Here is a 72,089-nt window from a genome sequence, read left to right on the forward strand (position 1 = left end):
AACTTCCTTTTTCCTTCATCTCCCGTTATTTTCAGTTGGTAGATTGTTATAGCATTGTAAAAGCCTGGTGGTTTAGAAGTGTGGCTATTTGGGAGTCAAACAGCCCAGGTTCTGTCCCTATTTTGTTGTGAAATTTTAAGCAATGTGTAAATTGCATAGCGTGGTACCTGACATTTAGTAAACACTCAACAAAAGTTAAACATCGTAAACCTCTTACATCGTAAACTTTTATTTTTGTTTTAATTAATGGTGGGAGAAACTTCCCTTAAGTGTTCTAATAGTATCTAACACATTTTTGTGAAATATTTTATCAAAAGCTATCTTGTCGCAAATTTTTAAACATGTTTTCCTGAGCTGAAATAATCCACACTGATTATCACAAAAGTACAATATCCCATATTTCTAAGTACTGAATACAGACACTGTAGAGATCAACCAGATAAGACAGGTGACAGAGATGATATTTTAAATGTGCGTGTGTCTGTATTTCAGCCCCTAAGGAGTAGGAAAATGCATAGGCTTGAAAGTCAGACAGGCGTAGATTCAACCAAATCGCTGACCTCCCACATGTATTTGTGCACTCTGACCCTTAGGTTTTCCCCATCTGTAAAGCGCATTAATAATTCTTTTTTTTTTCCTTTTTAACAGGATCAACTTTATTTTTCTTGTATAAATTATGTGGTGGCCACAGCTGGAGCCTGGGTTCTCTACACAGAATCTCTGGTGTGGGTCTTTACAAGATGGTCAGTGAAGGGAGACTTGGTGAACACGGTCTCTGTCCAGAGGTCAGAGGTGAAAGAGCTGTAGGTCTTTGACTTATCAAAGGTGGCCTCGGAGAAGTTGCCCAGGGTGGTAGTGCAGCCCCTGGCTGAGGAATAACTGTTGACGATATCAGCCATCATAAACAGCTTCTTGGGCACAGGAGCTGAGAGATGCCAGTGCCTCTGGGGGCAGGGATGAGGTGCACAGCACAGAGCCACAGCTGCAGGTCACCTTACAAAGGACAGTGTGGGGCTTGCCCATCTTATTACCCGGTAGCCTCGCTGCACAGAGACAACGGAGAGCTTGGCCAGGATGATGGCCCCACGGATGACAGTGGCTACTTCCTTGAAGCACTTAACACCCAAACCCACATGTCCTTTGTAGTCCCGGATGGTGGACAAATGCCTTGAACTGGGGCCTCTGGCCTGCACAGGTCTGCTTTTGCACCGGCATACTCTTCAAACCCTCGTTCTTGAGGGATGCCCCCAGGAAAAAAAAAATCAATGACTTCAGATTCCTTGATGTGCAGAGAGAGCTAGATCTCCTGCAGAGACTTGATCTCCACGTCCTTGACCAGGAGTCCCAGCTTGGTGATGACGATCCACTCCTGGTCCTCAGCCTTGCCTCTGCGAGCTCCCCCACGTTCCGCATGACCCTGGCCAGGGACCCCGCTGCCAAATCGTCCAGGGCCCCTCCCCCACCCCATCCCAGGCCTCAGGGCCCTCCTGGTGCACTGGTGTCATCCCGGTGTCATCCGTCATTTGGTGTTTTTTCAGAGAAGTAATAGTTCTTCTAACAACACCTGCCTCTTCATTAGCATGAAACAGAGAAATATGTGTAAGCCCTTAGATCAATAACCTGCACTTGAAGTACTCAGTAAATGTTTATTTTTTCCCTTCGCAATTAATCAGTATGTAAAATGTCTAATGGCACCAATAATTATCTAAAACTGTACAAGTTACATTTAAATAACTGTTTTCTTAGTTTTGAATCTGGCTGGTTTTAATTTTTTTCCAAATTGTTATATAAATGCAATATAAAATCAATCTAAATTCCAGTGGAGAATTGTGGACAAGTTGCCTTAAATTCTTCCCCTATATCTGAAAAAAAAAAGAGGGGAGGAATTAATAGAAAATATCTTTATTTTGCTATCATTTCAATTGAAACTTTTATTGAAATGATTGTAGAGCCATATGCAATCGCACAAAACAACACAGAGAGATCATGTAAACTTTATCCAGTTTACTACAATGGTACAAACAATCCATAATCTTATTGAGACTTCCCCAGTCTCACTTGGACCCACTTAAGTGTGCCTGTGTATTTAGTTCTTCTATACAATGTTATCACATACGTAAGTTTGTGTGTCTCCACAGCAAGATACAGAACAGTTCTATCAACACCACAAGGACCTCTGACGTTGCCCTTTTATGATGATTGGGGTTTGTTTTCCTAATTTACAGCCAAATATAGGCCTACCTTCCCAGATTTACTTTTTCCCTTTGTTTCTCACAAATAGATCACTTAGGCAGAAAGTAGGCCATTCCTTAGTGTGGGTTTTCAATATTTCTTACCTGAACTGTGTGCAATAGCCTTGCCATTAATCTCCCTAATATCTTATTCCTCTCTGGTCTACATTGCCAAAGCTATGGTTCTAAAACACAAGTCTAATCAAATCCACTTTGTCATAAAATGTTCAATGGCACTTTATGTCTACATGACAAAATAAGGCCTCCAAAGCCCATTCCAATCCGAAGGCATCCTATTTTTCTAGCATACTTCCCACTATCAATAGTCATGAACCCCATACTTTATGACTTTGAACTACTCACCAGACTCTCCACATGTTTTTATGCTTTCTGCGCTTCCCTTCTAGTTCAAATTTTTATCTTCTCTGGAGAAGCTTTCCTAACTCACTAAAGCATATCTGGCTGCGCACTCTTATCTATTCTTTTTTGTATGTATGTTTGTTCCCATGTTTCCTTCTCCTTCAACACACATTATCCTAGATTGTTAGCTGCTACAGGGCAGTGTCCTTGCTTTTGTATGCCCCTGGCTTGGACAGTGACTAGCAAGGCAAAGACTTCAATAAATAATTGTTTGAGAGAACGAAATGAAAGGAAGAAAGCAAGAGAGGGAGAAAGAGAAAGAGAAGTCATAATGCTTAAAAATAAATCAGAAGTCATAATGCTTTATTAAATAATCCTTTGTTGAAGACAATTGTACCAATTCTATATTTATCAGAGAGTCTATGTTTCATAGAGAAATGTTTCCATAGAGAAAATTTCACAATCTACTCTATGCAAGATAGTATTTGGATATGGTTTGGATATTATTTGGATATTATTATTTTTCCTCATCTATGAAACAACTTGCTGGTAAAAAGAAAGGAAAGAAATATTAAAATCCTTGAGATCGTAATGACTGAAGACAATAAATCACATGATAGTGTTTGGAGACAATTGGAGGGTCTGTTATTGGGAGAATTGATAGTGAAATGCAGTGGATGTATACCAAAAAGTATTATGCAGCAGAAACATTGATTGTAATATGCAACAGGGATGAATCTACAAAATGCAGTGCTTGCAAAATATCACCACAATTAGGTATCATTATACACTCATTTGAATTGCTCAAATTAAAACAAACAAACAAACAAAAATCCTGACAGTACAAAATGCTGATAAAGATGTGAAACGACAGGAACTCTCCTTCATTGCTGGTATAAATGCAAAATGGTACAGTCATTTGGAAGATAGTTTGGCAATATCTTATAAAGTTAAATATAGTACCTTACCATATGACCCAGGTATTTCACTCCTGGGTATTTACCCAAATGAACTGAAAACTTACACACACACACACACTCACACACACACACTCACACACACACACACTCACACACACTCACACACACACACACTCACACACACACACACACACACACACACACACACACACCTGGAGGTGAATATTTATAGCAACTTTATTTCTAATTGCCAAAAACCAGAAGCAACAAAGATGTCTTTCCACAGGTGAATAGATAAACAGTGGAAAAATGGAATACTGCTCATAAATAAAAAGGAACAAACTACCAATTCACTCAACAATACAGATTAATCTCAAATACATTTTTGCTAAGTGAAAAAAGCCAGTTTCAAAAAGCTATATATTATATAATTCTATTTATATGTCATATGACAAAGGCAAAAATATAGTAATGGAAAACATATCAGTGGTTGCCAGCGGTTCAGGAGGAGTGAAGAGTTGACTACAAAGGCACTGAAGCAGGAGGGGATTTTTCAGGGTAACAGAACTGTTCAATACTCTATAAATAGTGGATACTGATATACTTTATACCTATAGGGTTTATCAATTTGTCAAAATTCATATGCTGTATTCAATTTTTTAAAAAATCAACCAGGATGTTCAAGGATCCTAGGATGGAACGCAGACTGTGACAAATTAATCTAATTGCCTTACAAATATACAATATAACCTAATCAAAGGGACAGGTAAAGAAGGAAACAATTTTGGAAAACAGTGTTTTGACCAAATACTATAAGGCTAAAAAGCAAAAAGAGCTATACATAAACATTATACTCTAATTAGTAAATTTGTTTCTCATAGGGGTACTAGGAATTCCAAAACTATGTGCATACTACCAAACTGGGCAGCTTAAGCAACAGAAATTTATTGTCTCACAGTTCTGGATACTAGCAGTCTGAAATCAAGGTGTTAGCAGAGTTGCTTCCTTCTGAGAGTTGTGAGGGAAGGATTTGCTCTAGGCCTTTATATCTGGCTTGTAGATGTCCATCTTCTCCCTGAGTCTTCACATCATCTTCCCTCTATGGATGTGTCTGTGTCCAAACTTCCCCCGTTCTAAGGACACCAGTCATTTTTGATACATTAGGGCCCACCTTAATGACCTCATTTTAACTTGCTCACCCTTTACCTCTGTAAAGACCATCTCCCAATAAGATCACGTCATGCGGTGCTGGGGGCTAGGACTTTGGGAGAACACAATTCAACGCATGGGGTCAAACAAATAAGTAAATAATTGTAGCTAATGGGAGCCAGGTCTCCATTATCAGAGAAAAAGTCACAAATAATCAAAGAAAGAAGGCTGAAATGAGCCCTGTGATGCTAGATTAGGGATCACGATACCAGTATGAACTCATGTTTACAGATAGATGGATGTGTACATATACAGGTTTGTATATACACATATATTTCCTAGCTTTGTCCAGGGCAGTAAGCATGCCAGCACCCAGGTTTTTATTTCTACATATAATTTACCTACAATGTACTAATTAACTACAAATAGATACATATTAAACACGTTGCAATGGGAGTAGAAGGACATGAGAGTGGAGTACAGAAAGGAAAGGGAATCAATTTATTTATCTAGAAGGATCTTACCAGGGCGTGGTGAGGAGTTACAGGATAAGTTATTTAAAAGAATGGAATGTGACTGCACCCTTTGCCAATACTAGACATTCCATATCTTTCATTTCTCAATATACTATCTTACAAGATCAAATTGTGATTCATATTTTGAAAGGTGAGTTCTGAAAATAAAAGAAAGGGAGAGCAGTAAAATCAGGTTTGCCATCAGTTGTAGCAGAGTAAATCTGAGCAATTGAAGGAAACCAGAAATAAGATATGGAAGTAAACTTTTTAAAAATCAAGTCAACAGCAATGATAATAATAATCACTAATATTTAATTAAATGTCTTCCATGTGCCAGACACTGTTCTATAGAGTTTTACAAATATTAGCTCATTTAATCTTCACAAAAAACCTAGAGATTATTATCCCTATGTTTTAGATGAAGAAATTGAAATTCAGAGAGATCCGGGACCTGTTCCAAGGCCACACAGCCCATAAATGGCAGAGTCAGGATTTGAATCCAGGCAGCCTGGCATCAGAGCCTGAGCCTGTAGTTATATCCATTCTACTTAAATGCATACAATGTCCCAGAATTCACGGAATTCACTCCAAGAGAAACACATGTAAACAAGCAGTTACAACTCAACATAAGCACTAATAATAGAGAAGAGGGTATCAGGAAAGATGTCACAGAGTGACACTGAGAGCACATCTTGCAAGGGATGTAAGAACCTGCTGTGGGACGAGAGCAGGGCAGCACTCTTGACAAGAGAGCAGCCATATGGATGACGGTTTGGCTTAGTTGTTCAAGGTTATGCAGGAAATACATGTGGAATACAAAACTGTTCAAACAATGACTTCCGCTTTGGGCTAGGCACGGATTTCGTGTACAGAAAAACTAGTCAATTCATGAAATGTGTTGGTATCAAGTGTTTGCCATTTCATCGTGGGCCTATCATTCTCACTACTTTTAGTTGTCAAACTGAACCTTTATTTAATTCCAGAAATATCAATTCTTAGTAATGAAAAAATGCATTTACGTAGTTTCACACAATCCAGGTTATATTCTTTACAGGTCACAAACCAGATTAAATCTATATTCCAACCATTTCTTTTAGAAAAAGTTTTGAGAATTATGTCACAAAAATCCAGAAGAGAATAACAAACAGCAGGGGCTGAGGCAGCCAACACTATGCTTTATGATTTGTTGGGCATTGTTCTAAGTTGCCTGTGTGTTTTAGCTCACTTAACTCTCACAACATCCCTGTGAGGTAGCTAATTTCATTATCACTGTTTTATAGATGAGGTCACTGAGGTCCAGAGAGGTTAAGTAACTTATGCAAAATTGTAATGAGTTTAGTAACTGGCGGAGCCAGGATTCAATAAAATCAGGCAATTCCAGCCTGAATGGGAAAAGGTGATGTTATTTGGTCCTTCACTTTATGTCTCACTTCAGCAGGTGGTCCAGTATGGCCTAAGTCAGTGGTCACAAACTCAGACATCTACAGGTGCCCGACAGAGAACATACTGTGTGAAGTCAGCCAGGTCCAGGACATGGGGTGGTGAGGACTGAGAGCAACAGGGGACCACGGGTTTCATTTACGGGGGCAGTTGCTCCTCAGCTCCAGCCAGGTGTCCTCCCACACCTCGCTGATCATTCAGTATTATCAGATTTTCCAATTTTTCAAGAGAAGCTGACTTTGATGTGACATCTTCCAACCTGGGAGACGTGTACAAAATGAGTTGCGTTCTGCCATGCTGTGTTTGAGATAGCTGGGACACCTTCAGCACTTAGAAATTTGAATGTGCAATTTCAGGAGAATAATTTTGCAGGCAAGTGTGGATGTAGAAGTCTTAAGCGCAAGGAGTGTAGATGAGGAAGCCCAGGGAAAAGGAAGAAGGAACTAAGAGGACCAGGAATTCCAGCATTTAAAGAGTTGGTGGAAGAGTCAGCAAGAAAGAGCTGGAGTGGCACAAAAGGCAGGAAAGAGTAGCGTCCGAGTTGCCTGAGGAGGAAGGTGAATGGGCAGGCTCTATCAGTCTATTCTTGCTAAGAGTTGATGTACTGATTCCCTTGGGTGGAAGAGATCCCAGACCTCAGTAAGAAGAGCTATTACAAGTTCAAAGAATAAATGTTTAAGTCCAAGCAGGCTATGACTTTCCTGTATCCAAAATTAGCACTAGAGGAGTATCCCAGCACTTTCCCACTGCCAAATCACTTAGATGGCTCTAATTTGAAAGGCAGAAGTATTTTACTTCCATTTTTCTAATTTTTGTTGATATTTTATTAGCATCATTATTATTATCCACTTAGTCGGGTGTTCTTTTTGTATATTTGGGTTGCTCCTGTGACGTTTTGAAACTTCTCAAATACCAAATTTCACCAGAACCACCAATAACAAACACTGTGATTCTCTGGGGAAAGCAATACCCATTTAGATTTATAAGGACAGAAAGGAGCTTTTCACACCTACAAGTTAAAACTTGATTCATACATCTAAAATTATTTATCCCTTTGTTCAGATACAATTTTACAGTGAATTTAGGACACCTTCTTCTATGAATAAGGAAAATAAAAAGAATGCATTTATTTGTTGGGTTCTGGGGATCCAGTAAATAAAAGCAATTTTCCCTGCCTACCTTTAGAATCAATTGAGAGACGCAGGAGGCAGGCAAATGGAGATCAAAATAACACCTTTCTTCCAGATAAGTCAGGTTGGAAAACATGGTTTTGTATCTGCAGTGGCTTCACCTCTGACTAACACTGGCCTCCTTGCAGACACAGCCCCCTTCACACCCACAGCAAGGCAGAAGGCAGAAGGCAGACCTCCACCGATGAGTTCTGAAGAAAAGGAAACCCAAGATGGGACTGGGCTTTGCTTGCCCAGTTCTTTCTCCCAAATAGCCCAATCTGATACATCACTCCTTCTGTCCTGAGGATACGCAATCCAGACTGGCAATGGTAAAGCAGATTTTTCCAGTGGAGGTTCTTCCACACTGAAGCCTGAGGCCAGGGAAATGGAGGCCCCTCTGTAAGGTTCCCTATTGCTTCATCTCCTCTCAAGCTCCTCCCACAAAGTGGGTCGTATTATCCCCACAGAGCTAAACCTGGACTCAGACCCCGGTCATAGGATTTCAGAACAGTGACTTTCATGCAAACCCCAGATGCTATGCCCGAAGTCTGTGGTTAAATGGAATAATCCCATTTAAATTCATTGGGTGGGCAGTTAGGGAACAGGCAGTAACGAAACCGCCATTTCTGAAATTCGGGAGCCCTAGAACATGGTTGCAACAATGTTACCAACTGGTTGCTCAGCAATGGTCAAGTTATTAAATCCTTTGTTACTTAGTTTCTTCCTTTGTAAAACCAGTTTAGCAAGTCTTGCCATTCTACTAACTGTTACTAGAGGATCAAATGAGATATTTCATAAAAGCACTTTGGACCAGCATCGTGCTATTAAAAAAAAAAGACATTATTTGGGACGAAACTATTATTTTAATAATCTTAAATAAAATAGAGAAATCAGACTTTTTCTGAATGTTTACATTTTAAAAGCAGATGCGTTAGAGGCTAGCAGACGTGAATTTAAAACTCAGAGTCCTTTACTCACTACCTGAGTAAACCTGGACAAGTAATTTAATCTTTCTGAACTTTGAAGAGGATCAGAATATGCCACCCTAAAATACGCCACTTTGGCATAGAGACTATTTTGAGATGAAGGCAATTGGAAGTCAACAGATGCAGGAAGGGTTCTCTGCCCTCCCCTCATTGCCTAAAAGCAGGATATAGATTTCCCATTGAGTAAGGTACCCACCCTGCACCAGGGAGAGAAGAGCAACTCCTATCATCGAAGATGGGACGTCAATACTGAGATGAGTTTGTGTAAACAGGCCTTACTAAAATAGCCTTAGCTTCCATTAGCTTCCCCCATAGAATTCCTAGTCATTTCCCCACAATTTATTGTCCTCTGAAGCCCAAATTCTCTTCCTTATTTAAGAAGGGTATAAAGCACCTAAGTATAGCTACTTCTTTGAGATTTATGTTCTGTAAACTACTGTGCATGTACATATGTTAGAATTGCATACCCTTTTCTCCTGTTAACCTGTCTTTTGTAAACGTAATTTACAGGCCATCACACACTGAACCTAAGAGAACAGAGGAAAAGATTTTCCTCCCCATAACCTCTTTCTGAATTTGTGAATAGTTGTATGTTCTTTACCTACCAGGGTTTTGTGAGGATTATATAAAGGGCCTATCACACAATTAACTCAGTATTAGTTTTCTTCCTTTTTCTTGTTCTTATCTTCCTTTTTCTTGTTCTTATCTTCCTTTTTCTTGTTCTTCCTTTTTCTTGTTCGACCCTATGTACAGAAGGCTTTGCCTTCTTATCAAGTGGTTTCTATGTGTATAAACCATTTGACTGAATGATTAAAAAGTAGGATTTTTTGACTAGTTTGTATTTTTGTAAATTCTGGGTTAATAGACAAATTAAATAAACATGATTCTATGACTCAGCATTATAGAAGAAATTAGCAGCCATCTCTGATACCCTTTAATAGCTGTCTTGAGTACCTGAATATTAAAACATTAGTTCTTATCAAAATAATTAACCTAGAATGCAGCAAGTAGTCTGTTTCTATTAGTTTGTAGCATCAGCACACAAATATGTTTATCATTAATTCAGTCATTCAATTAGCAAAGTTTTATTAAGCAATTGCTATGTTTAGATGTTGAATTTTATAGTGTTGCAGGCACAATTTTATGATCTGGTTGAAGACATATCCCAAACAAACATAATAAGAAGAAGAATGTACTATAACAAGGAAAAATATTCTCTGATTTACATAACCTAATGCCTCAATTTCCTCACCTGTAAAATGGAAATAACACCTTTGATCCATAGAACTGTTAAAATCATTATATAAACTGATGAAGTTGATAGTAGAAGAATGATCCCCCACAGCCCAGTCAACCTTGGTGAAGACTATTATTTACCCACTAAAATTCATTCTCCTTTCCTTCTGGGTACATGGCTGCCCTCTTAAATTCCTCAGCCTTCTGCACATTGAGGTATGATTTTGTGATAAGTATTTTCCTAGAACATGAGCATAAATGACATGTGCTGCTTCTAGGCTTGGTTTTTAAGACATTTGATATGCCTTCTCCATGTTCTCATTGACTTTCTAGCTACAGAGCCTGGCTTGGTGGCTACGGCTCTTTGAGGACATGCCCCGAGGGTGATGGAGAAACCTAACAGCTGTCTTGCTGACCTGGAACACCCTCTTCAAAATGGTTACATGACAGAGAAATAGACTCTATGTTCTTTAAGCTGCCGTAGTACTGGGTGTCTGTTATAGCAGTGTGGTCTCACCCAAACCCATGCAGCCTTGGTCTAAGAATTCAGCTGGGCTTTTACAAGTTTTCACGTGTGTCTTCATGTAACTGGGAGACTGGCCATAAGAAGTAATGGCTCAGTGATGAGTCTGCTTCTTATTTCTGGCAGGCCTAAGCAGATAAAACTGGAAACTGAGAGATAAAAAGATGAAGGAAAGGAACTAATACTACTCTTTAAGCTATTGTGAAGTATTGATTCCAAAGTAAATTCGCAGCATTGCAGAGTATGGGATAATTAGGGGGAAAAAATGTTTCTCTTCCTCCTTACAAATTTACTAGATGGTACAGTTTTGAGAACAAATATTTTTCTCTCTGTGTGTGTGTGTGTGTGTGTGTGTGTGTGGCGGGGGGTCACCAGTGTTTGTATATCAGAGGGGAGAGAGAGACAGACAAAGACAGAGACACAGAGGCACAGAGACCCAGCAAGACCAAAACAGAAAAAGAGAGAGAGACAGAAAGATTTCAGATCCAATAGTTACTCTCTGAATAACTCTGAAAAACTCTCTGAAAAAGTCAAAAAGAACAATTTAGAACTCATTCTGATGGGGAAACCTCAAAAGGTATACATTTGGAGTGCGCACATATATTCTGGCTGCCCTTCAGAACCTGGATTGCTAAGTATTCTCCGCAATCATTGGGACACCACTTTAGACTGAATGTCTGTGCCCCCCACCCCAATTCATAATTCAAACCTAACCTCCAACGTGATGGTGTTAAGAGGTGGGGGCCTTTGGGAAATGATTAGATCATGAGGGTGAAGCCCTCACGAATGGGATTAGGGCCCTTATGAAGGAGACCCCAGAGAGCTCCCTCACCCCCCGCCATGTGAGGACAGCAAGAAGATGGCAGTCTATGAATCAGGAAGCTGGCCCTTACCAGACACCAAATGTACCAGCACCTTATCTTAGACTTCTCAGGCTCCAGAGCTCTCACCTATTTCTCGTGAGAAATACACATTTGTTGTTTAAGTCATGCAGTATGTGGCATTTTTGTTCCAGGAGCCTGAACAGACTAAGACAGACACCACCAACCACACCACACAGACACATACTTATGGGACTTAGAATGACGAAGGTCACCATTAGTAGCCAAAGGCAATTTCTGAATGCTATTCTGCGCTGAACATCTCAAAGTCAGGGCAAGGAATAAGGGTCCTGGGCCAAGCTCTGTGGGTAGAGGATGAGTATGCAGATGGGTAGACCTAAGAAGAGGGGACGTAGATGAGGAACTAGAGATACCTGCAGAGTCTGCAGCTGCTCCATCCAACGCAGTAGCCACTACCTACAGGTAGCTATTGAGCACTTGAAATGTGGTTAGTCTGCATTGAAATGTGCTATGAATATCAAATTCCACTCACAGCACAAAGAACGAATTTAAGATATTTCATTAATATTTTTAATGTTAATTTCATGTTGAAATGAGAATATTTTGGACTAAATAAAACATTATTAAAATTAATTTTACCTGTTTTCCTTTCCTTTTTTTTTTTTTTTTTTTTTAAATGGGGCTGCTAAAACCTTTAAAATCACATTTGTGGCTTGCATTACATTTTTATGGCATAGCACCGGTCTAGACCAGGGGTCAGCAAACTTTAGCCCACAGGCCAAACCCAGCTTAATGCTTATTTTTGTAAATAAAGTTTTATTGGAACACAGCCAAGTCCCTTTGTTTGTATATTGTCTGTGGCTGTTTTTCCTTCAATAGCAAAGTTGAATTGTTGCAAAAGAGACAAACTATCCAAAGCCTAAATTATTTACTATATGGTCATTTACAGAAAAAGTTTGCCAAACTCTGTTACATTTAACACAGTTTAAAATTATTTTCCTTTGAATTCTATCATTTCTTTTAGTAACCCCAACTTCAGAGAAAGCCTGAAAAAACTATATAGGCTGCAATAGGATGTAGGGGACAATAAAGTCAAGACAATAGAAAATGCGAGAAGGCATTTGTGGAGAGGCAGCTGCATCCTCTCAAGTAATGTTAGGTGGAGACCAATATCAAAGTGTGTGTGTGTGTGTGTGTGTGTGTGTGTGTGTGTGTGTAGTGATGTGAGCCCTGCTTGAACCAAAATGCTAAGGCGGGACCCCAAGCTGACAAAGAGTTCAAAACGAAAATCTTCAAAAGAAAACTTTCAATTCTTTATAGTAGAGGGCCTCAGGGTGGCTTGTAATCGAGGGTGGGGGTGGCAGATTCACCCATCACTAACAGATGACACACTATACACAGGACAGAACCATGTCCTGGTTAAAGAGTGGAGAGATGTCCTGCCACTAACTAGCAAGCCTGCTCAAGAGTTGTGAGGATGAAATGAAATCCTGCTGAAATGGCTTACATAGCGCCTGGAACATACCCAGCATTTAGAAGCTTATTATTGTTTTCTTGTATAAACAAAATACAGTTCAATTTAGAGAGAAAGAAGTAGAAATAGTCTTAATTTTTCAAAAGAATAGCAGTTTTATTGAAAACTGCAAAGGCAATGAGGAGAAATGTCATTTGATTTTTGTTCTTAAATCCTACCTGACTTAATCATATACGCAACTGTGTGATAATAAATGGTTTCTTTGCTATTGGCTATCATTTTTTATCTCTCTCTGTCCTTCTGCCTGTGACATCTAGGTCTGCAGAAGGAATAGAATAATGAGAATAGCCCTACATGAAAATGAAATGCTGCTTTGGGTCTTCCAAAAGGTTCCCACTTTCTGAAATTCTCCCTCTCCTCCCCTAGCCTCCTGTGAGAGGTTATTCCATTTCTACTGGGCCTGAAATCCACCTCCCCCACCCACAGAATTATTCTAAGAGTTAGACAGTATAATGGACTCCACAAGGTCACTGCTACAATACATCCGAGAAGAAGGAAAGGAGGAGGCCCAGATATTTATTTTGAGTGTGTTTGGGGTGGAGGTGGGGGTGAGGGTTGGTGGTTATTTTCCTGCTATTGAAACTTGATTTGTTTCCTATTTCTAATTAAATGGTTCTTCCTTGAGGCTTGGGCTATTGCACGCGTGTGTGTGTGTGTGTGTGTGTGTGTGTGTGTGAGAGAGAGAGAGAGAGAGAGAGAGAGAGAGAGAGAGAGAGAGAGAGAGAGACTGTTAGAACTGTGCACTAGCAGGAGTAGTTTGTTTCAACCTTTTTTCTAGGTATAAAATGCAGGTCTTCTGTCTTGAGTTGCAAAGGGGCACTCAGCTTTGACATTCTGCATTTCTGCCCTAGTTCATGGAAAACATTGCCCCGGAAACCCATCAGGTTCCCTGTGTTTATGAATTCTGAATCTTGCCTCCCAGGAGTCCATGAGAAAGGCTCTCCTAGACTCTTCTGAGATTCAGAACTGCAAAATTAATGACCCTAAATAAGGTCTGCATTTGACAGCAGTCCTCACATGGCCCCTTATCTGACAATATTCTTTCCACTCAAAGTTTCCAATCCTCTGTCCTTTTCTTGCTTTCTCTAAAAAGAAGTTTAAGTGAAAATAAACTCTGTCTAGGCTTTGGATAAACCTCCTGAGCTCTGAGGATTTTCTGCTTTTTTTCCTCAGGCTTTTTGGAGAAGTTTTTCCTTTTGTGATACCTCAGTAGACTGGCTGAAGCCAGCCATCTTTGTGGGGTGTGAAGATGAGGGAAGGCCTGGTTATCCATCTCTTTGTCTGACATCTTGAAAAGCAGGTACCATTTAAAAAAGTGTTTTCCAGACTTTTATAAATAATTACATTAGCAATTGAAACTACCAAAAGTTCTTTCTCAACCTCTCTTTTAAAACACTGAATTAGATAATAACAGCAAACATTTATTGAACTCTTACACATGACCAAGCACTGTTCCAAATGTTTCACATACGCCTAATTTCACAACACTTGGAGGTGGCTACTACTGTTATCATTCCCATTTTATAGATGAGGAAACCGAGGCACAAAGAAGTCAAATTGTTTGTTCACGGTCACACAATTAGTAAGTGTGGGAGTCTAGGTCAAGAATCTAAAGTGGCTCAAAAACAGGAAGCATTGTAATGATTTTCTCTAGTAGAGAGTCTGCTGAACAGTGAGTGCATAGGGCTTTGGAATTAGACAGCAGAGGATTTAAATTCCTATCATCCCCTTACCAACTGAATGATTTGGGACAAGTAAATTCATCACACTGAGATTTACTTTACTCATCTGCCTTTTGAAAATAATAATACCTACCTCATGGAAGGTATTACTGTGTAGGTTTAATGAGAAAACCCATGCTTTGTAGAGACCCTGGTAACAGCATTGGTTTTGGAACGAGAAATTGTTCTCAGCTGTCAGGACAGAATTATATATCGCATGACATTTGTAAAAGGAATCAAAAATTACAAATTTCCATTGATAGTTGGACAAATTACTCCCTTAATCCTACCACCTTAGAATGATCTCAGTACTTTATAAGGTTCTAGGAAGCATCCCAAATTGGCAGCCAGTAATTTTAGTCATTCTAGTACAATACTGTTCAATAAAACTTTCTGCAATGATTGAACTGGTCTGTATCTGCACTGTTCAATATGGTAGCCACTAACCACTTAATGGCTCTTGAGCCCTTGAAATGTGACTAGTAGACTTGAGGAACTGACATTTTAATTATAATTTTAAATTAAATTTAGTTTAGATAGCCACATGTGGCTGGTAGCTACTGAATTAGACAGCTCTAAATAATCGCATCAATTATTAACACCTAAAGAAAAAAATCCTAGAAAAATCTCTAGGCATTAGAAAATTTAATTTCCTGTCCTAAACGCAGGATAGAAAATAAAATTGCTTAACTATTTACTCTAATGAACCATATAGGTATAGCCTAGATGGATCAAGGTGGATCTATTCTCACCCTTAAGTTGTAGACCAATCAATGTTTTGAAGCAGCTTTCTTCCATAATTCTTTTGCAAGTTCTGGAAACATTTATTCTTTTATTATCACTACGATGCCTTAGTCCATCACATGGATAACACAGCTAGGAATAAAAACTATATCATATATCCATTTCATTTTAATGACTAATACATGATTAGAATAAATTCTTTTCTGCTGTAAAAAAAAAGAGGAAGATGAGCACACCTTACCATTTCTTGTAGCAAAAGTCATCCTAAGAAACCATGAGATCTATTGGATGATTGACGTCACATCTTGGTAGTCATTACACCTGAGCTCAGAGAGTTGTACCTGTAGGCAGTTTGTGAGATTTGAACAGAGCCCTTTAACAGTACCTAAGGCAGGTGGGAGCTGCAGCTTTTACCTGATTCATCTGGCAATCCAGGATGACAGTGTTCTGTCCTTTCTTTTTATGTGGTACGGAACTTGGGCACCTCACTCAAGTACGTATCTAAATGTTTGATAAAAGAGTTTGATTATATTCACAAGCATTCTGGCTATCAGCACAACTGAGTGGAAATTCTGTCTGGGTCAGAATATGAGTTGGAATCTTTTTCTTTCTTAGCAGAACAAATTTGCCCCCGACTACCTAGTATCTAAAAATGACTCTCTGTTTAACCATTAACCATCACATTTCTTCATTTCCCACACTTACTAGAACAATTCAATCAGGAACTGAATGAGAGATGTCACTTCATAATGCTTACATAAACCTCTGAGACAGGGAGAAATTGTTTTTATCATTATAGTCACGATTGATTTCTTTAGATTCCACTAGTTTTGCTTCAGTATTGTTAGCTAATAATACTTCCCTCATATATTGAGCACCTACTCTTTGTCAGAGGATTACATAAATTATTTTTTAATTCACACAGCACACTGACGAATAGGGACTAGTGTTACTTTTTACAAGTTGAAAACCAAGGCTCAGAGGATGAGTAAATTGCCCAGATCATACAGCTTGTAAGGGTACAGCGAGCATACAAACCCAGATATTTCTGAATCAAAAATTTGAACAATTAAACACCAAACTATGTTTTGTCTTGGTTAACTAATAACAATGTACTTGGACCATGTAATCTGTTATCAATAAATAATACATTGTTGTTAGTTAAATGTAATCTTAACTTTGAAGGAGTGTCTGTGAAATAAATTATTAGAATAGCATTTGGTAGTTCTGCAAAAAACACAGATGTGGTCATTTCTGTTCCTGGGTGTCTCTGAGTTTAGTTCAAAGAAAATTGTCTCTTTATGTGCATGCTATTTTTAGCTAGAACAAAAGCCCAAGATGTTTTGCTTGAGCCTTAACTGCTAAGAAACTTTTGCCAAATTCATTGCTTAATTATCACAATGAACTTATCACAGGTGCCTTGATATATCATTTGTTTACTCGATGTACGATAATTGTTTGTATGAAGACTTTACTCACCCTGAGAATGCCAGGGGCTTTCATCATACTGGGAATGCAAATCACGAAAGTTCCTCAGGCAGCCCACAGCCAAATAGGGAAGAAAGAGATCATATAAATAGCAACACAAATGATTAACTATAATTGTGACAAGAGTCATAAAAAGTAAATGAAGGTGGTGAACACACAATGGGATTTATAGATGATGTAATACAGAATTGTACATCTGAAATCTATGTAATTTTACTAAAAATTGTCACCCCAATAAATTAAAAAAAAAAAAAAAGTAAATGAAGGGTGGCATAAGCTGACCAGGCAATAGGCCTAGCTTAAGGGCCTAGTTACTAAGAAGAATCTCTGAAGGTAAACTTTGTTATCATTAGTCAGCAATTCTATTGTGCAGTGATATTGCATTGTACATAATTTGATAATTAGTACATCAGAAAAAACACAAACATAAATAGGAGGCATAAATATCCCTTTTACTTATCAGGAAACACCTAATAATTAATTATTGCATTTGTTTTTCTTTCGGTTCTTTTCCAGAGCTCCAATTTTAAAAATTATTCTGGAAAGTATATAAAGCAGTTTTACTATAATAAATATGGAAATTGAGTTGGAATGATGTCATTGCTTGGGACATCTGCATTATTAATTTGGAGAAGACAAAGACTAATAGCCTTAGCCTTCTGTTTAGAAGTTAAGGATGACAGGAAAAGATCATACCTTTGTGAAATAATTAATTCTTACTTCAGAAAGTTATACGCAAAAGATGACTGAAAAACCAGCATGTCCTGCTTTGGAAAGCTTTAGTCCACCATCACCATTAAGAACTGAGATAAAAAAATATATATCAGCATAGGTTAAGAGTTCTAGAAATTAATTTAAGACTTTCTTTTCTCCTTAGAGCTTCCCCGAATGGGGGTAAATGTAAATTAATTTGTACATGGTCAGCCAATGATCAACAGGTCCAGGTTAGCACGTTAACAGCAATAGTAGGAAACCTGCACCTAAAGAAGACACCCATAGTTTATTTTTTTTCACAATATCACTTTCCCTGCCCTTGCCTTGGTATGTTCTGTAGAATTTAAGAGAAGCTGAGTGTGCTAATTTATCTTTGCTGGTATTCTTCCCCTGTGTTTTTCTCATGTTCAAAAGTAGAGAAAAGATGATGCTTTAAAAAAGAGAAACAGCTCTGAGCTGTGGCCTCCACCCCTCAGAAGGGCCAACCCTTCCACCAAGTAACTTGGAACGCCTGCATGCCTACTCCTCACTGCTGGACCCACTTGCCTGAAATATCACCAGATACACATTTGATTTATGCAGTATCCTCTTTGCACATGAAAGCATCTCTGGAAAGTTTCTTTCTAGCACCTAAAATCAGCCACACACAAGTAATGAGAATTTTGATGAGTAGGGGTTGGAGAGTAGAGGATTTTAGAGCATGGAACACCCAGGAATATCAATCTAGCCAGAGCAAAAGCCAGAGCAGAGAGCACAAGACAATCCGTGTGCCCTGGTAATGTGGAGAGAAGACATATAAAAGTCAGAAAAGAGTATAGAAGGAAGATGGCTGACAACACAAACCAAAACATGTCTCCTTAAATGAGTTACTTTATATAAAGCATTTAGAATAGTGCCTAGCCCGAAATAATAAAACAACTTTTTAATAAAGGCATATGCACATAGAACAGGAATCAGGGACATGCCTATGTAAATGGAACAGGCTACCAAAATATCGTCACCCACAAAGGTTTTCAATCAGAGAATCAACACTTAACAAGTTACATTCCAAAGAAAATTCACTGCAGCTACCAAGAATTTTTCCTTTCAGATTCTGCATGGTACTCAAGAGAAATGACTGCCTTCAAAATAAGAGCCCAAGGCACCATTAACCCATTTGTATTGGTGACTATAACTACTAGTTTGGTTCATGACACAACTGATTCAACTGTAGCAATTGCATTCAACATGAAGACAGCATAAATGAATAGGTCCATCATGCCCCAGTCCAGCATGCTAGCCACAGGACGCTAAAAATAAACGTCATGGAGGAGAGCTTTAGAGAGAAATGTTATCTACTAAAAAGGATATATTAGCCCTTTGTGTTTTCCCAAAGTCATTACTGAATGACTAGGCCAATTCATATGCCTCAGAACTGCACTGTTTGTGTTTTGATCCCTCAGCAGTATTTGGGTTTAGTATTTTTTCTTAAAAGGCAGTGTTAGGAAGCAGCTTGCTTTGGGGTTTCCCAAAGTGTGCATGCTTTTCAGTTGTGCACAAGAGGAAAAGTATTATATTCCTGTATGTAGGCCTCTCAGGTCAAGCTTGGAGACGTACGGCACCTTCAAATGTATTTGATAAGCAGCCTTCGGTTCTCAGAGAGAAGAATTGAGGCAGGGTGGGAAATAAGGGTTGACCAAGACCTCATAGGGCGACTAGAGACAGAAAGAAAACCCTTTAAACATCACAGTGAGGTGGAAACAGGTCAGGATGAGCTGACAGACAAGCATTTTACCCATGGAGACTTTTTATAGTTACTTTTTGGTTATGATCCCAGAAACAGAATTTCCATCTATGGCAGTATATAGTTTCCTTTTTAGAGAAATATTTGAAATTTAAAAAGTGAGTTGATTTAAGGTAAAATGCTTATTAATATGGCATTCAGATATGACCAAGTGTCTGAAGCTGATACTGAAGCGAAGAGCTGGCACGTAGAAGGTGGTAGCTTAGAGGAGAGCGCTGGGGTTACAGCCACTTCCTCACTGCCCTGTGGAACCTCAGCGATTCACTTACTTTCTCTGAGTCGCATGATCCTCAACTACATAAAACTCTTGGATGCGAAACACGAACCTCTCGGGGTGATTGTGAGGAATAAGTAATCGGTGCTCAAGAAGGCTTACTTCTTTTCTTTTCCTTGGTGAAGTGTGGGAAAAGCAGCAAAATTCTCTCTTTGCGTGGAACCCTCCTGCCTAGGCTCTAGACAATAAAGTGTAGGCAGTGATTGTTCACATCACCAGATAATCTTTTATACAAGCCGACATAGGCTATATTTGTAGCCCAATGTAGTAGATTTTCAGAGAAGGCAGAAAAATTAAGTATCAGTGCAACACTTCTTGTCATCGAGCAGTATATTCTGGGGGCTGTGCCCCACTTCTTTTTTTTTTTAATTTTATGTATTTTAATTTTTTTTTGTTTGATTTTTTATTGGGGAAGAGGAACAGGATTTAATCAGGGAACAGTGTATATTTCCAGGACTTTTTTTTTTCCAAGTCAAGTTGTTGTCCTTTCAATCTTAGTTGTGGAGGGTGCTGTTCAGCTTTAAGTTGTTGTCCTTTCAGTTTTTTAGTTGTGGAGGGTGCAGCTTAGCTCCAGGTCCAGTTGCAGTTGCTAGTTGCAGGGGGCACAGCCCACCATCCCTTGTGGGAGTCGAACAGGCAACCTTGTGCTTGAGAGGACGTGCTCCAACCAACTGAGCCATCAGGGAGCTCAGCAGCAGCTCAGCTCAAGGTGCGGTATTCAATCTTAGTTGCAGGGGGCAGAGCCCACCATCCTTTGTGGGACTCGAGGAGTTGAACCGGCAACCTGGTGGTTGAGAGCCCACTGGCCCATGTGGGAGTCCAACCGGCAGCCTTTGGAGTTAGGAGCACGGAGCTCCAACCACCTGAGCCACCAGGCCGGCCGTGTGCCCCACTTCTTGTTTGCATCCCCAGCGATGAGCATAGCGCAGCAGACACTTAAAACGTGTTTGAAGAAATAATCAAGTGATCTCAATTCTATTACTTTCTGTTTTTTTAATGCTGCACACTGCATCTTGGAGTGGATGCCTATTATTAAAAGATTTTCTGTATTGTGGATTTAAGGTGACCACACTCAGGGATGAAACAATGACTGGACAGGGACTACCTTTTCCTCTCTGCAAAGTGGCATTTTAGCAACTTAAAATTCCAATACTAAGTAATTTCCTTCTTAACATTTCTCTAGAGAGACTCACTTCCCTGAACAATTAGTCATCTCTGAGGATAATTCCCCTTTCCTTCCTCTCTTTAACCAAACTACAGTGACTGAAACACATGCTGCTGCTGAAAAGTCCAGATAAAGGTCTTTCTAAAATATTTGGATCTGGAGTCCATAATAACTTCTGTTTTTAATTTATGATTGTGTGTGTGTTTATTCATTAATTTACCACGTGTGACTGTTTTTGTATGAGTGGTAAAAATTTAGAAAAAAATTTTTTTATAAATGTAAGTAATTTTAAACCATGTAGTAATTATTGCGTGAGCTGTGGGAAACTGGACAGACTGACAAATTTTCAAAAAAAAGGACCAAATGTAGATTTTGAGCTGCCTCTGTATGACATTTATCCTTACCCATAAGTATTTATGACCTACAAATAGCACGAAAGTAGATTTAAGAAGGAAAAAAAACCCACAGTTAACCCTTGAACAATTTACTGGGGGGTGATTAGGGGTGTTCACTCTATCCCACTGTGCAGGAGAAAATTTATGTATAAATTTTGATTCCCCCAAAATTTTACCAATATCCTGTTGTTCACTGGTAGCCTTACTGATAACATAAACAGTTGATTAACACATATTTTATATATTTTATACTATATTCTTAAAATAAAGTCAAAGCAAAGAAAATGCTATTAAGAAAATTATAAGTGAAAATACATTTACATTACTCCATGTATTTATGGAAAAAAACCCACATATAAGTGGACCCATGCAGTTCAAACCAATGCTGTTCTACAGTAACAAAAATAACAAGGAAGGCTAAGAATTTTAGGTACTTTCTTTGTGCCAGGAACTGGGATTTGCAAGCATTTTGACAGCATTCTTGCAATGAACTCGAGAAAATTATATGTTCTCTGCAATCCTCTCAGCACTGCTTCAGGCAGTACTCACCTTGCTGCTGGTCACTTGTTGGCACTCCTGGGCATGGTTTCTTCCACTGGATGCTTCTGTTTCTCTGCAGGTGGGTTAGGTTCACCTTCTCCTTTACTGCCCTGTAACCTTTAGAATCCTCAGCACCAACATACAAGATGGTGTGGACTTCCACCGTTTCCTTCATGTTGGGGTAACTGAAGAAAATTACATACCAGGAGAGGGACAGTTGAAGCTATTGGCTCAAAATGGCTCTTTAGAGTACCAAAGGAAAAGCATGTGATCATTTAAAACGTTTACTGTGACCCTCTTTGGATACGCCACTGTCCCTAAATTGCTTCTTTGGTCTTCAAATTTGCATCCTTCTCCCCAAACCCTTCCTTTTTCTAGCCTTCCCTGGAATCTCCCCAACCTCTGAAAAAACCCCACACACTGAACCCAGTTATTGACACTGCCTGTCCGTCCTCCTTCCCTACAGGTCTCTCCACTCTCCCTGTAGCCATAAGTTTTCCTGAGTCCAACTCACTCAGTCTGGGATAACGTCCTGGGAGGTAGCCTGTTACTAGTACAGTCAGTGTGGTCTACTGGTGTCCACCTCCCACAGAATAGTCTCTCCAAGTCTTGTGATGCCATCTCCAACACGCTTGGATTCTCCACATAAAATCGGATTCTTCATGGTCTCCTCACAAGTATGAAGTGTAGGCAGGCTGGCTGGATCAAAGACCAATTCCTTAAAGCATAAAAACAATACAGTCAAGCCTAAGTAAGGAGCGAGAAATAAAGTGGACTGAAATAAAAGCTTTTGTATGATTGTGTAAGTCGTGAGGATGCTGACAGCCTTGGGTTCACATACTAGATCTATAAGGGGCAGTCACTGTCCAACCCAGCCAAATGTTACCATAGAGAGGTGAAGTGCTGTATTTTAAAGTTAAGTTTCTTTGTGTTGGTTCATTTTTTTATTTTTTTTTCATGAAAGACACTTTACTACCTTCAGGTTGGATATGATTAATGTTTTGCCAGTCTATGACTCCCCTCACTAACACCATACAAACCTGTAAAAAGGAGAAAACATTTTTCTAACCATTTCCTAATTTACAAGGCATCTTTCCCTCCAGAATCCATACTCTTGTAAGTCATATTTTTGTGCAAAGCAATGGTCTTGCCTTTATCCACCCCCTTTCTCTTCACATCTATCGAGAATGAGAAAGAGCTATTTTCTTAATAATACAAAATGAATCTTTGAGATTTGATGATGTTCTCAGCCAGCATCCTCATTTCCATTTCCTCATATTCTCATTTCCATTTGAGGGCCAGGGAAGGAGTGATTTTTCTTTCACTTCCACTGGGTAAGAGGCAGATTCCAGCCTTGGGGCCCTTCCTGTGCACTGGCCCCTTTCAAGGCGCTGGAAAGGGCCTACTGTTGTTTTCACATGATCAGATAGATTTTGTAAAATTTGCAAAAGTGAGATATTTTAACTATAACTGGCTAAGACCATTCTATCTTCCCATTCCAATGTCTCCTCTATCACATTTTTCCTTATGTCTGATTGGTTTGTTGCAGTGGCTGCAGGCATTCTGGGGACTTGGATAAGGAAAATAGATTGGTAATTTATGATGTTTAGGGTATGTTTTTGGGGTTTCATCACTTCTATGTGTAGGTAAGCCATTGTTAGCCATTCTGGTGTAGAAATGGCTTCCAGAAATGCTCTAATAGCCCGTTATGCAGACTTAGCAGCACCATAACAAAGGTTCAAAGCCAGAGGTTTCTCACAATAAGTATGTGTCCCCTTAGTGGCCAGCACAGGAAGGTTGTGGGTAGATCATGAGAAACATTCTAGAGGCAAGACTAAATTATTTTTCCACTTTTTCTACAGTAAGTGATAACAAAATCATTATCATATGAAGAGGCAATCAATGGGCATATAGGGGAAAAATGTAAGGGAAAAAATTATAGAGGCACATGAGGATATTAATAAAAATAATATTTTTATGGGTTTGTGATATTTGTGGTATTTGTCACTTTTGAAAAATTGCAATTTGTTTTGATTTCTTGTTCTAAATAAATATTCGCTTCCATACATAATTCGATACTTGTGATTTTGTGTTCTTCGTCTTAAGGAGGATTCTACTACCAAATTGCATACATTTCAGGCTCCATAAATCTGGATCAACCTCTGTCTACTATGGTTAAGACTTTTTATTTAAACAAAGTGTTGTGATTGCATGTTGCAAAAAGGTAGGCTATTAAAATAACCCAAACACATAGGAAAACCACTGGTGAAACAAAGCCATGATGGATGGCAAAAGGAACTATTTTAGTCAGAGTTCATTCTCTTCAGGAACTCAGCAGATATGACACAGGACTTGCATGATCTCCTGCAAATTCACCTCCAAGCACTGTCTCCTACGCAAATTCCCAATGATTTACATTTAATTTCTGTACTTAACCATAAATACTTAACTTTCCCATTCTATTTTCTGAATAAAATCTGGGGTTTCAATTGTATAAATTGTGTATAGTCTTTTGTTTAAGTTGTACAGGTTTGTTTGTTTCTTGCCTTATCACACAAATGTCATCTTCTTTAGACTGCAGTTTGGAGCAACTGGGGATCATATTGATTTAGCATTCAGTCATCCATTAAAGAGGTACTATGCCAGGCATGGCGGTAGGCATTGTGGTAGTTTGAGGGAACAGTGAGAGGAACAGGAATATAAAGATGAATAAGACATTGCCATTGCTTTCAAGAAGCTCACTAACTCATGGTCTAGTGGGAGAGACATACTGAAATGCTGTGGGAAGGAAAGATGGAAGATGATTAACTGGGGTGGGGGTGGTCAAGAAGACTTCTTATAGGCATTAAAATTTGAGCTATGTCTTAAAGGGTGAAAGATAGCTAGTCAGGAAAGTGAATTCAGTGCAAAAAGAACAGTAGAATCATGGCAAGAAGGCAGGATTAAACATGGTTTGTTGGAATAAAAGGAGCAGCTGAATAAGATGCACTAGGAGAGTATCAGGAGTGAGAACACAGTGTGGGCTGGGGCCAGATTACGGACTTTCCTGAAAGGTTTTTAAGCAATGTGTCACGATTATATTTGAGTTGAGACTATACACTCTAGTTAACTTTCTTTGGCTCCATGAATACAGGAAAATTTAATATGCACATATACTTTTAGTTTCGCGGATCTATGAGTATGACAAAACGTAACATTTTTGGATTCAGTGTTGTTGACTAATAGTTGCCAAGACATGATATCCCTTAGATGGAGTTCAAAACTATATCAGAGAGCTCTAAAGCATAAATGTCTAATTCTTATGAGCAATGATGTCAGTGACAAGTAGCTTGGTCAAAATTTTAAATTTTCAGAGCTGAGCAAAAATTAGTATTATTTCATACTGGTACCCTTTGACCTGTGGTCCACTCACCTAATTCCTCCACCTCAAATAGACTTGTCTGGTTTCTTACATAGTACTTAAAATCAGGATCATACAGCGGTTATGCTACTATACAAAAATTCCTTAGTTTCCTATATTCACAGCATTAATTTGCAATTTAAGACTAAATAAATTATGTTTCATAAATTCTACCCAACAAATCCTGAAACAATATTTTGGGTATATTGTAAGTACATTACATGTACTTAAAATGTAATATTGCCAAAAAATTACACCTATGTAGGTTTTTAGCTTTTTGAAAGTAAATTAGTACAAGATTATGTTTAATTTTGAGCTAGTTTTCTTTAGCAAGAAATTAATCATTTAAGTATTTAAAAATGTACTTCTATTATTATGATCTATCACCTAGGCTAAGAATAAAATTAAATAAAATCTATATAAAAGGCAATGCTAAATTAATTTACCAGGCTTTGTATGCATTTCTTACCTTGTCTAAAACAAATGCCTTCCTTAATTTTTTAATCTCTACAAGTGATAAAAACAAAGCCTTATTTATGAATTAATATGCATCCTCAAATGATGACGATGAAAGGATATACCATACTTATGCAGCCACAGCAGACTGAAAATGAAAATAATATAATTATTGATTTATGTAAATTCTTGCCCACAACATGTCTAACCTGATTCCTTCTTTGCCTTCTCTAAGATTCATGCTAATAATTATAACATAGAGGCAGAGAAACTGGTAATCACTACCTACCCTCTATGAACTTCCCAAAGTAATTTTGTCTTCTTGGTCATTTTTTTTTTCTTGGTCAATTTTTAAATAATTTATCCTCTAAATCAAATTTGCAAATTAAAAAATGAGTGAGGTATGTATATTTTTGTGTGTGTGTGTGTGTGTGTGTGTGTGTGTCTGTGTGTGTGTGTATTTGGAAATTCTCCCTCAGGTGATTCTGACCTCCCAAAATACACTATTGGATCATGAAACCAAAGTTTTCAGAAAGTGTAAAATCACATTAATAAAAGTATCGGGCAAGCCCGGTGGCTCAGGTGGTTGGAGTGCCGAGCTCCTAACATCGAGGTTGCTGTTTCAATTCCCATAGGGGCCAGTGAGCTGTGCCCTCTACAGCTAAGATTGTGAACAACGGCTCTCCCTGAATCTGGGCTGCCGTGAGCAGCTGGAGATGGGCTTGAGCTGCCATGGGCTGCCGCGGGCTGCTGTGTGTTGCCGCGGGCTACCATGTGCTGCTAGGAGTGGCCGGTGGCCAGTGTGAGTGGCCGGCAGCTGGTGAGAGCTGCCGTGAGCTGCTGTGAGCGGCCGGCCGACAAATGGCGACATACTGCCTCAGCCAAGGGGAGTGCAAGGCTCATAATACCAACATGGGCCAGGGAGCTGTGTCCTACGCAACTAGACTGAGAAACAACAGCTTGAACTGGAGTGGGGTGGGAGGCAGAACAAGGGGAAGAAGAATAAATAAATAAATAAAAGTATCACATGCCAGGAAAGGAGTGTTGTTTCTGATTTGTAAAGCTCATGGGGAGGGAGAGGAACTTTTCATTTGTCATTCCTTTAAATTCTGAGGCAAGGGACCCTCTCATCAACAGTAGAGAAAATTACCTTGTTCTTCCTGAATTTCCATCACTATCACAGAGAAGCCGTAGGCTGAAATTGTTCTTTTTTTTCTCCCATCCTCAGATAAAATAATCTAAATTAAATACAAAAGGATGTTAAACACAGGTGTCTACAGCCCCAAGTCCACTATAATATGACTTATTAAAAAAGTGATTCTATACTGGTCATCATCCTCCAAATGAGGGCTGCTGAGGAATGCACTCACTTTGGGGTGGGCTGCAACCATCAATCTTTGTATCACAGAGCACTGGACTGCCATTAATCATTAAAATAATCATTCAAAGTGATTCTTGGTAGGCATGCATTTTAAAGGCACTAAAAATTTAGAGATCTAAGTTACAAAAATATAGAATTTTTTTGATCTGGTTAACTTCATTTATGAATTATTAATGATACCTAAAAATGTTTTCCTCTTGAGAGCCCAAAGCACTAAGCAGTCAAATTCCAATTCCTTCTTAGAATGCCTGACTCAACATATAGAGAGAAGACATTAAAGTGTGTCCATCTCCCACACAGAGAACTCAAGGCACTTGTGCATATCTCTTTCTTTATCAATATTTGAACCCTTAAAATGCTATTTGAAAATTCAGTATGATCAGAGTATTTTCAGAAGAAACTTTACAAAATATGGATGCCTAGGCAACCACCCACCATCCAATCACGTGTTCAGACATGGTGGAGATGAAGATGTGTAGTAAAGATGGGGTTGAGCTTATTCTTTGGTCTTTGTGTATTTATTATGTTTGGTTTGGCCCAAGTTCTCAGTATTCTTTGGAACATTAAGCTTAAATCTCTTGGAACTTCAGATATGTTATAATATTGAACTCAGTGTACCTATTCTCCTGGTTATATGCCCTAGAGAGAAATTTCCAAAGATGTTAGGTATAAAGAACAATATCAGAGAAAAAAGGAGGTTATTTAGTGGACACTCATTAACAAGCATTTATTAACTTTTTACTATATATTCTAGATTATCCTATTTCATAGGTACTATGAAAAATGGAGGGGAAGTCAGATTATTACTTACCTTTAAACAACTACAATTATAAAATAAGATAATAAAAAACTAGAACACTTCAAGCTTCTTGATTTCTGTATTACTAAGTAGAAACCTAGTAGAAGGTCTATTTTGTTTAAGAAAATATCTTCATGCAGTTTTTGGTGGCGTACTGAGTTAATCTGAATGGGAAAGACTGATATAGGAGGTCTAAACTGCACTGTTTATTCAGATATTGGGAGTGTTTTGTTTTCTCAGGACTCATTCATAATATATGAGTGTGGGAGGAAGTAACTCCCTAAAAAATCTAGAATGCTCACACACACACGCACACAGGAAACGGATGCTGTATAGGCCAAAACACAGATATCCACAAAACCCCAAATGACACTGGTGTTAGAGGACAAGGCCAATAATGATGCAAAAGGTTTTATGTACCACAGATACATAAAGAATAGGATTGGACCCACAGTGCGGTAGAAGGCACTTTATAATGGCATTACCTAGCCATCTATTTTATGATAATTAATCTTATCCTAAAGAGAAAACCCATCAATATGCCATTACTATATAGCCAATTATATCCATCAGATGATTTTTTTCCCTAGGTTTCTTAGTATTTCCTATTTTGTGTCTCACCTTTGTGTTTATTTTTACTTATACTATTCTAGTACCATGTTTCCCCAAAAACAAGGCTGGATCTTATATTAATCTTTGCTCCAAAAGATGCTTAGCGCTTATTTTATATTACGAGCATCCTAAAAAATCATGCTACGGCTTATTTTCGGGTTAGGTCTTATTTTCGGGGAAACACAGTAGGAAGATCTTTTAAAAGTGTCTCTCCAAAGGAAGCATAAATATTTTTAGAGGAAGGTAAAAGAATTTTCTCCACTTGAAGCATAGATTCTTTTCTTTTTTAACCCTTCTTCTCTTCACTCCTCGTATCTCCATCTATTGTCCAAAGATATAGTCAATGTGTGGAAAGAAAGCAATTGCGGAAAAAAGATGACCGGTACCTTAGGCATCATGGAGGAAGGTTCTGTGACATGATAGACTCTTAAGCACCTTAGATCTAGAAGCCACAGGCAGTGGGTAGAATTTAAGGGCAGGAGAATATTCGGTGTTTGGAATGTCTACTGTTTTCTCCTGTGATGGCATAGCTCTCTGTGCGTTTGCTAGGAATTACTTGTTGTGTCGTTATAATATTAAAAACAGTATGTGCTTCAAGAATGTAATTCCAGTATTGTGGAAAGAAATCCTCTGTGGAAAGAAATCTTCAGGAATCAGAATTCAAAGAGAACAAAGAGAGGTGAACAAGGAAGTAACCGGAGCTGATGGGCCCTTGAGCTCAGGGCTGGCCAGTGTCTCTAGTTTGTTAAAAGGAGCGGCGCCAGATGAAGACTTTATGGAGGAAAATGGGAGAAAAACCTCAAGAGGAGAGAGAGCTTTCAAATCCATCCAGTGAAACTACTTCTGATAGTCCAGGCAGTCAGGTGAAGGCTGAGGTGAGGTTGAGCCTCACTAATGGTTCGGAAACCATCAGAATCACCTGGGGAACATTTAAAAAGCAGGCTCTTGGTTCCACCCCCAGCACAATGAATCAGAATGGGGGTGGCCGGATAGAGGATGGGGTGTTTCATCTGTGTTCTAGTTACTTTTATTATTTTAGGCATTACATTATAATAGCCACTATCATATGATTTAAATTCATTCAGCCATCTCATTAGTCAGGTGTTGGCCCCTTTTTACCAGTGAGGAAGCTGAGGCTCAGAGAGTTTAAGTAACTGGAAGCAAGTCACAGAGCTGTGGTTCAAATCAAGGTCTGCTTCTAGAGCCTTCTTAACCCCTGCACTCTGACAGACCTGGAAGTGAGGCAATGCAGATACACTCAAACTAGAAGTTTTACTATTTTTATTTAGCACCCTGAAAAAAATTCAGAAATAGTATTCTTTCTTATGTATGCATTTCATATGTAATTTCTTTAAGAATAAACTTTAACTTTTTGGAATATTTTTAGATTTTCAGAAAGATTGTGAAGATAGTACAGAGAGCTCCCATGTACCCCACACCCATTTTCCCTGTTATTAACATCTAACATTTGTTACAAGTAATGAACCAATATTGATATATTATTAACTAAAGTCCGTATGTAATCTTTTTTCAAGTATACTATTTAGAGTCAGCACAGCTGTATGCAGGACTCAGGGTTCCCTCTTAATGGCTCAAGTGGTCTCGGGGTGTTAGCTGTTGAATGTTACTTTACTCATCTCTAAAACAGAAAAAATAAAAATAATGATTTCACAGAAATACTAAAAATAATGATTTGCCATACCTAATACTCTTTTCCTTTACCTGGGTCTGGTAGAGGCAAAACGATTTCGTTTAGGACTACTACAACTTATAAAGAGACATGTGACTTTTATCTGCAGTCAAGTAGTGTACCAAATTCCAGAAAAAAACAGGTTTACACCACAGTTCACACTGACCAGGTAACACCTGGGAGGACAAAGGAACAACACGCAGTCATCCAGGAAATTTTCTTTCAAGGGGAAGAGGAACAAGGGCTCAGTATGCCCAGTTTCTCCATCAAACATCTCTTCAATCCACTGAAGTCACTTCCCTTTCCCTGGGGAGAAGAGCTGGGTGGGGAGGGGCCAGGAGCATATTAATGGTGATTGGGCAGCATTAGAAGTTAGATTTACAATTAAGACTTAATCTACGTATGCGAGCTCAAACGCTTGTATCCGGTACAAGGAGACACACAAAAAGCATTTGCTCCAAATAACTCCTTCTGCAACAGATAATGATTTTTATTTTTCAGCAAACACAGTAGTGTTTTTGCTTCGGAAATAGTCCAGTTGCTAATAGTGAGTAGGCACTCATGTAGGGTTGTAAAAAAATGTTATTTTGAGACGAATCTCTTTATTATGACTATGGAAAAGTAGGCCAAATGATTGCATTCCTTAATTGCATTTTCCCATAGTGATTTCCAAAACTGGGTCATCGACAGAGTAACCATTTTGAAAACACAGAATCCTAGGTACCACTGGATCAGAACATTTATGAGTGAGGCCAAGGTCTTTATATTTTTGAAAAGACTGTAGGAACTCTAATGACGAAAGAGTTTGGGACCCACTGGTACCCACTAGAGGGACAATTAACATTGTAGAAGGACACTTAACACTGAAATCTGACTGGGGGAAAAAGAAACTTTATTTCTTAAAAACAAACATAGTTCTGAGTTACCAAGATGTATAAAAATATCAATTTATTTTATAAGCCTTTCTTACTTTGGAAATCTTTTCAAATGAGAAACATATTTCAATCTCAGCAAAACTATTATATCACATAGTTTGCCTGGTTACACATTATAAAGTATGAGTAGGCAAGCTGTTGGAAAAGTGAAATTGTTAGGAAGTTTGTGATTTGGGATGTAAATGCTATAGCTATGTTTATATCCTCAGCATTTCCTGAGAAGTTGTACTCTTTGAACAGATTAAAATGTAGATATAGCCAACATTGAAAATAGAAACATGTTTGAAATTTGCACACTCATACTGCTCCGTGTACTTCCTGCACACACCCACGGCTTTCTCCCGTTTCCATCCCTGGCTGCAGAACCAGCACATCCCCCCTTCCCAAAGAGGCTATATATTAATGCAGGAAACACTGGCGCTGTTTCTGTGTCAGCGGTAATGCTTTGTCCTTCCTACCTCATCCAAGGAGCCCTGGATTCCTACTGAACAAGAGTTTTCATGAGTCATCTCCATACTTGCATTGGGGGGGGGGGGAGTGTCAGTATTTATTTTGAATAAGAGCCAGCATGAACTCAGCAGATTCACAGAGTAGGTCAGAGTAGAAGGTGAGTCAAAAGTTGGGGATACAAATATATTTCTGCTGCTTTTTGATTAATTCAGGGAGAAAAATCAGCTTATCCATTTGCTTACCTCTGCCTATTCTATTTAACAATTTTCTCTTTGCTGTGTTCTAAATATATATAATTATCTTTGCATTCTCAGACTCTTTTTAGACATCTGAATTAGCAATTATTTGTTAATTTGTACTATATCAGTTAGGTATGGCTGCATAACAAATCACCCCACAACTTACCTGCTAAAACAACAAGCATGCATTTAGCTCATAATGCTGTGGGCTGGTCAGGTACTTCTTCTTTAGGCTGGCTTTGCTGGGCTTGTAACCACAGAACTAGCTCAAAATGGTTCTATTCTGTTTAACTAGATACTGAGTTGCTTTTCAGAGACAACAGACCAAAACTGCAAGTCATGCTGCCAAAGCATGCGCAGAGGAAAGACCTTTGACCTCGAGCTGCACCCAGAACCAAATTCTCGCCCTCCCCACCAACCAACGGATTGGAGCATAAACAATTTGAACACACTAGGACCCCTATAGAAGTGAAGGATCCGTTGTCTAGAAAGACCCAGTGCTGAAGCCCCTTATCATAAAAGGCCAAACTCCAATGTCCTCCAATTAAAACTTACCCTGCCGGCACCTGTGCTCCCTAAACTCTTAAAACCCCGCCCCAATCCTGGATCTGGGAGTTTGGGTTTTTGAGTTATAGCGTTTCCCTTTCTGCTTGCTTAGCTCTCTGCAAATAAAATGACTCTAATTTCTCCACTGCAGTTCTCAGTGTTGAGTGTTTGGCTCTGCTACCGTGTTTTCCCGAAAATAAGACCTAGCAGGACAATCAGCTCTAATGCGTCTTTTGGAGCAAAAATTAATATCAGACCTGGCCTTATTTTCTATAAGACTGGATCTTATGTAACATAATATAATATAAGACCGGGTCTGATATCAATTTTTGCTCCAAAAGACGTATAGAGCTGATTGTGCAGCTAGATCTTCTTTTCGGGGAAACAGGGTAGCACCAGGGGGATGAACTCCTTCTGTTCAGTAGCAGGCTGACTCCTGTCCTCGGTGGTCAGCTGGCAGTTTGACTGTAGGCTGGGTGGTCTGGGATGACCTCACGCGCATGTCTGGCTATTGCTAGGTTGTTGACTGGGGCCTGGGTGGCTAGGGTACCTCCAACCTCCTCCTTGCGCCCTGTCATCCTTTCACTGGCCAGTTTGGGCTCCTTCACATGGTGATGTCAGGGTTGTGACCCCAGTTAAAGATGAGGCCTAATGTGCAAGTCTCTGCTTGCTCCATATTTACCAGTCTCATTGTCTGAATCAAGTCACATGTCTAAGCCAGATTCAAGGTGTGGTGAAATAGATGCCACCTCTCGATGGGTGGAACTTCAAATTCACATTGAAGAGGTGTGACTACAGGGATGAGGGGGGAAAAAATGTGGCCATTTGTACAATCTACCACAAGTGACTAGTTTATAAAAAGCTCAACATTTAAAAAAAATATATAGATAAGACACCTGCTGTGGTTTAATGGCTGCAATTTATATTTTATGTAAGCCTCATGTGCTGATTGAGTTGCAAGTCAGGTAAGTGCAGAAAACAAAAATCCCATTCAGCCACACAAGTCTCTACTTACCTTTACCGTTTTAGTGTTAAGAGTCCCCACAGAACTTGTTGCTACGCAGAGCCCCTGCATTTGGACACAAGTGTGGTGATTACAGATGGGGTGAGCTGCCCATGCTGACAGAACAGGCTTCTCAAGATAATCAAGTAAGCTTTTAACCTTCCATGATGCCGGAATGGGTGAAAAGGTGACAGAACCAGAGGAAAATAGCAATAACACTTCATTTTTCCATGAATGAAAACTAGATGTGGCTTTATGGGGGGGGGGGGGGGAATATATGCATGATTTAGTGAATGGGCATATTTGGTGACTGAAAGAAAGGGTATTTAGCTGAAACCCCATCCCTGCATAAGAGATAGAAAATGAGACAAAAACTGGGGAACAGTCACAGAGTGAGCTCATGCTTCATGGGATACTGTCTAAGCATCCTTCAGACTGAGGAAGGTGAAGATTCTAATGAGTCTGGACATCAATACCACATGGTCCTATTTTTCAGTTTCCTTGTTTATAATGAGGGAGAATCAGGTTGTACTAAGAATCTTTTCCCCCTACCCCAGCCCTTTCTCCTCACCCATGAAGAGGTTCTATGGATTGTGGTTCTTAGATAATATCCCCTACTTTCCCAAATGGCCAACTCATGAAATCCTCTCGCCCCCTAAGCCAGTAGACATTAGCTGTCAGTTGTCAATCAGTCTTGGTGAAGGCCTCCTGATGGGCACTGAAGAAATATTTCCCTTTCTGAAATGCAAACAAGATGAAGCTTTGCTTGGTGTCTTCTGAGACAAAGCATGGTTTACGTGATGGATAAACAACAGTGATTTCCATATGCTTCAGTTTTCCTCCATTTTCCTCCAGTTTTTAAAAAGCCTAGGAGAAAGGAAATATTAAGATAGCAATGGAAGTGAATTTCCATTACATGGATCAATGCCCTTGGCTTAGAAAGGAACCGGCGTGAGCTATGGATCCAGGTGGGAAGAGCGTGACGAAGGACCATATGCACTGGGTCTCTTGGCCCCGCCTCCACCAGAGCACTCTGCTCTTAGCTGTTTTGTGCATTGGGATTCTGCCAAATATGTCTTCTGATGAAAGATTTCTGATGCTAAGACTTCATTTTGTAGATGAGGAGCCGCAGGCCCCTGTTTAAGTCAGAGTGGTGGTCAGGCACAGAGCTGAGGGCAGAAATCAAGTTTCAATATCTGTCCAATGCTCTTTGTCCTAAGGCATGCCATCTCCCACTTCTTCATCGCAAAGCTGGGCCACTTCTTTGCAATAGATGCTCACGCACAAGAGACTATTGCCAAAGTGTTTGACACAGATCAAAAGATCAGAAAATAAAAATTGTTTTTCATTTGAACAATTGCTAAACCATGATATGGGTTCTGGCTTCGAGTTCTTTCTCTGCCTTTCATGAGCCAAGTGACTGAATCTTCCCCTGCCGCAGTTCCTTCACTGTAAAATACAGACCATGGTTCTCGACAGTTGAGCTACTGCTCAGCTTTCTGTAAGCAAGCAGATAAATAACATAGAATATTGCTATGATTACTGGTTTATCGCTTTGGTTGCCCAAAAAACATTTGTAGTTCATGGATTGTACAGGCCTCCACGAAAATGAGTTGTCTTGTAGCAGTTTTGGAAAAACGGAAGGTAATAATCAAAACAGTCACCATTCACGTGGTACATAACTTGAGTTAATTAGACCATGATCAAAGGATCCACTTTCTGTCTGCAAACCATACACTCAGAAGTGTGATGAGAACTAAGGACTGAGCCTCAAGAAATCAGTGAACTGTTCGGAATCTTACAAAGCCTGGAATATGAAAGGAGTCCTGGAGAATTCACCTGGGCTGTTTTTTAAATGGTAAACAACAAAAGCATCAATAACCACAGTTGGTCCTGAAATTCTCTATTTGCCATTTAGGAGCTGCTTCTAAATGTGGCAGCTCTCCCACTGCCTAATTAAAATACTTTCGCTGAACAGCTTCAAATCTGACAAGATGAATAGTTGCCAATGAGCCCCTTTATTTGCTGGGCCTGTAGATAATTTGCCTCCAGCTAACAAGAGTTGGCACTAAAAGCCATAAGAGGTTCTACACAGGATTTCAGGCACTGGGTGAGGACTGCTCTGTGATGCTCAAATGTGGAATGGCACTGTGGTGTGAGCTCAGATTATTCCATCAGTAAATTGGGCAACTGCATGTTATGTTACATGCAATTGGACAAAGTTATGTTACAAAGGTAGGCAAAAGGGTATTCAGATGAATACAACTCTAGTGTGTACAATGGTTTCTAGTTGCTTTCATGATTATGTACAACATTTAGATTATGTCTTCATTTGCAGAGCAAGAATAGAAAATAACCATGAAGTAATGGATTAGTGTTAGAAGATTTGTGTTCAGGTTCTGACCCAGTTATTGGGTATGTTTGTTGGATTAACCTTTCGGCCTCTGCTTCCTCACCTGTGAAATGGATGGTGGGGCAGAAAGTTAGATTAAGGATTTCTAAAGTACTTTCCAGTTCTAACAGCTTCTTAGTTTATGGCTTAAGGTAGTAAGGCCCAACAACTTTCTTTCTTTGGATTATTTAAATTGCCCCCTATATGAAATCCCAATGGATTTTAAAATCATATTGAATTTGTGGTCTATTACCCTTCAATGAAGCATGTTAAGAAAGCTTAGTGCTTTGATCGCTGCCTGGGTTAGTGATTCAGTAAGGAAGTAAGGACTGAATTGTGCTGAATGGAACAGAGATCTGACTACTGTGGTTTAAAAACACAAGTGTTTCTTTTTTGGCATAAAAGAACCCTGGAGGTAGGAAATCCACAGCAGGTATTGTGGCTTTCTGAAGAAGTTCCACTGTGTGTGGCTGCTAACCTCAAGGTTACCTCCTAATTCAATATGACTGCTAGGATGCCAACCATTACATCTACATTTCAAGAGCAAGAGGATAAAAGGGGATTTATCCTCTGACTAGAAATTGTTGTTCTTTATCTGGACACAGTGCCACCCCCAATAAAACTGGGGTCCTGTTACTAAGAAGAAAGTGGACCAACCAGCAGAGCCTGTCACCGCCAATTATCTCAGTTGGATTCCTTGACTGAAGATCACTGCCTCAGTCCAAAACAGCTTTCTCCCAAATACAAAGCCTGGTGGGCGAGGGCAGGTGGATCTGAACAAACCCCTCTGTTTTCCAACCCCTTGAAGCCAAGAGAGGAGACAAGAAGCATGTATTCTTGATTGAAGGTCTGGAGGACCATTCTCACAAGTAGAAGAAGGAAAATTTATCCTCCTGCAGATGCCACTTGAGGAAATTAACAGTTTTGAATTATTATAATAAAAGTGTTTTCCAATTTTGTTTAGGAAATAAGCTAATTTCCACTTTCCAAAAAATATCCCAACTGTTTTACATGACTCTGTTATGACTATGGATGAGTCCCACAGTTTAGCGACAGGGAATAGAGGGGGAGACATACAAAGGCTTAAAATAATAGCTCACCCTGGAGCTTGGATTAGGTAAAACAGCCATTCAAGAAAATGGACCTCACTTTCTGAAGCTGTTTTTATGTGTGCTGCTAAAAGCCCACTGGTTACATTTCTCAGTATGGATTTATTTTGTTTTAATAATCTTAGTTCATCTGACTAGTCAAAAATGCCTAAGAAGCACGTGGGTTTTAAGAAATTAATAACTAAACCCAGTCAAAAACCTAAGCAATTTGATGGCTGAAATCAATTAAAGATAACGCTTCAGCTCAAACATTCCGGTTCTCGGTTCACATTTGCCACAGATCCCTACTCCCCACCTGTGGTGGTTAATTTTAGTGCCAATATAGTTAGGCCATGGTACTCAAATATTTGGTTAAACACCAGTCTAGATGTCGATACGAAGGTATTTTTTAGGTGAGATGAATATTTAAATCAGTAAACTTCAAGTAAAGCAGATTACCCTCCATAACGTGGGTGGGCCTCATCCAATGAGTTGAAGGCCTTAAGAGAAAAAGACTGAGGTCACCCAAGGAAGAAGAAATACTACCTCCAGACAGCCTGAAGATTCATGACTGCAATAGGAGCTCTGCCCTAGTTTTCCAGGCTGCCAGCCTGTTGGTCTTCCTTGCCAGCGTCCACAATTGTATGCGTCAATTTCTTAAAATCTCTCTATAGCTCTATATATGCAAATACATCCTATTGGTTCTTTTTCTCTGGAGAACCCTGACTAATTAACACACCACACCAAACTTTCATTCATGGATATTTGTGAACAAGCCCATTTTTGCTGCTTCTCGTTTCTGTAATCCATTTTTTCAAAGCTAACTGATAAAGACAGTGTGGTCTAGAGTGGTAAGGGGTACGGAGTCTGGCGTGAGACAGGGCTGGAATCACAAGACCGAGGTTATATCCTCTGAGTACGCTTTTTATCCCTCTGAACCTTAGTGTAGAACAGGTCATGATGCTGGCTTGAAAATTAAATGGTAATGGTAGTAATGACAACAACTAAAAATACCTACGTTTTCAGAGCACTTACTATGTGCCATGGGAACATGGATTCTGTCTTCCTTCCCACACAGCCTTCGGAGGTAGCCATGAGAACACTGAAGTTCACAGAGGTTAAGGAGCTTGTCCGAGTTCACACAGCCAGCGAGAGGTAAATGCAGAACCATAACCAGCACCTCGCTGCCTCCGTAACACACGTGAAGACTCTTCGTCTATGCCTGGCACAGAGCAGATGTTAAATATCAATCCGCTTCCATTTTCCTCTTCCACTGCCTTTTGTCTGGTTCCTCAGCTGTTTCTGCTAACGTCAGAGCCAGTGAAAGCAACACAGTGTTGTACCAGTCAATTTATAGCTCTTGTGCAGTCAGGCATCTGCCTCCAAGGTGATTCATTCTGCAACTTCCTTGCCAGGAACGGAATCCGAAAGCAGAGACTGCCTATTCCACTACATCACCTTGGGTTGTCTCAGTGTTCACACCGGCCAGTGGTCCACAGGGGAGTGTGGTGATGAACTGGACAGTCACTGTCTATACTGCTAAATTCCTCCCCAGAACCAATCAGAAGCCAGCGCGTTTGAAAGCACCCCTCACAGCCTCCACTTTCCTGGTGTAATTTGAAGTGAGAAGGAAGAGTGGATGGTGGTCTGAGTCTTCCCTCCAGGCCTGATGCTGCTGCCCAGAGAACAAGCTGCCTTTACTCATCGGGTTATGTTGATGTGTAAACCATGGGGAGCAGCAGAAAAGCTACCTTCTCTTTTTTCCTTCTCTCCTCTCTTTGGAAATTGCTAAAGAGATCTGTTCTTTAGATTGAAGAGTGAGTGCATTTATGTATTTTTAAGTGGTTCTTTGGTGAACCAGAGAGCTGCTGAATGACAGGCTACAGACATTTTGTCTGCATCTATTCATCATAATAATGGTGCCCTTACAATACCGATATCCCTGAATCGTAACCTCAGGGATGTAACCTCATCTCATTGAAAATTCATTTCATGTGAGGACACCGATGCTGGTACCAAGATATTCTATAATTCTAGGGGAAGCGATTTTTGTGAGTGTTCTGGAGCTGGCGTAACATATATCCGTGCTTAGATTTTGATCAACTTAAATAATTTAAAGTTCGAGACTATTCCACAAAGATTGGTTTTATTCCAGCTGATTACTTCAGGGCTTCCAGGATAAATGCTAACACAGGAAACATTGTTTTTGTTATTAAGATATTGCTGTAAAATACATCTCTAAAATTGAGGACTTATGCATGTTCATGGTCTAAGGCAATGAACGACGTTTGGCATTTGTTACAACTATACCTATAAACACAAAGTATGGCGTGGGTACAAACTCACAAATGTTGGAGCTTCTAGTCCTTTCCAGCTTCCTGTCCCTCCACACTTCCCTGATGATGGCAACTCCTTCCTGGTCCATGATCACATCATTCTTTTTCATGCTTTGCACATGCCTTCTCCTTGGTCTACAATGACCCACCTGTCCTTCATCCCTTGCCTCCCAATACACTTCACAAATTCCAGCTCATCCCTTGATACCCATAACAAATGTCATCTCCCTCAGGAGGCCTTCCTTCATTTTCCCACACTACTTCCTTGGATCTTAGTATCTATTCATCTCTTACAGCTCTCCAAAGGGATATGACTCCAAATATAGTTAACTAAACTATCAACCTAATAATCCTGGAACTCAGGTAGCAGCCGAAAATGAAATTCATACTTCTTGCAAGAAGGAAGTTAGAGATTACTAAAGACAGTTTTAACCAATGCTTTGAGGGCAAAACAATGTCTTCCAGGATTCTGCTTTCCTTCAAGGGCCAGATGGCAAGACTAATACAGATTCCTTGAAGAGGATTTGGATAGAGGAGCTGGAGACAGGAAAAAAAAAATTATCTTTGATCCAATTATTCAGTGATAACCTCTGTTGATGTTTAGTGAATATCTTTGTGTTTTGTTTTCAATGTGTATGTGACACAGTTGGTTTTCTCCATTCCTGAAGCCACAGAACAACCACCTGCTTGAACCAAGCACATTGGGCCTTGCCTTTCTTTAGTCAAGTTTTTATTGCAGAAATATATATATATATATATATATGTTCACACACAAGTCAAGTGTACAATGTGATGAATTTTTACAAAATAAACACACCCACATAACTAGCACCTGGATCAAAAACCAGTATGTTACCAATGCCCTAGAAGCACTCTTGGGCCCCCTTCTCGTTATTACTCTCCCTTCACAGGTAATCATTGTGTATACTTCTAACACTAAATTATATTTTACCTGTTTTGGAACTTTACGTAAACATAATCGATCATCTAGTATGTGCTTCTTTGTGTGTGCTGGGCTTCTTTCACTCAATATTCAGTTTACAAGATTCACCCATGTGCTGCAGGTAGTTGTAAAGAGTTCATTCTGAGGTAGTGCTGAATTTTATGAATATTCTACAATTTATTAGTCCATTCTAACATTGATGGGCAGTTGGGTTGGCTATGAATATCCTTGAACATAGTTTTGGGTGTACATATGCATGCATTCCTGTTGGGTGTACATCTAGGAGTAGAGCTGCTGAGTCATAGGGTATGTGCATGTTCAGCTTTTAGTAGATTCGGCCAAATAGATTTCATAGTGGTTGTATTGATTTACATCCCCATTAGAGTTCCAATTGCTCCACATCCTCTCCAACACTTAATAGAGCTTATGTTTTTAACATTAACGATTCAGGTGAAATGTATTTCATCACAGTGCAGTTTGCATTTCCTTGAAGTCTCCTCTTATGTCTACTGAACACCTGATTATATTCTTTTGTGAAGTGACTGTCCAAATCTTTTACCCATTTTTCTATTGGATTATCTGTCTTTTACTGGTTACTTACTAGGCATTGCAGGATGTAAATATAGCCAATATCTTCTCTCACTATGTGACCTGCCTTTTCACTCTCTTAATGTTGTCTTTTAATGAACCAAAGTTCATCATCTTCATAAAACCAAATTTATTCCTTTTTTCTTTCATGGTTAATATTTTTTGTGTTATTTTTATAAAATCTAAGCTCTCTCCAAGGATATGATGATATTCTATGCTTTCTTCTAAAATCTCTAGTGATTTGCCTTTCATCTTTAGACCTACAACTTAATTCAAGTGATTTATTTTTATGTGATGTGAGGTGGGAATTAACATTCATTATTTTCATGTCAATATTTAGTTGACCAGACCATTTACTGAGAAGTTGATTCTTTCCGCAGTGTCATACTTGTCACAAACCAGTGGTCTTACTTGTGTGGATTAGGGCTTTGTCTTTAAAAGTCCACTTTTTAGTGAGTTTTAGGTCTCCTTAACAAAAGCACATCTGCCTTCCTAAACATTTGGTCAAAGCAAGGAATTGGGTCCCTAAGTATGTTTCTTTCACTGAGCTCAGAAAATATTTGATAATACGGAATCATTTCCCACAACCTCCTGAATTCAAGACACTAAAACCATGGGTGTAGCTAATCAGAAAGCAACTGAACTGTTACTTAGTAAAGTTGCAATAAGTGTAGCTATTATCATCACTATAATAACCAATTTGGTTTCTCTATAATTCTAAAGTGTTATAGAAATCAGGCCTTTGTTCCAGGCCTACTCCACTCCAATTGACCTCGACTTGTTTTAAACTTATAAAAAAAATAAGTGGTTATGGACTTCTCCGTGATTTGTTCCTTAAAAGTATGCAGCTAATTCATATGCATAAAACATGACATTTCTATATTCCATATTCAAATAAAATTCTGTCAAATTAAAATCGTTGATTTTTGTAATGATTAATATGATTTTAAATTGAGAAAGAAATTTAAAGGGTATGTACTGGGGTGGAGATGGTGGGTTATTTTGCATATGTAAATGTGCCCAGGGTACAGAGAATAACTCACTTCTTTCATGAAAAGTGCTCTAGGGCCTCTATGTTCATAACCCAAGTCCTATGGTCAGATTTAGAACTCTTTCAGAGCCACTGAATACCACTATACCACCCTAGGTTCAAGAAATGGAAAGTAAACACCATCCCCATTTGCTCAAACTGGGATTACAATTCAATTCTTTTAAAAATAAAATACAGGACTAATCCAACAAATTATTTTAAACATGAGAGCATGAGAGAGGGCTTGGCTTCCTGGAAAGATTCTAAATGGCATATTTTCCTGTACCAGAAAGTATCAACCTATGGATCTGATGAATCAGATTTAGTTCTAAGAGGAAACACGATGATAAATCTAATAAAAATAGCTAGCTTTTAGTAACTGCCGCTCATATATGTCAGACACTGGTGTATATACACATCAACTGCTTTGTATAAATGTATTATACAGTCCTTGGGAGAACCCCAGATCTTATTATCCCCGTTTTATAGCTAAGGAAACTAAAGTGAATCTGCAGTTACAGATCACCAGTGCTGGGGTGGGGCTAGCTGGTGAGTTGGTGAAAGGAAGATTTTCAAAGGACAGTTATCTGTGTTTTTGTTTTTGTTTTTAATTAAAGTTTATTGGTGTGACCATGTTTAGTAACGTTACGTAGGTTTTAAGTGTACAATTCTGTAATATATCATCTATCTATCACATTGTGTGTTCAACACCCAGAGTCAGTTCTCCTTCTGTCACCATATATTACGACATTTCTTAAGAATGGCAAGACAGTGGGTATCTGAGTGTCCACTCCATAAGATAGGTTCTTTCCCTGCAACTACGTGGGAAGGGATTTAACCTCTCCAACTAACATGGAGTGGGATAGATTTCCTTGAGAAAGAGTCCATGTCAGTAGAAGCCTATAAAGGAACCCAATGCTAGATCTGAGGAGGGAAGGTAGGGTGTGATTGTATGGGCAGGGCATCATTCAGGGATTCTGGTCTCCCAGAGTGGCATCCAACTCTCCTCTGGAGGCATAGCAAAAGACCCTACTAACTCAGCCTAAACCCCTAGCATAATGCCGAGGAGACTCACATCCCATGAGGAGACAGTGAGGGAGTTCTCTATTACCTCCTAGAAATCTATTCTTCTGAGAAGTCCTCAATGATCCGGTATAGGATTTTAAATTTAAACAAATCTTGAAGCAACGGGATGAGTGTTCCTCTTTTTACAGCTCTGTTTGTGAGGCTGCCCTCAGCCCACGCCCTACAGCTTCTACCAGCCCACAGCACAAAGGAGAGAGTTGAGGCCAGTCACGGCCCAGAAGGCTCTTCCTCTCAACTTGCCAAGAGGGGAAGGGAAACATCCTTGGGAGAACGAGAAATGCAAGCTGGTTTCAAGCGGTGCCAAGACACTGGCTGTAGATGCTCTATATCGGAACATCCTCTAAGGATTTATTGAGAATTTGTCAGCCCTTCACCAGGACCAGGCCTGGAGAGCATCTACGTGGAGACGCCCCCTTCCAGGGTTGAACCTCTCCTGGGCATGGAGCTGGCAGTTCCCTTCAAATTCTTCACCTAAGGAATAGATGGTAAGGGATATTAACAATCAACACTGTCCCAACAAATCAAATATTCCAGCTACAGAATGGGGCTTGTTCCCCTGGAGAGAATTAACTGAGTTCACCAAATCTTCCACCATCAGGTTCTCTGGAGAACCATTTTTAATAGGTCTGAGGGATAATCTGATGAAGTAGCCTAAGGAGGAAAACTGGAGGGGAAAAGATAGCCTTCATCCTTCCTGTTCATAAAGCAAACTCTCTCCACTGTTTATATCCCTCTGACTTTCAACTTCCTAGCCATTGCAAACACAAGTGAGGAAGTGGGAGTGGGATTACAGGCATGAGGGAAGCAGTGGGGTGAAGAGGGAGGGAGAGGTAGAAGGAGGTGAGAACAAACGGGGTAAAACTCCAAATAAAAGATAGGTTAGGTGGTCAAATAATGCTTAAATCTACCAAGTAAATTAAAAATAAGCACATTGAAAAATTAAAAAGAAATTATGTGAGAAATAATACCTATTTAAAATTAGATTTGAAATGGGATATAGAAAACTAAAAGCAGCAAGACAAAAAAGAGTTAAATCTAGAGCTAAATATTCCAAATTAAGACTAGGAGCTTAGGGCCGGCCCGGTGGCTCAAGCGGTTAGAGCTCCGTGCTCCTAACTCCGAAGGCTGCCGGTTCGATTCCCACATGGGCCAGTGGGCTCTCAACCACAAGGTTGCCAGCTCAATTCCTCGAGTCCCGCAAGGGATGGTGGGCTCTGCCCCCTGCAACTAAGATTGAACACGGCACCTTGAGCTGAGCTGCCTCCCGGATGGCTCAGTTGTTGGTTGGAGCGCGGGCTCTCAACCACAAGGTTGCCAGTTCAATTCCTCGAGTCCCGCAAGGGATGGTGGGCAGCGCCCCCTGCAACTAAAATTGAACATGGCACCTTGAGCTGAGCTGCCGCTGAGCTCCCGAATGGCTCAGTTGGTTGGAGCCTGTCCTCTCAACCACAAGGTTGCCGGTTCGACTCCCGCAAGGGATGGTGGGCTGTGCCCCCTGCAACTAGCAACGGCAACTGGACCTGGAGCTGAGCTGCGCCCTCCACAACTAAGATTCAAAGAACAACAACTTGAAGCTGAACAGAACCCTCCACAACTAAGACTGAAAGGACAACAATTTGACCATTGCTCCCCAATAAAGTCCTGTAAAAAAAAAAAAAAAAAAGAAACTGTTATTTGAAATTTACTTCTAAAAAAAAGAAAAAAAAAAAAAAAGAAAAAAAAAGACTAGGAGCTTATAAAAATAGAATAAAATTTTTGTTCTATTTACATATTTATATCTTTTTAAAAAGACCAAGTACTGGTGAAATAAGAGATTAAAGTTTAGAAATGGAAAGCTATAAAATTAACATGGAGTTAAAGCCCATGTGATAAAATGAAAAATATGAAGGTAAATATTTTAATAAGTAGACGAAAGTAAAAAAAAAAAAATAAGGAACTTGTAAAAACAAAAACTCAAAACAACAACCTGACCAGACAGGCCAGTCAACGGAAAGTATGAATGAGGAAGTTCTTTGGATAGTCAGGCTTTCCTCGGAACAGAATTCTCTTGAGGCCACCCCTGGTGGCAGGTGTTTTAGTTTGGTTACCTATGCATCTATGCCTACTATTCATTCATACCACAAAAATTTATTGTGCCAAGACCTGGGAATTCAGTGGTGTGGGCCAAAGAAAAACTTTGCCCCATGAAGCTTACAGTCTAGTGGTAGTGGATTGTGGAGGGAGAGAACACAGATATTAAACAAATGACTGCATAGACAAACCAATAATTACAGAGTAATCAAGAAAAAGCCCAGGAAGCTATGGGAATATATGAACTGGCCATTGATTGTATGTATATTGGGGATGAAGATGTGGAGTGTAGGTAGATGGATATCAGGGAAGTCTTTTCTGCCATCTTCTGAGATCTGAAGTATATATGAAGAACTAACAGTCAAAGTAGGGGTGGAGGTGGTCAGTATATGTCAAAATGCTGAAAAAGGAATGTTTTGGTACATTTGAGGAACTAAAATAAGGTTGTGGCTGGAACAGACAGAGCTAGCAAGGGAGAGGTGTTGGATGTGGTTGGAGAGGATGGTGGTGACCATATTAAGTTTTGGTCTTTATCGTAGGAGCAATGGGAAGCCATTTGTTTATTTCCTTCATTGTACTTAAACCAACAACAAAAAAGTATTACATCCATTTGTTGACTTTTTTTTTTCCTTTTGGTGGGTGGGGAGTCCCCTTCCTTTGATTCAGGGACCATGTCTGTCTTATATATCACTGTATTTCCAGCACCTACACCATGGAGAATCATTAAATATTTTGAACGAATTAATTTAAGTAGGGCCACAAACAAAGTCCCGGTCTTCTCCGAAATCCATACTTCTTCCAGGACGCCATATAACTATCTTAGTAGTTTGCTTTGAGTCCCATCTGTTCATGAATATGGTAGGTGTTAGTTGTCTCCCTCAATGCTGTTGCTGTTCAATTAACAGCTCAGTTTCTGAAGCACCGGTTACTTTTGAAAGTTTTAAAAATTGCTAATGAGTTATGCCACCTCCAATGATGGTAGATGGATGCCATTGCTGACTATTGGGGACAAATGGTGCAAGTGGAAGAAGGAGTTTATTATTGTATACCCATGTGCTCTGGCATTCTTTTCCTGAACAACTAATACATGCAGCAGCAAATTGCTTGCCCACCAACAATTTTCACAAGTCTCAGAGGAATCTTAGTAACACTTGGCTTCTTAGTAAGTTTCCCCCCCAAATAAGGACACACCTAGGGTATTTGACACCTGGAGCAGGTCAGTTTTTTTTAACGCCCTTTTGTTGTATAAGACAGGGTTATTTTTAGTAATAGCTATGTAATAATCAGGAATAGTAATTCTTTTTAAAATTAGTTTTTCAGTTACAGTTGACATTCAATATTATTTTATATTAGTTTTAGGTGTACAGCAAGCATAATGGTAAGACATTTATGTAATTGATGCAGTGATCCCCCTATTAGTCTAGTACCCATCTGGTACTATAGGTAGTTCTTGCAACATTATTGACTATATTCTCTATGCTGTACTTCACATCCCCATGGCTATTTTGTAACCAATTTTATTCCTTAATCCTTTCACCATTTTCACCCAGCTCCCCAACCCTCTGACAACCATCAGTTTGTTCTCTGTATCTATGAGTCTGCTTCTGTTTTGTTTGTTCATTCTTGTGTGTGTGTTTTTAAGGTTTAAAACAAACCATAACTTAAAAAGAATAAATTTTAGTCTTAAAAATACTACTTTAAATTCCACAAACTACTTCATGCGTGAACTAAAATTTGCACTTAACAAAAATAGCACACCTTGCATTTTGCACTTTTTATCACAATTTAACATTGAAATACAAATAAGAAAACTCAGAGTGGTCACAGCGTCAGAACTGAAGGAAGGCAAATTCAGTTTCTTCGTTTTGAAAGTCACTATGCTGTGATTGTTTATTTCAAAGCTACTTGTTTAAATGAGGAAATGGTAGTACCAAAGGGGTTGGTACTACCCTGGCACCTAAAGTGAGTTCAAATGTTTCTGAATATTAGGGATGTATGTTCTCACAAGACTTTGTTGCTGAATTTGCATGGGGAGGAGGAAGGGGACTCGAGATGGGTGGGAGGGCAGGGGGAGGGTGGGGAGAGGCAGCCACTGCATAACTGTGAATTCTCCAAAGTAACCTCCATATCAAATACAACATTTATTAAAGGAGAAGAACAAAATATGTTCATCTGAAGCTTGAATATATTTTATTACACTCCACAGTAACCACAGCAATTATTTAAACCTTAAATTAACAAGATATTTTTTCAGGGAAGAGTATTTTATCACTGACATTGCTTAGAGTTGCGAGCACATAACAAAAAGCAGAGCAACTTTTGAATTCACGATTCAGATTATTCTTGTTAAATGCTCTCCTTGATTGTCTGTACCTACCTAGGACTGCCTCTGCACCTGCCCTTGGTAAGCCAGGACTGGCAGGGACTACAAACAATTAAAACAAAAACAAATCCCCATCAAAAATGTTACATGTTGTTTAAGAAACCGAGGGTTCCCCGACTTCCCTTCCAGCCTTTAAGGACAATTTTTAGAGACTAATTTTTCTAAATAACCGCACTTTGAGAAAATCTCCTGTGATCTTCTATTTTGGATAATTAGGTTGTTGTCTCTTTTCCATATTTTAAAAAGCACCTTGACAAACCTCCTGTTTGTTGTTCACTTACTGCTTAAAGGCAAACTCCTAAGTGTGGAATTGCTGGGTGGAAGCATACAAAGGTTTAGAGCTTTCCACGCTTTTACTACACATCAGACGAACTAACTTTATAAATACGAGGAACAATCATGACTTCCTAGTTCCAGAGTTTCCACTGATGCTGCCATAGAAACTGTGGCTTAAAAAGGCGCCACACTTGAAGAATCCTCAGATTCAGAAGCAGACAGGGCAGATCTGTGCTGGGTAGGGAGGTGCAGGGGCAGGCGGAAGGAAGGACTTCCAAGGTAGATGCCTAGCCTCTCTCAGAATAACGTGCCCCTCGCTCCCAACTGCGGAGACAGGTCTGCTTCTCTTAACAAGCTCCTAATTAGAGATTACTACATTCTTTCGAACAGCTTCTGTAATTTCTACAATGAGCACAGCAAAGTTTGATGGACGTTGCAGTTTGAATCAGAAGGCACATGGGAGGCGTTTGATCAATCCTATGGAGTATCACATTGGGGACCTGAGCCACACTAAGACAGTGGGGAGAGGGTGGGATCAGAAAACACCGAGACACAGAGATGCAGAGTGGGACTGGAAAGACCTCCAATTCACCTATTTCAGCTCTGCCCAGACTGCAAGCACTGTCTCAGCTTTTATTCTTGCTTTATCAAATGACTCTACTTACAGGACCTCAAATTCAAACTATAATAGGACACATTGATTTCATGATAATATGAATTAAATAGTGCTTTAATAGAGCCTTGAGCTTTCTCTATATATTTATATATAATATATATTTTACACATACATATCTGCATGTATGTAATATGGTTTACATGGAAAACTATTTGTAATTCTCTATAACCAATTTATTAAACAAATAACTGAATAACCAAAGCAATGCCAGAGTCCATATAATGGGCTCACACCAGTACTTAACACGTACGCATAGTAAGCGCTGACTAAATGTTAGCCATTATTATGCTTGGTTGTCCTCATGGTTATTATTCCAAGTGTCATTGCAAAGGGCATGGAGACGCGGAAGTCATGAATTGGGACCATCAATGTAATGTATCAACTCCTCTGGTAGACTGGAATTCTTTAGTATTGGATGCTGGGATGGTCAACTAGCAATGTGACCACCTCAGGGCTTGCACCACTGGAGAGGATTATATGCTTTGCCTCTCAGGGACTGGCCACGCTGCTTCGAATCAGGCTCCACTTCTCACCTGTGGTGTGGATGGGGGTAACTGACTTCACTTTTCTAAACCTCACTATTCTCACATGCAAATAGAGCTAATAGTAGTGTTTGGCTCCTAGAGTTGTGGTGAGAATTAACTGAGACATAAAGCAGCTAGCATGACACCTGGTCCTTAGCAGAAAATATTGGTGATTATTATGTATTCAGCCTGGTTGACTTTTTTGGTGTTCGTTTTTTGCCTAGATTAAATTATTTATCTTTTTCACCATTTAACAAAAAGAAACATGTCCTAGAAACTAGAGTCAGCTCATAGTGAGGCACAATTATCTAAGATGGTTGCCTCTAAAGGTATTTCAGTAAAACTTTGTATCTGTGGGTGCAGAGACAAGTCTCTCCTCATCTGTCTCTATAGCTGTCACTTATTTTTTTCCCCTCTTTTGTACAACTGGGCTATTTCATCAAATCTAATGCCCATTGAAAGTAACAGCTGACAAGTGCCATTGTTGTTTCACACGATACTTGACAGCATCGTGGGCTCATTTTTCCACCTGCTGCCAAGCTGAAGAACACTCAGAATTCTCCCTTTGTTTTCTTCCAGCTTTGGTATTTATAGATATGAGAAGAGATGTAGTGAAGATTCAAGGCCAAGCCAATTTTCTAATTATGTGAAGGTTGAGTTTGTAGGTGAATGAGAAATAGTGAGTGGGATGCCTGGCAAAGGAAGCAGGCAGGGAATAGATCACTGGCTTGGTTGGCTGAGTCTGAGACACTCCCCACTCCACACTACGTTCTCAGCTAACTGACCCCTTGAACCCACAGCCCAAACTCTAGGAGCTCAGCAAGGAGGAACTTACTGAGCCCACATGGCTCTGCCACAAGTCAGCCACCTCCCAGGTCGGTTCTGACGTCAGGCCCCAGTTCTAGCAACGTAATCGAGTCCTAGGATTATTCTCCTGACCTTAGATCTTCCCTGATACCACAGCTCTTCTTTCAAGATTGAGTTCTGACTTGTTCTGACCAGTACCCCATTTCTCCAAGCGGGCACTGGAATCCTACTCCTGACTGCCAGCCCTGTGACTGGGGCCTTGCTGATTCATGCCCAAAATTTCCAATGCCAATCATGATTGGCCACAAGACTGTGTCATTGTACTCGTCCCAATTTTTGGAACCCCCACAACTTGTCGACTTTGTGGCCAGGTCTCAGTTTTCCAAAAGAAGGTGAGAGAGAGAGAGAGAGAGAGAGAGAGAGAGAGAGAGAGAGAGAGAGAGAGAGAGAGAAAATTACCTGTTTTTTCAGTCTTTACAACTAATTCATATTCCAACCAAGACTGCAGGCCAGGTTTGGCTTATGAGTTGCCAGTTGGCAAGTGCTTCATAATAACCCCTCTGTGCCACAATTCCTCATCTGTGAAAGGAAGAAGCTTTTCTAGATAAAGGCTAGGGTCCCTTCCACCTTCAATATCCTTGTAATTCAGTGAAGAGAGAACCCTGGATAGGAATGGATCATGGACAATTTTCTATCTTTTTGGTAGGAATCAGGAAGTTGTGTAATGAGAGCAAAAGGAGAAAGTGGGCATGGGAAACCGGCTGATTCTGTCAGCTCCCTGTTATTATTCCTCATCCCTGATTAACTCCAGCCCTTCTGTGGTTTCTCTGCAGTGGGTGTCCACTGCCACCCCCCGACTCCAGGCTTCTTCGGGATATATCAGTCATCTACTGCCACACCCGATCAAGGTCTCTCCTGTCTCCTCTCCCTGCAGCTCCTGAATGCAGTTCCTCAAGCAGATTTGCAAAAGACTGTTCTAACCCCAGCATGGTAATGGATACTTTGAAAGTCATCTTCTCTATTTGGCTTGGTAGTCAGTTTACTTAATGCGCTTGCTTTTTGTTGAGAAAGTCATGGGTTTGTTCCAGTTGACAGTATTTTATTTCATGGACAGAGAATGTACCCTTCTCTCACCAACCATGTCTCAAGTGGGATTTGTGGAGAGAAAGAGTATGAAGAGCACAAATTCATCATAGCTACCAGGGAAGCCACTAGGCATGTTTTTGATGTTGTTCTTCTGAATTTTTATAAGAGTTTGAGTCAAACTGACAACAAATGCCAAGGACCAAAATTGCAAACGGTCTGGGAAATAGCAGTTTTGTACTTTTTTTATGCATTTGAAATTAACAAGGGAATATGGTTTTGAGTTCACTCACCATCTTGGGCTCTGTTCTGTGGGATGAAGGCATTGAGCCTGTGGTCACTGGTGCAAAACAAATGCCTGAACACTCTTCAGAGTAAGTGGATGTTAGAATGGAACTCTTCCTGCCTCTGTTTCAACTGTGGGGGCAAGATGTTAGATGTCAGATACCAAAATAAGAGACAAATACTCCCTTTCCAAATAATAATTTAAAAGGATATGTCTCCAAGCATCTGGTCTGCAATCCTTGAACTGCTCCATGAGATCAAGAAAGGACTGAGGAAGAAAACATCTTCCTCACAGGGTGTGAGTTGTGTGTAGTGGATGTTGTTACTGTCCCTCCAGATCCCCGTGACCAACTGGTCCACCCCCCTTCCCCACCCATAACAACACTCAGCTGCCCCCTCTCTGGAGAATGGCCCTCAGCCAGACAGCACCTGTAGGCTGCACCCCCTGACCCAGAGCACCCCAGAAACCTTGGCCCAACTGGCAGGAGGATATGAACTGTATTCCTTGCCTTCAGGTGGGACTATCTTTGTGATGCACTTTGAGCTGCAGGGTTTTCCTGCTGGGATCAGATGGAAGCTAGTCTGCAGCTGGGGTCAGATTATTGCTTAGCTTCCCCTCTCCCCTGTTTTTCCCACTCTTCTAATGAGAACATTTCCTCAACAAATCACTTGAACAAGAACCCCCATCTTAGGCCCCTCTTCTAGGGAGGCTGAGCTAAGGCAGTGGAGATCCACCTCCTAGATGGGGCAGGGAGTGGATCTTGAAGATGAGCGCTTCAAGGTAAGGACTTGGGGAGCATTGAAGTACCCCTGCAATCAAGGGACAAAGAGGACCAATTCTTCACTCAGATCTGAGAATGGTCAAGTGGCTGGTGAATGGTATCTGACTCACCTTGGAGATCTAAGGTCAACTGCCTCACTGTGGAGCCAGGAGGGTGCTGCTACGTAGAGATGGCTTGATCCCAGATCATGGGGAGATGAGGGATGCATGAGGGAAGAATGGGCCACTGTGGGCCAAGAAGAAGTGCAGTGTGGGGTCTTCTTGGTCTGATAGGACTGCCTGGAGGGGCACAGAGACCTCAGCTAATAGGCTACTCTATTAAAAGTGTACCGCAGGGTGAAAAAGTTGTCATAGATGGCCACCGAGAATACAGAGCAATCGTTCCAGGTCAAAGGAGCTGTAAGAGCAAGGAACTCAATAAGAAACCTCTGAAGAACTCACAAAATTTCCCCACGAGAAAAGAATCAATGGCAACCCCCTGCCGACCCCTTCCAGGGATACCAGCTTTAACAATTGCCAGGTTCAGCCAAGTGGCAATGCCATTTTGACCCCTGCCAGAGAGAAATCACAGGTGGCACAGGTGAGCTGAGAGAAAAGAGAGAACAGACGGACCACAAACTCCTTCCCCACTGAAGGCTTGTGAAGCAGCCCAGGGCTGGAGGAGCGGTGATGGTTTAACCCTGACTTCAAGTTTGGATTTTTGATTATTATGTGAGACTAAGAATATATTAAGCTTCTAACGTGAGACTGTTTTACAACTAAAACTGACTGATGCTGAGAGTGACGCCAACACTTTATCCATAGACAAGAGAAGTTTATCCTCACTGAGTTGCATTTAAAGTGATGGAGGGAGATGAAAATAAGGTTTGGATTACATTCCACGGGTCATGCTTGTGCAGCATATGGTTACATAAGCAGGAAGCGGGAGTACTTCCCACTGCTTCCCGAAGAGAAGCCCTGCGCTGAGGCAGTCAGCGGCACCCTCAGACCTGGCTTGCAGGATAAAAATGTCTGTTGGCTAAGAATCTGAAACATCAGGTTCTGAAACTTTTGACTGGCCATGTGCCTGGTGACTCAGAGCTGTGTAATATAACCAAATGAGTCACAGCACCCCTCTATATGAGGAATCTGCCATCTTCAAAATGGTGGCCACCATTTTGTGTGTTCACTCATTGCCCTATTGAGCCCCTAGCAGGTACTGAAGATGAAAATACAGTGAAACACAGACCTAACTTGCAATGATACAGCTTGCTATGTCTTCTCCTTTTGGTGCGAAGGAGAAATGTTTCTATCAGAGGTGGAATGATTCTATCAGAGGTGATGATTAAAAGTGAGGCTTGATCTGGGCCTATTTAAATCAGTGGATTGTAACTTTGATGGAATATTGGAATCACTTGGAATGCTTTAAAAACTACCATGTTCCACCCTTGAGAGATTTTGATTTATTGCTCTGGGCTGCTGCCTGGGCATTAGGATACTCTTTAAAGTCCCCAGATAATTCTAATGTGCAATTAAGGTTGTGAACTATTTTAGAGTATCATAACAAAAGCAAGTGCCAAGGGAGCAATATGATAAGTGTATTAATTTTTTATTTTCCAATGAATAGTTTTAGTAGAAATTTTCATTTTATGAAATGGAAGCCAATAATAAAAATTTTAATGTATGCATGAGCCTTTTGCAGTCTTTTGTATTCTTCTTAAACATAGCCAATCAATTAATAAAAGAAACACTAGCATGTTATCATCTATCTGAGACCAAATGTTTTTCAATTATCATTAGAGTAGATTGCCACTTTTCTATAAAATCTCTTTTTGTCTAGTGACCCTGGTTTCAAACTGGTCTATAAAAACAAATTTCCTATATTAAAATGTTGACTACAAAATAATAAGACATATCTGTTAATAATTGATACGTAATCTCCTGATTTTTCTTAGGGATTTCAATATCCCTGACTCAATAGCAAAGACTGTCTTTAAGAAATCAAATAATAGCATGCATGATACCAAAACATTCAGATTAATTCCTCATACAGCTTGATTCTAGGTGTCAGTTATGGAAAGAAAAGATGAAAAAAATTCCAACAAGAATTTATACAGGTTTGCTTTTTAAAAACTTGGATTATCCCCAGTATTAAACAAATCAAAATTAAAAACAAAAAACCAAACAAAAAAAAACCTTGGAGTAGAGCTAAAGGTAAAGATTATTCAGTAGTAATTTCTGGGCCCATCATTAGTCATCTAATTTATTTTATACCCTAGAGGCAAATGTATAGTGTGAAATAGTACCAGGTACTTAACTTCGGTAATTTAAATAAATTGTTTTTTGTGTACACACACACACACACACACACACACACACACACACACATACACACACACACAGCAGCCACATATCGGACTGATTTTTGCCTATTCTATCAGTGAAATACAGCCATGGGGGTAGGTAGGAAATGAACTTTTTTTTTTTTCCTTTTTAATATCATTATGCACATTGTTTACAACCTATTTTTTAAGTTCTATACATCAATTTTCTCCGTATCTCTTTTTTAAAAATAGTCTTTTCCCTTTAACTTTTTTTGTTCCCCCGACTTACCTTCTATTAATCAGACTGCATTCTCAATTATAATAGGCCTGTCCACCCACTTAGTTCACTCATTCATCTTTGAATCCACCATTTGTGATATGATAATTAATTCTATTGTAGTCAACTGTCACGCCACAGATAACGGCTTTGAAAAGAAAGGACACACTGATTTCTTTATTGATAGATTGAGTAGCTTGCTTCGTAATCCAACTTTCTTTGATCAAAGTTTAATCATCAACAGAGCAACTTCTTAGTGGATAATAAAACCAAAAACTAGTGTCTCTGGGCAGTCCCCTTGCACATCCTCCCACCTCCTCCTTCCACCACACCCCCAGCCCCTTCCACCAAGTTGCTGGGAACCTGCAATGAACCAAAGTAACAGACTCAACTACATTCAAAGGTTGGAGAATCTGAGTCATAAACTGTTGCTCTGCTTTCAACAGTACTTAATTTTTTTTCTTTCTTCCTCTCTTCCATTTTGCATTCTTTTTACTCCCATTGTTTTGCTCTTCTATATACATTTTTTCTTTTCTTCCTTCCTCTTTCATTCTTCTCCTGTACCTACCCATGCGTATGTCCATGGCCAGGGATCCCTAGGCATTGTTGATTGTCACCAATATCTCTATAAAATGAACCCAGTGCCCTCTGAGAGACACCAAACCAGTCAGTTCTCTCTCAGCTCAGGACAATGGAAGGCTATGACAATCATAGAGGTAAATCCTGAATGTCACAGGGATGCCAGGAGGGAGGTATATTCTATAAACTGTGACCATAAAGGGATGCAGCGGATTTTCCAAAAACAACTATCAAGTCAGTTCCAAAAACAACTATCCCAAGAGGTCTGGGGCATTGGTAATAAAGGGTAGAGCATCTCAAAGCGACATCTTTCAAATGGACAACACTGAGTTGGATGTGTGACAGAACAAAAATAACATATGGAGGCTCCAGGTCATTCCCCTTTCACATGTGCCAAAGAGAATTCTAATTTGACCAACATGGATTCCTGTTCTGCCGCCAGGTGGGTCCTGGACCTTTCTGACGAAGTACAGAGAGATAACTGAAGATGGAAGGGAAATAGGAGCCCAGAGAGGAGTTTGCTAAGATGAAATCCTACCCCCAAAGGGGACAGTATTAGTAGGTGGGGCCTTTGGAAAGTGCCTAAGTCATGAAGAGCCCTCAGGAAAGGGATTAGTGCCTTACAAAAGAGACCCACAGAGATCCTATCTCCTTCTGCCATGTGAGGACACAGCGAGAAGGCACCCATTATTAACCAGGAAGCTGCCCTTCGACAGAAGGCAGCCATACTGGCGCCTTGACCATGGACTTCCCAGGCCCCAGAGCTGTGAGAAATAAATATCTGATGTTTATAAGCTACCGAGTCTGTGGTACACTGTTATAGCAGCCCAAGCAGACTAAGACTAGAAACCTCCTTGCCCCAACCCTGTTTCAATGATTTACTAAGAGGACACACAGGACCCAGGATATAGTCTTACTCATGGCTAAGATCTATTGCAGTAAGATGATACAAAGCAAATTAGCAAAGAGAAAAGAAACATGGGGCAAAGTCTGGAGGAAACCAGGTGCAAGTTTCCAAGAGTCCTAAATAACACGGCAGTTGTTTAAGCTGTTGTGAGACATGGAAAATGGTGTCAATCGGGAAAGCTCATTAGCAACTCAATGCCCACGGGTTTTTACTAGGGGCTGGTTTTGTTGGCACTCTCTGCCAAGCGTATACCAAAATTCCAGACTCCCAAAAGGAAAACAGGTGTTAAGCATAAACCACATTCTTTTACAAACAATTTAGGCCCAGTGAGCCACTCTTAACATTTAGGGAATGGAGGGAACCCTCCCACAATCTAAGTTCCCAGACACAAGCCAAGGGCCAACCCGGCGATCAGGCATTTCTGATGATAGCAGTCTCAGGCTTGCTATTGATTCCTTTCTGTACAGTAGGTATATTTTTATCCCCCCTTTATATGTATATGAGTAAAGGAGTCTTAGCGACATCAAATAGTAGTCACTTAGCAAGTTGTCGTGCTGGGATATAACCCCAGATCTCTGACTCCCAAGCCTGTGCATTAGCCTGTGAATTATACTACACTAGAATTTTACCAAAGAAATTTGAGAAGGACTCCAGTTCCAGCAGAATAGGTGGGTACTGAAGGAGTTCAAGACCTGTCATTCCAAAATATGCTGCTTGGCACATCAATTGTTTTGAAAAACAGCAGATACCAGAAGGGCACTCTAACCTTCCTTTTTTCCCCCTAAAAGCAGGAGATGAAATTTCCATGTGAAAGGTGCCCTCCCTATGCCAGAAGGAAGAAACATCTTATCACTAGAGACTGGGTGTTGAGGTTTAGGGAAATCTGTACAAAGTAAGCTTGTTAAAATAACTCTTAGCTTCCTTTGGTCTCTCCTCATATAATTAATGAATTTGGAAATTGATATATCATGAGGACGATCCCTGTAGCTTTAGGGAGAGATGCCTATGTTTTCTATTAGTGGGATAGGCCACAAATTGATTTAATTAACATACTCATTTATCTTTTGGGTATCTTTATGGGAAAGAGGGTAGGGTTGACTGGAGGCCACTAAGATTGACATTAGAAGTATATATTTCCATTTTTATGGCTTATTGGCAGGATTTTCTTTTTTTTTAATTTTGAAAATATAGTTATTTTGCATAAAAATTTATGTTAACATGTAATAGATTTGTCATCGCTATTTTAAAGTGATTTCATAAAGAAACCTTTTTAAAGTTCTCAGTTTTAATTTCTAATACAGTAAACTCGTGTATTTTAGTTACGTTTCCACAATTGCTGTTCTTTGTTCAACCCAGAATGGAAGCCCTGAGGCCTAGTCACTTCTTGGGGTCTCCATTTTTGTGTGTGTGAGGGCCATGCACATGTAAATAAAACTTGTATGCTTTTCTCCTATTCAATCTGTTTTATGTCAGTCCCAGCCAGAAACCCTAAGCCAGAGGAAAAATGTTAACTCCCCTAGAGTACATTCAGAGAAGTGATATATCTATACAGTGGTACCTTGGTTTTCGAATGTCTCCTTTGATGAACATTTCAGTTTACGAATGCTGTACATTTTATGGATCTATGGTATCATTAGATAGTAAACTTCATGCTAAACTTGCAGTTTCAGGGGTTGATTTTAAAGGTCTGCAAGGGATTAATCCATTTTGCATTACTTTCTATGGGGAAACCGTGCCTTGGTTTTCGAACGTTTCAGAACTCAAACGGTTTTCCGGATGGGATTATATTTGAAAACCAAGGTACTACTGTGTGTGTGTGTGTGTGTGTGTGTGTGTGTGTGTGTGTGTATACACATTTTTTTCAATCATTGTTATAACCTCTTTTTAACTTAGGCTTGGGCAGCTTAGGAAATGCAAGCCACATTTAACGAATGCAGGAAACTTTGTTATGTATGAGGAAAGAATGAAAGCAGTATGCCATGAGTGTGAATCCTTAGAAAATATCTGAAAATTACATAAGATCCTGATTTGTCCCAGCTCCTGGAGGTAAGACAAGGTTCAGACAGGAAAACAGGTATTTCAAGCAGAAAGACATTAACACAGGGATTCCTAGTTTGGCTCCTACTGTGACTCTCATCTCTCATGCCCAGGAGCTCCAGTGACACATCTTCAAAAGAATGTCATTTCCCATTCTTGGGAGAACAGTCCTGATTTCCCTGATTCTCTCTCCCCAGCTTGGTTTTAGGGCCAATCAAGGACAATCCCTATAAGAAAACCGTCACTTCTACTTAGCTGTTTCTTTAAAAGAGTACCCACTTGACTGTGGGTTCTTCCCCTCCCTTCCCACCCCGCTTGTGGATTCTGGTCAGAATGGTACAAGTTTTGATGGAGGAAAAAAGAATCACAGAAATATGAGCAGCATTTATTTCCCCCTCAAGTTTTGTCTGCTAAATGTGAGTCTGGAGTGTGGTAAAGAAAATAAAACAAAGGACAAGAGGAGACACACAGAGTGCAGCAACACCTCCTGGTTTTCAAGTCACAGATGATGAAAAAACCTCTCTGACAAAAGCGATTCTCACAGACTTGAAAGGATTCACTAGATTCACATCATGCAAATCTCACAACTTCACAAGGTGATGCTTCTCTTGTCAGAATCAACAGTGGAGGTTGCAGGAACCAGTTTTCCTGGTCCTGAGTTTCTCCTCCCTTTGTTGCTGTCTTTTGCTCACTTTGCTGCTTGTAGGGCCACAATAGCTGAATTCCCCCGCGTCTCCTAGTCTGCTACATGTAGACCATAAAATTAAGTGACACAAAATTGAATAAGGAAAGTAAAAAACAAATTATAAGATTAAAGTTTAGGAATGTCTGTGAATTTAATATATTTCTTAAAATGTAAAAATATGTCAAAATGAATTAAATAGTTATGTAATCACTGTCTCCTAAGGCCACATTCAAGAGTGGGTGGGTGATATTCATAGCAATCTCCAAGCCCTTGAAGCTGCCTGTTTTCCCCCCAAAATGGCTAACATTTGTTTTATTGTTACAGTGAGTTGAATTGCATCCCACCCCAAATGTTATGTTCATCTTAACCCCCAGTACCTATGAATATAACTTTATCTGGAAAAAGCATTTTTGTAGATTGATGAAGCAAAAAAGGGGTTAATACAAGCGAGCCTAAAGGGGGACTGCCCAGGCCTGCAAATTCTCCCCAGGAACTGCCCAGGCTCATCCCCTACAAATCATTCTAAGATGTCTAAACCCCTCTAGAAAGGGGAGATAAGACCCGACTGGTTTTAACTGGTTCTTCGCACATGCGCAGAATGCCAAAAACTGTCCTTTAGTTGAACTCTAGCCTAACTATAATGCAATTAGAATGGAATGAACATTAAGGCTTGCCCCCCTCCCCTTGGGTTTTTCTGTATGCATTATGGGCAATTGCATGCATAGAAAGAAATTAGTTATTTAACCAACATATGTCAATCAAATGACCGCAGTCTATGCGTCACATCTCCTGCTGTAAGGAAATTTACCTACCCTTTCTTATAAAAGAAAAAGCTACCCTAAAGTCAGGGACAGTCATCTGCCCCGACAACTTCTATGCTGGCTTCTTAAATAAACTTACTTCCTTGCTCTCCTCATTTCAGGCTGAGTCTGTGAATTCTTTTCACCTTTTGCAAATGACCAGGGGTTAATTCCAATGACACAACATAGATGTAACTAAGGTATGAACCTCAAGATAAGATCATCCTGGATTTAGAGTTGGTACTAAATTCAATGGCATGTCCTTATAAGAGACAGAAACGAAGAAGACCTGGGGAGAGGACAATGTGAAGACGGGTACAGAGATTGAAATCATGTGCCTACAAGGCCAGGAATGCCAAGGGTCACTGGCAGCCACCAGAAGCTAGGAAAGTGGCATAGGATCAATTCCCTTTTATCACCTCCAGAGGAACCAGCCCTGCCGACACCTTGATTTTGGACTTATGGCCTCCTAAACTTGAGAGAACAAACTTCTGCTGTTTAAGCCACCCAGTTTTCAATAATTTGTTATAGCAGCCCTAAAAAACTATTACATTTGGTAATTCTTGGTAATTTCTCATTGCTAGAGTTTACTCTCTACACCCAGTATGGCTGCTACAGTTTCATTATAACAGGGGTTGGCATGTTTTTTTGTTGTTGTTGTTTTGTTTTGTTTTGTTTTCTGTAAAGGACAAATCAGTAAATATTTTAGGCTTTACATGCCATACAGTCTCTGTCACAACTACTCAGCTTTGCCATTGCAATGCAAAAGTAGCCATAGACAATATGTAAATGAGCGGACATGACTGTATTCCAATAAAACTTTATTTACAAAAGCAGATGGTGGGCCATATTTAACTTGGGGACCACAGTATGCTGACCCCTGCATTATGATGTTTGCTCCTGAGATCCTGGTCCCCATCTCTTGGCAGTCCTGTTAGAGACCTCTCTACACCGTTTCTCCTTGAAGCACTAAGAGGTCTTCATGCAAAAGGACTTCATATGGCTTGCTTTGATTTTCCAAATTCTCCGATATAGATTTGCTTTTAGTCCCCATTGTCACCACAGCTTATTTTAAAACAATCATCTGACCCAATTTATTTTCCATTTCTCAGTTTAAAAAAGTTCCAGTCATGAAATGTCATCTTTCCTTTTCTTCTTACATTACAGAGCCATTTTCATAGTGAATTTGTGGAACTAATGATGGAGGAATTTGTGACTGTCATTTGTGTTGACTTGTCAGCTGCCGGAGATTGTGCTTCAAAGTGTGTGGGTGGCTTCAAACACTCGTGTACAAGCAGCCTTGCAGCCTTACAGCTTGCTGAGTGAAGGAAATAACAAGAGCAGAAAGAAGAGTCTGCTTATTGTATGGAACTTTTATTTTAAGATCAAGCACAATAGCAGGGGGGTAGGGAGAAAGAGCGAGAGATAGACTGATTCTTCCAAAACATTAAATGATTGGAGACAGAATATAAGCTTGGGGGAAGGAGGCAAACAAACAAAATAGAAATTTGTACTAGTAAGTCAGAATCAGTTAGTCTGTATAGGACAGTGGAAATTTACAATATAAACATCAAGGTAAGAGAAGATTTACTTGGATTTAGAAATATTTGGGTTTGAAAATGGAAAGGAAACCCAAACCCTTCATCAAAAATCGGAGACAAATAGGCTCTGAGCTAAACAGTTTGCCCTTTCTTCTATTGTCTAGTTTAGTCTCTAGCTAGTTTCCTATGGCTGCTATAACAGATTACCACAAACTTCGTCATTGAAAACAACAGGAATATATTCTCTGGAAGGCCAGGTCTGGAGGTCAGACGTCTGCAATGAGTATCACTGGGCCGAAATGAGGGTGTCAGTAGGGACGGGGGTACTTCCCTTTCGAGGCTCTAGGGGAGAATCCATTCCGCTTTTCAGCTCAGGTGGCTGCCTATGTTCCTTGACTTGTAGTCACATCACTGCAACCTCTGCCTCCATGGTCACATGGCCTCCTCCTCTTCTATCTGGCTTCTCTTCTGTCTGTGTCAAATCTCCCTCTGCCTCTCTCTTAGAAGGAGCTATGAGATAGATGGTCTTTAAAAACCATGCAGATAATCCAGGATAATCTCCCCATCTCAAAATCCTTAATCACACTTGCAAAGATTTCTTTTTTTTCATATAAAGTACAAGGCTCCAGGAATTGTGATGTAGATATCTTTGGGATCATTTTTCAGCATACTACAGCCCCCCTGCCCCACCCCAATTTTATACCCAAGAACAACAAAGGAAACCAGTGTAGCTCACAGACTCAGCTTCCTCAAAGGGCTGTTTAGCCCCTTGAGCAGGGCAAAGGGGGTGGGGAGCAGGAGGTTGGCTCAGTTTATCAAATATTTGTTTTAAATACATACAATATTTCAGCCCCCCCTCAGAGACTGGTTCCCCAGACATTGACATGGCTGGCCTTTTCTATAATCAGGCTTTGCAATAAGGAGTGATTATGGAAAGGACCTAAAACATGCAAAGGGCGGGTCATTTTTCAAATAGGCAGAAATCCAGGAAAAATTCCTACAGTGAACATTATTCTGATAAAAAAGATTATTTCTAAATATGGACATGGGAGAACCTGGGCTCTAGGGATGGGGCCCATTGTACTGATACACACCCACCCACTTCCTCTCAATTTAAACATACTTACAAAATCATACAAAACCAGGAAGCATTTTAAACTGCTCCTGGGACATTTCCACCTGAATATCCTGCCATATGTACCTCCAATGCACTACTATCAAGACAGAACACAATACCTCCTGCCAGCAGCGTGTTCTTCCTTTATTCATTGTTACAGCTTGAGAGCAGCTGTGTTAACCTGAGATGGAAGAGCTTTGGAATTCAAAACCCCATGAACTGTATGCAAATCTTTGGATGTAGTATGTGCACTGGTGCCTTTTTCAGGAGAGAATTCCATAATCTTCATCAGATTCTCCATCTTTGACCTCAAAAGGGAAATGAAAGTCTGCCTTGGTGTGGCAGTCAGCCAGGTCTACAGAAACATTTGCTGCATGCCTGCGCATTCGCAGTAGAGAAAACCCACTGCTTTGTTGTGCATGCATTTGTGTCATCATAAATTTGCTGGGCAGCTTGTTGGGGCTTCTTGTTCAGTGAGTCACTGTCAAACAGATTCTGCCACCACTCCTTTCTCGCACATAGGGCTACCTGTCCAGGATCAAGCATGAAAGTAAGGTTTTGACCTCTCTGAAGAAATGAATTTCACCCTTAAGAACACGAAAGCAAGGGATCATAGTGGGTACTTTTTCTGCGTCCAAGGATTATTTTGATATGCCAGCCTACACCTAAGAGACCTGCCCATTCTTGGAATGCTTGCCTCCTCCAACTTTGCCTAATTCATCCTTCAGGTCTCAGCTTAAATGTTCCTTCCCCCAGGGAAGACTTCCACGGTCAGCACCCCTGGGAAAGGACCATAGATTCAAATTGTGAAATATGGGTCTTGTTGCTTTTACCGAATACTTATGCAGGAAAGGGAATTGACCACCAGCTGGAAACTGGAGGCTGTCACTTAGGTCTTGCCTCTTGAAATAACCCAAGGTTTTCCTGCAACCCCATCCCTTCCCAGAATTGCTTTGGTATCCACAGGGAAATGAAAGTCAATAGGCTATTACATTAGAAACAATTTAAACAGACGTTTTGAAAACAGGGAGGGTTACAGTGCTCCTTTGGAAAACCAAGGAAGATTAAGGAAAGTATGCACTGAAAACAGTCATGATGAATGTTCAACGGAATAAAACATTAAGGATTTTTTCCATTGGCTTTTTAATTTTTGGAAAATATAGCAAAATTCTAGTTAAATAAAATACTAGCTAGTTTTCCCTTCCAAAAACATTCTTATATCAGCCCATATTTTTCGTTTATGGAATAATCACAATTAATTAAATAATAAGTTTGTATAATTTTATGTTCAATGACTTTCTTTTGGAATTGTCCTTGCAGAGCTAGGGGCAGAGGCTGTCTTATTCATTGCTTAGCAGTGCCATGCACATAGTAGATACCAAAAAATATTTGATAGACAAATGGATGGATTCATTAATTAATATAGAATTATGGTTGTGTCTCTTTCCCAATGAGAACCATGCTTTGACCATAGCAATTTACTGTGATATTTGATATGATTCTTGCAATGGGGTTGGTTCCACACGTCTCCCCTTAAAGCAGGTTTCCTCAACCTCAGCTCAATTGGCATTTTGGGCAGGATAATTCCTTGTTGTGGGGGGCTGCCTTGTACATTGTGGGATGTTTAGCAGCATCCATGGCCTTTACCTACTAGATGCCAGCAGCACCACTATCCCTAAGTTGTGACAACCAGAAGTCTCCAGACATTGCCAAATATCCCCTGGGGAGCAAAAATTACCCCCTTTCCTCCAGTTGAAAACCACTGCTTAAAGGAAGAAAAGAATCACAAGACATGTTTCTGAATCTGGTACAAGAGTCCCCTGGCAGGAAGAAGAAGAAGAAAAGGAAACTGGGGCTGAATGCCCTGAAAGCTATGCATCTGAGGTGATCTTTGTCTAAGCACTTTTTTTTCCATTTACTATAATAAATCTGTAATCCAAAAAACTTCTGGTTTTCTTATTTTGATGTTTTTTTATTATCTTTTGTTTCTTACTGAAAATATCTTTTGAAACATTCCAATTTTATCTTTGTTGAATTAAGAATCGGAATTTTATTACTATGCTTTTTTAATTCAGCAGGATGGTTACCTGAGACTGAGAGAGATGGGAACGTAAAAAGATCACAGAACTGGGTCAGCTGGGATGCGATCCCCAACATACCTGGGCCACTCCACACAGTGTGTTCCGCAAGAGCTTCTGACAGCTCCCTTCAGACAAGCAGCTGGCACCACAAGGAAAGGTAGCTGGAGCTACTGACAGTAAAGTTCTTCAGAGGGTAGGTGCTAGAAATTGGTTAGTAATCTGTCTGAGTTTTTTGTTTCCTCAGTTCTGGGTCTTTTTAAATAAAGCATAAGAAAAAGGGAGCATTTTGAAGAAATCATGGTTTCTGATGATGTGGGAAGAAATATTTTTGCTGTAAAAATGTAATTGTGGCTGTTTCTGCATCCTAAAGAGCTGCAGAATTCATCTCTGTAGGAAACCAACTGTTCAGTTTTTGTTGAGGAATCTATGAGACATGAAGTTGCAAACTGAGCCCAAACTAAAACTCAAATGTACAAAGAACATGCAACTTTATTTTCTATCACAGACCTAATCCTCACGAGCTCCCATCCCACTGGGCAGCAAGTAGCCAGCCTTACATCCAGTTTGAGGGGTGGGGAGAGCACGTTAGTTTTTCTAATTAATGGCATATTTGACTGAAAATAGTCTTTGTTGAGTAAGTGTTTTAGGTGCTATGTTGAGGACAGATTGGGAAAGCAGAAATCCAGCTTTCACAGGGAATTAAACGTTTCAGACTGGAAGTCTAACCAGTAATCTTAGTTGCGCCCCATCCCACCTTGAGCTCACAGCAACAGGGTTTCCTTGCCTCATCCCACACAGTGACATCTTGTGGCAAGTTCTGCAGCCTGAATTTCAACCTACATTCAGCAGGGCATCTGAGGACTAGATTCCTTATATCTGGAACACCCTAAGGAGTCAAGAGTTTTACTTCAGATGTCTCTTTGCATATCTCCCTTTCCTGTGAAACCCTTTTCCATCCCACTCCAGAACCCCCATGGAACTAGATACCTCCCAGCTTGGCTGTCTCCCGTAAGGCTTCCAAATAAGGAAAGGACAAAAACCCCTTTGCTATTTGCTCTCCTCTTATTGATTTGATGACCTCCCTCATCCAGGATTTCAGCCTGGAGAGGACAGGCATGGAACAAATGTCTCACAGCCTCCTTTCTCTACCTATTCTATAACCTGTGTGTTCCTTCTTCTCCCCATAATCCTTCAGGGTCAGGAGGTGGGCTTTCCACACCACCACCCCTTAACCCCCATACCCTTTGTAGCAGGGACTTTTCTTACTCTGAGTTCGCTCTCCCTGGACTAATACTTTCATTTCTGCCCCCTGGACTCTGCTCTTGATATGTTGATAATGGCTCAAGGAATTTAGAAATCATTTCCTCTCCTGGCAAAGACTGGCTTTAAAACCTTGTTTAGTTTTTGACACCACTGGGAGTCAAAAGCTCGATATTGATTTCCCCTTCTCCTTTGCATTCCTAATGCTTCAATCCTAACCCTCCCAAAGACAAGCAGAGAGTTCTGGCAGAGCAGAGGCCATGTATAGAAATGTATAAAAGATCAAAGTGGAAGTTATTATATGAATAAGAAAAAGCACGAAGTTAATCCTTGTTATTTCCATTTCACCTTTTAACAAGCCTTTTAGGTGTGGAAGCCAAGGCCCAGGGCCAGTAATGTGAGCGGGGAGGTTAAGATAAAGTTCAGCAAGATACAGTCAAAATGCTTCTCTCTGGGGTAAGGAGATTCTTCTGATGGAAAACGACATTGGGTCTCATCTGGATAAATAGAAGAAATGGAACCTGTGTAAGAGAGGAAGTGGGCCAAGGAAACCTGAGAGTTAGGACACTCCTCAATAATATGGGGCAGGAGAGCAGCCTGGGGGTGAGGGAGGGCTGCCAGTAGGGCATTCCCTGTGGGAATGGAAACTGGAGACTGTAGGAATGCAGGTGCCTCATATCTGATTTCCCCTCCATTGGCTGCCCATTGTCACCCTTGTGATAGCACTACCTTGGGGAATGGAGGTACAGCTATGGGTCTGCTTGGGGAACAAGTAGAACAGAAAGAAAGAAAGAAATGGAGCTTTGATAATGAAATGACCAGAAGCAATGGAGAAAAATCTGGGAGTGGGACTTTGGGGTGAGAGCTGACATGCTACACGAGGACAGTTGTCTTCTCCACTACCAACTCAAATCTGGGTTCGTCCAGGTCTATTTGAAGAGGACTGAGTTTTTGGATGCTCAATATGAGTGTGGTAGATTAAAGATGGCCACCAATTCTTTGTCACTCCACACATCAACAAGTGGTGTTTCTTTTCCACAATCTTGACTTCGGCCTGGCCCTGGGACTCTTTAACCCAGAGAATGTGATGGTAGTAATGCTGTGCCAATCCTGAACCTACATCTTGAGAAGTCTGGCAGCTTAAGCAGCTTTTCAGAACCCTGTGTCACCATGTAGCTATTGCAAGGGAAGAAAACTTGTTTTTCTTTTTATCCTCCTAGGTTTTGCTTGCCCCAGCAGGAAACACCTTGACTGACAAAAGACAAATTAACAAAAGAAAAACAAAGAGAAGTTTCTTAACATGTGCATCATGCATACACATGGGAGCATTCAGCAGTGATGAATTTAGAGATGGTTAGAACTCGGGCTTATATAACATCTTAGCGAAGGATGAATGCATTTTTAGAAAAGTGACAGGACAAAGGAAAAGGACTGAGTTTCTAGTGTAGCAAATTATGGGAAGGTAAAAATATGGGAAACTAATGGTAAATAAGGGCTAGTTTTAGCAAGGTTTGCTATGTAGATTCCTGTGGTGCAGTTGATAGGCTAAGCGTCTAAAGTTGCCTCGGGTGATTACCTTCCTCTTTCATGGCAGAGGGGGGGGGATACCTTTACAAATTCATGTCCTGCTTTTAGGCAAATAGGGAGAGAGAAGAGAGCTTTTCTTGTACTTGCTTCTTTTTGATTGCCTTCAGCTCAAAATAATCCTTCTGTCAAAGTGGCATATTTTGAGGTGGCATATTCTGCTATCCTTCACTATGTTCTAGAAAGATCACATCGAGAAACCATATGCAGTGATCAGGTAGAAAGTGAGAGGCCCTGAGATGACATGGAGAAAGAGAGAAATCTAGCCAAACCCAGACTTCCCACCATCCTTGCTACAGTGTCATACATGTGAGAGAGACATTGGATATTGTAGCTCTGGCCATGATCTGATTGCACCTTCCTGAGGGACCTCAAGAGAAACCAACAAAAGAGCCTCTTATCTGAGCCCAGTCAACTCACATAAGCATGAGATAGTGGTGCTTTACTTTAAGCCACTAAGTTTTGGGGTGATTTCTTATGCAGCAATTGATAAGTAGAACTGTGAGATAGGGCCAAGGGTAATTTTCTTCCATCATGGTGACAGAGAAAGAGAGCATGGAGGGTTGTGTACCAGACCTTACATGCTTCCACCCAGAAGTGACAGGTCAAATTTCCATTCACATTTCATTAGCCAAAGCAAGTCACATAGCCATGCCTAACCTCAAAGAAGTTGTGTCCAGGAAGGAAAGGACATGGTAATGTCAACTACACCACCTCTAGCAGCAAGAGAGGCTGGGGAAGCAGAGCAGGTTTGTCATGATTTGTTATGCCTGATCATCATTCATTACCTAGGGCTGGGCACATTGCAGTTTTGAACACAATCAGGATTCCGTCATTAGGGGTGAAGGCAGGAATAGATATTGGGGAGGTAGGTGATCAACTGAGAGATTGCAATGGCTGCCGCCTGTACCCTCAGCTCCCACTGACGTGTTCTCACCCACTGAACTCAAGCTCTCTCTCTTTCAATCCATGTGTTTGGAATTTAAGTTTGAATGAGTCTGGATGGGGGAGAAACGGGGGGGAGAGAGGAGAAGAGGAAAAAGAAAGAAGAGGAGGGATGGAGACAAAAGGTGGGGCGTGAAATAAAACAGAGCCCAGTGCTCCTGACTCTGACTTCAGCATTTTCAGAACCACTTTTGGGGGAAAAAATGTCTGCACAAAAACATCAAACAGAAAGACAAAAGAAAAGGGAATGTTTCAAAGAGGTGTGAAATGTGTGGCAGTCTGGGTGGTCTGGTTGGAAGAGGAAAATGAATGTTCTTTTCAAATTGTGAGGAAACCCTTGGAGGAATGCGCTGGAACATTCTGATCTCAGGCTCAGGCCTCGAGCGCTCCTTTCTTTATCCAGAGCTCTAATGTAGATAATTACTTTGTGTTTTTTTCTCCCCTTTCTTCTGAAATTCCCAGTTCAGCTCATAGGTTCTTCCTTGTTGGTCAAAATTAAATCCAAAAAGATCAACTCCCTTTATTATTTTTATATTAAGAGCAAAATAAAGTTCTAGGAAAATGTTTAACCATTTTCAAAAGACGATCCTGTCTTCACAAGAAGTTTATTTATCATCCTTATTTCACTTGCTAGAAAATTAAGGCTGATAGAGGTTAATGTATCCAAAGTCATACAATACATCTAAAGCTAGATTTGTTCACACTTATGGTCTATTAAGCTAACCACCATGATACTCTGACTTTCAAGGATTTATTTGATGTGTTGCTCTACATCGAACCAAGGGTCTAGAAATTTTCTGGATAGCTTGGCCAGCGTTTGTTGTCTGACTCAGGAATGCAACTTCTATTTCCCATTTCTGATGGAACTGTCTTTAGTTTCCTCCCACAATTATATCTTTTTTGCTTTCCATTTTATCCTTATTTAAATGTTCTCTACTGCACTCTCCCACCTAACATGGATTTCTGTATATGTGGCTATCTTCTTGACATAGAGAATTAACCTCTCTCCCCTCCATCCTAGCCTGTTTCTTTTGACAAGTGTATAGATGGGAATGTAAATAAAACCGACTCCATCTCTGTGTCCTGGATTTCATTTTATTTTTAAGTTTCATGCTGTGACCTTTGGCCACCTTCACAGTCCTCAGCAAGCATATCAAAGCTTTCTAGTTGATAATTATCTGTGTTCTTTAACATGTAGCCATAAATATTTTTGTTAGCAACAGTGAGAATGGAGTGACAACTGAGATAGATATCAAATTGGTAATCGTATTGATAATAAGCAATCATCTATCACAAGACCACCAGGAGGAATGGCCCCCAGCGCTACTGCGTTCTTTGTTCCTTTGTCTTGTCAATCATTAGTACCCAAGTTATACTATAAAAAAGGTACTGTAACAGGGGTCTGGTAGCAGAGAATAATTTGTGCAATACTGCTGGGCTGTCTGTCTGCCCCAATCCAATCTTCCCATAAGTAAATCACCCTGTAAAAATTCTATTAGAGTCTATGGAGTTTCCTGCTTCATCTTTCGGTCTGAAGATCCTTTCTCTTTATGGTGGCCATTACACCTTTCCCCCACCATCAGACAACAAGTAATACCCATTTATAGCCAAGTCTGCTTATGATGATTCTACCTGCACAATTTTATTATATTTATTACTTATATATCTTTTCTTATGTTGAAACCTCAAGTTCACCTAATTTTGCCCCTGCTCTGCTGTCTGTCCCACTCCAGCCTCTACAAATAAATCAGAACATTTACCGAGACTGCTCTGGACTTGAGTAAGATTTGGATGTTATTCATCCTCACTGCTCCCTGATAGTTAGATCCATAGCTCTCATGCTTCCTGGTCCTTTTGGGCCCTTCCTGTTTTCTACTTAGTCCTGTTGTTGGTGACTTGGAGATGCTCTCTCAACTTTATCTATGTCTATACAATGAATACTTTAATGGAACATCTGACGATGATGAGAACTGCTATTAGTTATGGGTCTACCACGTGTCTGCTTCTGGACTAAGTAATTTAGATGTACTATTGCGTCCATTCCTGTAGGGGAGGAAAAATAATTGTTCCTTTAGACCGCTAAATTCTCATCTGGGAACTCTGTAGCAAAAGACATATTAACAAGAGAAAAACAAACAGAGTTGGTTAACATGTATACCTCATGTGTACATGGGATACACCCAGGGGAAAAATGAGTCGCTCTCAGAATTGGCTTAGAATTCAGGCTTAAATACCATCTCCAGATAAAGACAAAAAGAGAGGGTGTGAAGGAAGCCGGTTATCGGGAGTTGACTAGGAAAAGTATGGTAAACAAGAGTAAGGTTTGTTACACAGATTTAAGTTGGTGCCTTCTCCATTGATAAGAGTTTCTTGTGATTCAGTCCTCCTCCTTTTCCTGATACAGAGAGGGAGACACTCTTACAAATAGAGATCTCCTTATAAATGTAAATTTCCCTTTACAAAAGGGTAATTTCTATTCCGTTTTCAGAGCTTCTCCCCTGTCTGCTGTTTCTCAAAACAATCCTTGTATCAAAGAAGCACATTTTGGGGTAGCATATTCTGCCACCCTTTACCCCTCATGAGAAACTGGCAATCCATTGTTGTTTCCTTCATTTCCAGGAAGAGGAAACAGAAGCAGTATCAGGGCTATGGACTATCCTTTACATTTTAATTAAAGCTCTATCTGGATACCTGGCACTGTGCTGGGTCCTTTACCGTTATTATTTTATTTGTTCTTCAAAACAGTCCTGCAAATTATCCAGGCATTGCCATCTTTACTTTTTTCAGAGGATGTAACTAAGGCTCAAGGAGGTTAGGTGGCTTACGAAGCAGGACTAGATTTAGACTCACATCTCTTTTCCAGCCATGCTGGCCTGCTTGCTGACGCTCCTCAGGACCTTTGCCCTAGCTGTTCCCCCTGCCTGAACATTCTTCCCCATGTCCACACTGCTCCCTTCCTCACCTCCTCCACATATTTGTTCAAATGCCACCTTCTCAGTGAGGCCCTCCTTAACCCTCCTATGAAAATCACACTCCCACTCACTGCTGTCTCTCACCCCTTTCCCACTTTATTTTTCTCCACAGCACTTATCACTCTCTGAGGTACCATACATTTTAGTTACTAGAATGTAAGTTCCAAGATGGCAGGACTTTTTGTCAGTTTTGTTCACTTCTACGTATACATTCTTGACAAATATTGGCTGACCGAATGGATAAATGAATCAATATCTGTCTATTCTAAAGCCTATTCCCTTTCCCCCACAATATACTCAGATCTTTCGTGTCTGTTATATCTTCTTTTTGCCTCTGGGCTACTTTATAACGCTAAAGAATTCTTATAATAAATGCCTACATTCAATATTGTCTAGGAAGAAATAAAAAACAACAACAACAAAAACAGGCCAACTTCTCCTGAGCCTGGAAACTGGGCTGCCAGCAGTTCTTGTGTTTACCAAAGACCATCTATTATGTGCCTTCTTGGGTGTGATATCCTGCTATGGACTGTGCAGAAAAATTCAACCAGAATGTTTATCTCTGGCTTCATCTCCCCCTCAAAATGTCTGCTCACTGGGAGAGCCAGCCCTGATGTAGATGAACAAACTGATTACACACGCCAGTAAAACACAGGTAGTTAGAAGCCAATATTTGCAGGACAGTAAGAGAGAAAAGCCACGGAAGTTTCATTAGCAGATAGGATGGGGTTTGCAGAAGTCATCCAAAGAAAACTTTCCCATCCAAAATCTTTCTCAAGGGGATATTGCCAAGAAACAGTTTATCTTATACACACTCTAAAAATTCATTACTTGCTTCCTCGATACCAACATTTGACTGATGGGGCTACCAAAACCATAAAGCTGGAAGAAGAGCTGTGGCATCTCCTGTCGTTGGGGAGAATCTCTTTTTTCTGGTGCCGTGCAGATCTTGGGTCTGATGTCAAACTCTATTTTAAAAGTTAAGTTCCTAATGACATCTGATACCATCATAAGCTGCTGGTAATTGGGACAACTGTCATCATTTAGCATTCTTTAAATACCCTAAGGAAGCATAGAATTAGAGGTTTTGAAGTGCATCCACTTGGTTTACCCCTTTTCCACACATACAAGTATACTCCAAGTGTATACGTAACAAGACTATCTTACAGAAACATTAAAAATGTGAACACATTAAAGTAACATGGATCCAGCTTGATCGTCAGCAGCAAACCCAGCTACCATCAACATAGCTTTACAGCTTGTTAGCTCCACACCAGTGCCATGAGGTCATTTTGATGATAAGTTACATTATGCCAACAAGCATCCTGCATGCACAATTCCCAAATTAATTGTACTCAATTTTAAGCCCCTGGAGAGCAAGAATAATATTTTCCTTTTATTTGTGTCCCA

At 40.1% G+C, this 72,089-nt stretch overlaps 1 long non-coding RNA gene and 1 pseudogene across 1 annotated transcript; both read right to left on the minus strand.

The window, feature by feature from the left end:
* Positions 1 to 213: 213 nt before the first annotated feature.
* On the minus strand, positions 214 to 9,879 carry LOC148759094 (small ribosomal subunit protein uS5 pseudogene; annotated as a pseudogene).
* Positions 9,880 to 15,776: 5,897 nt separating this feature from the next.
* Positions 15,777 to 26,879, minus strand: LOC109460033 (uncharacterized). The gene is made up of 5 exons (XR_002139472.3): positions 26,739 to 26,879; positions 22,247 to 22,450; positions 21,742 to 21,917; positions 16,853 to 17,664; positions 15,777 to 15,874 (listed from the first exon to the last, which is right to left on the minus strand). It is a non-coding gene; the product is annotated as an uncharacterized LOC109460033 (long non-coding RNA).
* Between the last annotated feature and the right edge of the window lie 45,210 nt (positions 26,880 to 72,089).

The sequence above is a fragment of the Rhinolophus sinicus genome, chromosome 1 (genome assembly GCF_057876585.1).
Source record: "Rhinolophus sinicus isolate RSI-liver-muscle chromosome 1, RSI-T2T, whole genome shotgun sequence".
NCBI lineage: Eukaryota > Metazoa > Chordata > Mammalia > Chiroptera > Rhinolophidae > Rhinolophus > Rhinolophus sinicus.